The sequence below is a fragment of the Zea mays genome, chromosome 6 (assembly GCF_902167145.1).
Source record: "Zea mays cultivar B73 chromosome 6, Zm-B73-REFERENCE-NAM-5.0, whole genome shotgun sequence".
Classification (NCBI taxonomy): Eukaryota; Viridiplantae; Streptophyta; class Magnoliopsida; order Poales; family Poaceae; genus Zea; species Zea mays.
The window spans coordinates 119035135-119107223 of record NC_050101.1 but is presented as its reverse complement, the minus strand read 5'-3'; the positions used below and the strand labels follow the sequence as shown (position 1 = coordinate 119107223).

Here is a 72089-nt window from a genome sequence, read left to right as displayed (position 1 = left end):
GAAGGAAGAGTGGTAGCATACTCATCTCGACAGCTGAAGATCCATGAGAAAAATTATCCCACACATGACCTGGAGTTGGCAGCAGTGGTTCATGCTTTAAAGACCTGGAGACATTACCTGTATGGGCAGAAGTGTGACATCTACACAGATCATAAAAGTCTGAAGTACATATTCACCCAGTCAGAGTTAAACATGAGGCAGCGAAGATGGTTGGAATTGATTAAAGACTATGAGCTGGAGAAACATTACCATCCAGGCAAAGCCAATGTTGTTGCAGATGCTCTAAGCAGGAAGAGTCAAGTCAATATGTTGGCCTCGTACCCGATGCCGTATGAGTTAGCCAAAGAGTTCGATAGACTGAGCCTCGGTTTCCTGAACAGTACGCAAGGAGTAACAGTGGAATTAGAGCCCACCCTAGAGCGGGAGATCAAAGAAGGGCAGAAGGATGATGAAAGCATCAACAAGATCCGGCAGCTGATCTTAGAAGGAAGAGGCAAAGACTTTTGAGAGGATGAAGAGGGAGTAATATGGTTCAAGGACCGATTGTGTGTCCCCGACCTCAAACCTATTCGGGAACTGATCCTCAAGGAAGCTCATGAGACAGCCTACTCCATACACCCTGGAAGTGAAAAGATGTATCAGGATTTAAAAAGGAGATTTTGGTGGTATGGCATGAAAAGAGAAATCGCAGAATATGTCGCCATCTGTGATAGCTGTCAAAGAACCAAAGCAGAGCATCAAAGGCCCGCCGGATTGTTGCAGCCATTGCGGATTCCTCAGTGGAAGTGGGATGAGATCGGGATGGATTTTATAGTTGGCCTACCTCGTACCCGGGCCGGTTATGATTCCATCTGGGTAGTTGTGGACCGCTTAACAAAGGTGGCCCATTTCATACCCGTGAAGACAACATACACCGGAGCAACGTTGGCTGAGTTATACATGTCACGGATAGTCTGCCTTCATGGTGTGCCGAAGAAGATAGTGTCAGATCGAGGAACGCAGTTCACCTCTCATTTTTGGCAGCAGCTACAAGAAGCTTTGGGCACACATTTGAACTTCAGCTCAGCTTATCACCCGCAGACAGACGGTCAGACTGAAAGAACTAATCAGATCCTAGAAGATATGTTGAGAGCCTGTGCGTTGCAAGACAAGTCAGGATGGGACAAAAGGTTACCTTATGCAGAATTCTCCTACAACAATAGTTACCAGGCCAGCTTGAAGATGTCACCGTTTCAGGCACTCTATGGACGGAGTTGTAGGACTCCGCTGCATTGGGACCAGCCTGGAGAGAGACAGGTGTTTGGCCCTGACATTTTGCTTGAAGCCGAAGAAAATATCAAGATGGTTCGGGAGAATCTGAAGATAGCACAATCAAGGCAGCGAAGCTACGCGGACAGAAGGAGAAGAGAACTGAGTTTTGAAGTGGGAGATTACGTCTATCTGAAGGTGTCACCTATCAGGGGAGTCAGAAGGTTCAGAGTTAAAGGCAAGTTAGCACCCCGGTACGTTGGACCATATCAGATCCAAGCCAAGCGTGGAGAAGTGGCCTACCAGCTCAACCTACCAGAAAGTTTGTCAGCAGTGCACAATGTGTTCCACGTGTCGCAATTGAAGAAGTGTCTGCGAGTACCAGAAGAGCAGTTGCCAGTGGAGGGTTTGGAGGTCCAGGAGGATCTGACCTACATAGAGAAGCCGACGCAGATTCTGGAGTTTGCAGACAGAGTCACCCGGAGGAACATCATCAGAATGTGCAAAGTCAGATGGGGTCACCACTCGGAGGAAGAAGCAACCTGGGAACGAGAAGATGATCTGAAGGCCAAATACCCTGAACTCTTTGCTGACCAACCTTGAATCTCGGGGCGAGATTCTTTTAAGGGGGATAGGTTTGTAACACCCTGAATTTGGGGGTATAAAATTTCTTTGCTCATATTCACAAATTCAGGTGTTACTTCCCTTTTCTCATCCTTCCTCATTCTTTTCTTTTTCATTTCTATAGGAGAAAAGTGCTTATTTTATTTGTAATTATAGTTTAATAGGTTAAACCCTAAGGGAGTATGAATTGTTGCATCATGTTGAACCCTAGATTTCACTTTTTGCTTGGTGCATAATTCTTGGAAAGTCTAATTTGAATTTGTGGTTTATTTGGATTTGAATCAAATAGAGAAAATAAAAAGAAAAGAGAAAACAATTCCAGAATAAAAGAAAAGAGGAAAGAAGCCCAACCCCGCCGCCCCCTCGGCCTTTCGGCCCACTAGGCCCATCCCGCGCGCGCGCGCTCTCCCCCCCCCCCCCCCCCCCCCCCCCGCTCTCTCTGCCCTGGCGGGCCCGCCCGTCAGCGCGGCCGTCTTCCGCACGGCCGCCCCCGTTTTCCCCTCTCTCTCTGCTCGCGGGCCCGGCTTGTCAGCCCCGTCGTCCTCGCGTAACTGCCGCCCGAGCTGCGCGCGACCGCCTTCTCCGCGCCCACGTCGCGCGTGGAGCTCGCAACCGCCCCGCCCCTGGCCACTTGAGCCTAGAGCCCCACTCGCCCTCTCCCCCTCCCTCTTTTGCGCACCAGCAGACCCCTCTTCCACCTCTCCCTCGCTGCGCGCACGCCAGAGCGCCGCCGCCACAAATCCCCGCCGTCCCGAGCTCGGTTCCCCGTCGCCGTTGGAGCTCCGCCGCGCCCTTTGCCCCGGTGAGCTCCGCCCCGACGTCCGCAACCCGGGACGCGCCCCAATTCCCTCTCCCCCTCCCTATTTCTCTCTGCCCACGCTCACCCGCCGTCCTCCGTGCAGCCGCGAAGGTTCGCCACCGTCGCCCCGGGCCACCGTCGCGTCATCGCCGCCACCGAGGAGTCCCCGGAGCCCGCCTTGAGGTAAAGAACCTCTCCCGCCCCCTATCGACCCTTGTTTTGCTCTCTGCTGCGTTTAATTCCTCGCCGGTGTAGATTTATGCCGCCGCCGAGCCGCTCCGCCGTGAACCGCCCCCCTCCGGTGCCCCTGCCCCGACCCAGACCCCACCAGAGGATTCCCCGTGCCCTCCCCAACCTTCCCGGCCACTCAGTTCGCCCCAGAGACCCGCCAAGCGCCCGCGCCCCTCGTCTCCGGCGAGTCCTCCGCCGCGGGGACGAGCGCCGCCGCCCCAGCTAGCCGTAGGAGAAGCCCAGGCCGGCCACCCGATCCCCACCGTCCATCCCAGATCGGGCGGCCCCGTTTTAATTAGGCCAAGCCTAATCCTGGCCGTCCGCCGGAGATCCAGCGGCCCGGGCCCGCTTCCCCCACACCCCGCCTCCCTGCCAGTTGGGCCCCGCCTGTCAGCCCGCCCGTGCCCGTGCTGCCGTTTGGGCCCCGCCTGTCAGCCCGCCCGCGCGCTCGCGCTGCCCGCCGGTCCCGCCTGTCAGCCGCACAGGCCGTCGCGCGCTCGCGCGCCCGCCCGCAGGATCTGATCCTGGCCGTTCGCCTTAGATCTGACGGCCGTAGTAGCCCGATACCCCTTCGCCCGCGCGTTTTCTTAAAGAGACCCCCGGTTTTCTGGAATTCGAACCCGCCGTCCCTGGTTTCTCTCAGTTAGGTCCCTGGGCCTTTTATTTAATTCAAAATAGGTATTTAGGGTATATTTTTAACCCCTAAACTTGTAAAATTCATAACTTTGTCATATGGACTCCAAATTAGGTGCTTCAAATTGCAAAATGCTCATGATGTTTTTGTCTATCTATTTAAACAATGTTTCCCTGCTATTTCCATGTACCAATAAATGGTTAATCATTAGGATAGGATTAAGGTTATTGGAACCCTATTTGAGATGATTAGAAGTTGGTAGACTTTAATAAAAGTTGGAGCACTCAAGTTTATGGACTTAAACACCTAAGTTTAGGAACCTAAAACCATGTGATGATTTAATCCCACCACTGACTTAAACCTGATTAGTGGATAATGAATCACTTTGTATAGTCCTCTACCCCAGACCTAGGGAACACCAGAGTGCCTATCCCTTTTCTACTATGAACTTGTGATTTCTCTGCTGCATATGTTTGGTATGTTGCTTTTGTTTGTTATTTTCCCAAGTGCATAGTGTGAATGATTACTTTACGTAGACATCGAGCAGTCTGTGTTTCCCGAGGAAGTTGCAGAGGAAGTCCCTGATCAGCAGTTTGGTGAAGGCAAGTGTCCTCTGACCCATTATGTCCTATTCACTTATAACTTACTATCCCGCATTACTTACTTGAAACCTAAGGTTTGACTAGCTTTACATTTTACTTTATCCTTGATGACCTTATGGGCTGTTATGGTTAGCACTCTGCTACTGCCTTAACCTAATCAATGAACATGATGTGACTATTTATGATACTGTTATCTTGATGATGTTGATGATCTTGTGGTACTCTAGGGGGCTCAGGCTGTTTCCTGAGTACCTCTCCGTAAGGACTTGTTCGTTGAGAGACCACCCGGGATAACAGTGCAACCATGAGGGTGAAATGGGATGCCCTTAGCGGATTAATTGGATGAACTAGAGGTGTAGTTGCTTAGTCGTTGTGCCGTCAATGGGGTCCAGGCACAGTGCTTGCTCTGCCGAGGCTGAGTGTCAGGGTTCTTTCGTTTTGCTCTTTGTTAGTCGCTCTCCTGCGGGGAGGGGTACTGTGTTTATCAAACTGGAGAAACCTAACGGGCAGCTACGATCTCTAGGGAATCTTTGTAAAAGCTACGTAGTGATGCCCTGCCGGACCACCTAGGTAGTGGTCAATGGGGATTAGCTCTCCCCGGGTAGAAAGGGAATCACGGCTCATGGGTAAAGTGTGCGACCTCTGCAGAGGGTAGTGAAACTGGTATATCAGCCGTGCTCACGGTTAAGAGCAGCATTGGGATCCTCTTTGATTAGAGATACAGATGGTTCGAGATACAAGGATTATGTTATGGTTGTGGTTCGACTATGATGATGTTCCTCGATGAGGAAATGGTTTACGGGTTGGTTAATGCTAAAATCTGGCTTCTACTAATGATAAATACCTGACCAACTAAAAGCAACTGCTTGAGCCTAACCCCACATAAACCTAGTCCACCTCAGCCAAACGGGACATTTGCTGATTACGTTGATGTGTACTCATCCTTGCTTTACCACAAAACACCAGGTTGTCCGCATTGCAACCACTGCTCAGGAGGAGACGAAGTCGTGGAAGGAGACTTCCAGGAGTTCCAAGACTACGACGAATTCTAGGAGTGGGTTGGCGGCAACCCCCAGTCAGCTGCCTGTGAAGGCCTTATCTTTACTATGTTTCGCTAGTACTTTGATTTACCTGTTAAAACAATGACTATGTGGATGTCTATGACTCTGTGATGTAATAAGTTAATACTCTTTATGTTATTATTCGAGCATTGTGCGATGATTTTCATTTATGTAATCGCTGTGTACGTGAGTTCTGATCCTGGCACGTACATAGTTCGCATTCGGTTTGCCTTCCAAAACCGGGTGTGACACCTCTTGGAGTTGCTTCACTTGAAATCCTAGAAAATACTTCAACTCCCCCATCATAGACATCTCGAATTTTTGAATCATGGTCCTACTAAACTCTTCACAAATAGATTTGTTAGTAGACCCAAATATGATATCATCAACATAAATTTGGCATACAAACAAATCATTTTCAATTGTCTTCGTAAAGAGAGTAGGATCGGCCTTGCCGACTTTGAAGCCATTAGTGATAAGAAAATCTCTTAGGCATTCATACCATGCTCTTGGGGCATGCTTGAGCCCATAAAGCGCCTTAGAGAGTTTGTAGACATGATTAGGGTACTCACTATCTTCAAAGCCTGGAGGTTGCTCAACATAGACCTCTTCCTTGATTGGTCCATTGAGGAAGGCACTCTTCACATCCATTTGATAAAGCTTAAAGCCATGGTAAGTAGCATAGGCAAGTAATATACGAATTGACTCAAGCCTAGCTATGGGTGCATAGGTTTCACCAAAATCCAAACCTTCGACTTGTGAATACCCCTTGGCCACAAGTCGTGCCTTGTTCCTTGTCACCACACCATGCTCATCTTGCTTGTTGCGGAAAACCCACTTGGTTCTTACAACATTTTGGTTAGGATGTGGAACTAAGTGCCATACATCATTCCTCGTGAAGTTGTTGAGCTTCTCTTGCATCGCCAGCACCCAATCCGAATCTTTAAGTGCATCCTCTACCCTGTGTGGCTCAATAGAGGAAACAAAAGAGTAATGTTCATAAAAATAAGCAACACAAGACCGAGTGGTTACCCCCTTATGAATATCGCCGAGAATGGTGTTCACGGGGTGATCTCGTTGGATTGCTTAGTGGACTCTTGGGTGTGGCAACCTTTGATCTTGTTCATCTTCCTTGTCTTGATCATTGGCATCTTCCCCTTAATCATTGTCCTCCTCTTGAGGTGGCTCATCTTCTTGATCTTCATTTTCATCATCTTGAGCTTGATCCTCATCTTGGGTTGGTGGAGATGCTTGCATGGAGGAAGATGGTTGATCTTGTGCTTGTGGAGGCTCTTTGGATTCCTTAGGACACACATCCCCAATGGACATGTTCCTTAGCGCTACGCACGGAGCCTCTTCATCATCTAGCTCATCAAGATCAACTTGCACTACTTGAGAGCCGTTAGTCTCATCAAACACAATGTCACAAGAGACTTCAACTAGTCCAGTAGACTTGTTAAAGACTCTATATGCCCTTGTGTTTGAGTCATAACCAAGTAAAAAGCCTTCTACAGCCTTAGGAGCAAATTTAGATTTTCTACCTCTTTTAACAAGAATAAAGCATTTGCTACCAAAGACTCTAAAATATGAAACAGTGGGCTTTTTACCGGTGAGGAGTTCATATGATGTCTTCTTGAGGATTCGGTGAAGATATAACCGGTTGATGGCGTAGCAAGCAGTGTTGACCGCCTCGGCCCAAAACCGATCCGAAGTCTTGTACCCATCAAGCATGGTTCTTGCCATGTCCAATAGAGTTCTATTCTTCCTCTCCACTACACCATTTTGTCGTGGTGTGTAGGGAGAAGAGAACTCATGCTTGATCCCCTCCTCCTCAAGGAAGCCTTCAATTTGAGAGTTCTTGAACTCTGTCCCGTTGTCGCTTCTTATTTTCTTGATCCTCAAGTCGAACTCATTTTGAGCCTGTCTCAAGAATCCTTTCAAAGTCTCTTGGGTTTGAGACTTTTCCAGTAAAAAGAATACCCAAGTGAAGCGAGAATAATCATCCACAGTAACTAGACAGTACTTACTCCCGTCGATGCTTATGTAAGCTATCGGGCTGAATAGGTCCATGTGGAGTAGCTCAAGCGGCCTGTCAGTCGTCATAATGTTCTTGTGTGGATGATGAACACCAACTTGCTTCCCTGCTTGACATGCGCCACAAACCCTGTCTTTCTCAAAATGAACATTTGTTAGTCCCAAAATGTGCTCTCCCTTTAGAAGCTTATGAAGATTCTTCATTCTAACGTGGGCTAGTCGGCGATGCCAGATCCAACCCATGTTAGTCTTAGCAATTAAGCAAGTATCGAGTTCAGCTCTATTAAAATCAACTAAGTATAGTTGACCCTTTAACACTCCCTTAAATGCTACTGAATCATCACTTCTTCTAAAGACAGTAACACCTATATCCATAAAAAGACAGTTGTAACCCATTTTACATAATTGAGAAACTGAAAGGAAGTTATAATCTAAAGAATCTACAAGAAAAACATTGGAAATAGAATGGTCAGATGATATAGAAATTTTACCCAATCCTTTGACCAAACCTTGATTTCCATCCCCGAATGTGATAGCTCTTTGGGGATCTTGGTTTTTCTCATAGGAGGAGAACATCCTTTTCTCCCCAGTCATGTGGTTTGTGCATCCGCTGTCGATAATCCAACTTGAGCCCCCAGATGCATAAACCTACAAAACAAGTTTAGGCCTTGTTCTTAGGTACCCAAACGGTCTTGGGTCCTTTTACATTAGAAACAAGCACCTTGGGTATCCAAACACAAGTCTTTGACCCCTTGTGTTTGCCCCCAACATATTTGGCAACTACATTGCCTGATTTGTTAGTGAGCACATAGGAAGCATCAAAAGTCTTAAATGAAATGTTATGATTATTTGATGCAATAGGAGATTTCTTCTTAGGCATTTTGACATGGGTAGAATACCTAGAGCTAGAAGCCTCATTCTTATAAATAAAAGCATGGTGAGAAACAGAATGAGTCTTCTTTGCATGAATTCTTCTGATCTTATCCTCAGGATAACCAGCAGGGTATAAAATGTAACCCTCATTATCCTGAGGCATGGAAGCCTGGCCCTTAACAAAATTATACAATCTTTTAGGAGGAGCATTAAGCTTGACATTGTCTCCCTGTTGGAAGCCAATGCCATCCTTAATGTCAGGGCATCTCCCATTATAAAGCATGCTTCTAGCAAATTTAAATTTTTCATTTTCTAAGTCATGCTCATTAATTTTTGCACTAAGTTGAGCTATGTGATCATTTTATTATTTAATTAAGGCTAGGTGATCATGGATAGCTTCAACATTAATATCTCTACATCTAGTGCAAATAGTAACATGCTCAACGGTAGATGTAGAAGGTTTGCAAGTATTTAATTCAACAATCTTAGCATGTAAAATATCATTCTCATCTCTAAGATTGGAAATAGCAACATCGCAAACTTCTAATTCCTTAGCCTTAGCAATTAATTTATCATTCTCAAACTTAAGGCTAGTAAGAGATTCATTCAACATGTCAATCTTAGCAATTAAGCTAGCATTATCATTTCTAAGATTAACAATTGAATCATCACAAACATTTGATTTCTCAACCTTAGCAATTAATTTTGCATTTTCATTTCTAAGGCTAGAAATAGTGTCATGGCAAGTGCTAAGCTCCCTAGTTAATTTTTCATTTTTCTCTACCTCCTAAGCATAAGCATTTTTAGTCTAAACATGCTTTTTGTTTTCCTTAATAAGGAAGTCCTCTTGGCTATCCAAGAGTTCATCCTTCTCATGAATAGCACTAATTAATTCATTCAATTTCTCTTTTTGTTGCATGTTAAGATTGGCAAAAAGAGTAAGCAAGTTATCCTCATCATCACTAGAATTATCCTCATCACTAGAGGTTGCATACTTAGTGGAGGATCTTGATTTTACCTTCTTCTTCTTACCGTCTGAGAGCACCTAGAGGAGGGGTGAATAGGTGATCCTGTAAAATTCAACAACTAATAGCCAATAAAACTTGGTTAAGTGTTAGTATGGCTAAGTGGCAAGCTCTTGCAAACACACAAGTAATCACAGAAAAGCAATCAAAAGAGACACGCGAGTTATCCTGTGGTTCGGCCAAGTATAACACTTGCCTACATCCACGTTGTGGCGTTCCAATGGACGAGGGTTGCACTCAACCCCTTTCAAGTGATCCAATGATCAACTTGAATACCATGGTGTTCTTCTTTCTTATCTCTTTTCCCGTTCGCGAGGAATCTCCACAAGTTGGAGTCTCTCGCCCTTACAATAAAGATCATGGTGAAAGCACAAGAGTAAGGATGGGAAGCAACACACACAAATCCGCAGCAATACACATGCACACAAGCCAAGACTTGAGCTCAAAATGAAGCACAATGAGTTCACTACAAGAACGAAGCTCAAATCACTAATACGGTCGATCAAGTGCACGGAGATGGAGTGTGGAAGACTTAGAATGCTCAAAGGTGCTTCGATGACTCCTCCATGCGCCTAAGGGTCCCTTTTATAGCCCCAAGGCAGCTAGGAGCCGTTGGAAGCATTCTTGGAAGGCAAATCTTGCCTTCTGTCGGGTGGCGCATCGGACAGTCCGGTGCACCACCGGACAACAACTGTTCATGTCCGGTGCGCGATTTCCTTCCATTCCTAGCGCAGCCGACCGTTGCAACTTCGGGCTGGTTGGCGCACCAAACACTATCCGGTGCACACCGGACAGTCCGGTGCCCCCAGCCGACCGTTGGCTTGGGCCACGTGTCGCCCGCGGATTGCGCGGCCAACCGTTACTCTGGCGGTCGTTGGCTCACCGGACAGTTCGGTGCACCACCGGACAGTCCGGTGAATTATAGTCGTACACCGCTGAAGTTTTCCCAAGAACAGCCGGTTCGTCGGAAGCCAGTCTGGCACACCGGACACTGTTCGGTGCACCACCGGACAGTCCGGTGCACCCAGACCGAGCAGTAGTTGGTTGTACACAGCCAACTCTTTTCCAATCCTTTGTCTTCTGTTTCTATCACTTAGATACAATACATTAGTACCCAAATCAATGTACTAAGTCTTAGAAACATACCTTCTTGTTGATTTGCACTTCATTCATCATTTGGCATATAATCACCCACTTAATATGTGTTGGATACTTAATCACCAAAATATACTAGAAATGGCCTAAGGGCACATTTCCCTTTCAATCTCCCTCTTTTTGGTGATTTATGCCAACACATCAAAAAGCAACAAATAGAAGTGCAACATCAATGCAATTGAGAACAAAAATAGCCTTTGACAAGATTTGACATATTTGGATCGTTCTTTGCCACCACTTGGTTTGTTTTTGCAAATCAAATTCATTTTCCTATCTCTAAGTCAAACACACTTGTTTGGGCACAAAGAGAGATAATCCAAGAGTAAAAGTGATTAAGAGCCAAAAACTCCCCCTTTTCCCATAATCAAACATTCTCCCCACAGGAGACCAAATTTTGATAGTAAGAGTATTTTGACAAATCAAAAGTTCTAACTCTACTATTTTCAAAATTCTCAAGTGGTAGCCGATCCATTTGCTTTGGCCTTAATTTCTCCCCCTTTGGCATTAAGCACCAAAACGGGATCATTATTGGCCCTTTAACCCCATTGCCTCACCAAAAATGTCAATTAAGAGCAAAAAGGCAATAAGAGTATAAGAATGAAGTTGGAGGTGAGTACACTAATACCGGAGTGCAGTGGAAGTCTTTGCATGGTCCAAGTTCACCTTTCCCTTTCAATCCACCTTTGAGACTACATCAAGTAAACTCAAGAACAAACGTTAGTCTTAAAGGGTCAAGTTGTAGCACTTCTCCCCCTAGTTATGTGCATCATTCACACATGGACTTGTGAGGTCCGGGGATCCCTTGCACAACTTGAGCACCATACATAAACAACAAATCTCATAAATGCATAAAGTAACGTGATCAAAGGCATAGAACACATGTATGCTATTGATCAATCCAAGTTACACGAATCTAAGACATTTAGCTCACTACGCAGCCTGCAAAAGGTTTTCTCATCTAAAGGCTTGGTAAAGATATCGGCTAGCTGGTTTTCGGTGCTAACATAGAACACTTCGATATCTCCCTTTTGCTGGTGGTCTCTCAAAAAGTGATGCCGGATGTCTATGTGCTTAGTGTGGCTATGTTCAACAGGATTATCCGCCATGCGGATTGCACTCTCATTATCACATAGGAGTGGGACTTTGCTCAGATTGTAGCCAAAGTCCCGGAGGGTTTGCCTCATCCAAAGTAGTTGCGTGCAACACTGTCCTGTGGCAACATACTCGGCCTCAGTGGTGGATAGGGCAACAGAGGTTTGTTTCTTAGAACTCCAAGACACCAGGGACCTTCATAGGAATTGGCACGTCCATGATGTACTCTTCCTATCAACCTTGCATCCAACATAATCGGAGTCTGAGTATCTAATCAAGTCAAAGGTAGACCCCTTTGGATACCAGATCCCAAGGCAAGGCGTAGCAACTAAATATTTAAGAACCCGCTTAATGGCCACAAGGTGACACTCCCTTGGATCGGATTGAAATCTAGCACACATGCATACGCTTAGCATAATATACGGTCTACTAGCATATAAATAAAGCAAGGATCCTATCATAGACCGATATGCCTTTTGATCAACGAACTTACTGAGAGCACCTAGAGGGGGGTGAATAGGTGAATCCTGTAAAAACTTGAAACTTAAAGCCACAAACTTGATTAAGTGTTAGCACAATGAAATCAAGTGACTAAGGAGAGCTCTTGTGAACCACAATTGACACAGTGAGAACAAGCACAAGAGACATAAGGATTTATCCCATGGTTCGGCCAAGTACAATACTTGCCTAGTCCACGTTGTGGCGTCCCAATGGACGAGAGTTGCACTCAACTCCTTTCAAGTGATCAAATGATCAACTTGAATACCACGGTGTTCTTCTTTCTTTATTCTTTCCCGTTTGCGAGGAGTCTCCACAACTTGGAGCCTCTCGCCCTTACAATGAGATGATCACAAAGAAGCACAGATGTAAGACTGGGAAGAGCAACACACACAAGCCTCAAAGCACGAGCACAAACACGCACATAAGTCACAACTTGAGCTCTAAGATCACACACGGAGTTCTCAACTCAAGAGGAGCTCAAATTGCTATCACAACGAATCAAATGCGCTAGAGAGATGTCTTGGTGCTAAGAGATGATCAAAGAATGCTTGGTATTCTCCTTCATGCGCCTAGGGGTCCCTTTTATAGTCCCAAGGCAGCTAGGAGCCGTTGAGAGCAAGCCAGGAAGGAAATTCTTGCCTTCTGTCGACTGGTGCACCGGACAGTCCGGTGCACCACCAGACACTGTCCGGTGCACCACCGGACACTGTCCGGTGCACCACCGAACACTGTCCGGTGCAGATTTCTTTCATATTCTGGCGCAGCCGACCGTTGAAGATTTGGAGCCGTTGGCGCACCGGACAGTCCGGTGCCCCCTTCTGACCGTTGGCTCGGTCACGCGTCACGCGCAGATTGCGCAGCCGACCGTTGGCTCACCGGACAGTACGGTGCACCACCGGACAGTCCAGTGAATTTTAGCCGTACGTTGTTGACTTGATTCCCGAGAGCGGCGACTTCGCTGCAGCCGACTCACTAGACAGTCCGGTGCACCACCGGACAGTCCGGTGATTTATAGTCGTACGCCGCCATCGACACCCGAGAGCAGGTAGTTCACCAGACGCCAGCCTGGCGCACCGGACACTGTCCGGTGCACCACCGGACAGTCCGGTGCACCCAGACTGAGCAGAGTCTTGGCTGCTCGAGCCAAGTCTTTTCCATTTGTCTTTTCTCTGATTCTAGCACTTAGACAAATATGTTAGTACACAAAAACCAATGTACTAAGTCTAGAATCATACCTTTGTATTGATTTGCACTTTGTCCACCATTTGGCATAGTTTAACACATAACCATTTGTGTTGGACACTTAATCACCAAAATACTTAGAAATGGCCCAAGGGCACATTTCCCTTTCAATCTCCCCCTTTTTGGTGATTTATGCCAACACAATGAAAAGCAACATATAGAAGTGCAACATCAATGCAAATGAGAACAAGAATTTGTTTTGATTCAAATTTGGCATATTTGGATCATTCTTTGCCACCACTTGGTTTGTTTTTGCATATCAAACTCAATTTCCTATCTCTAAGTCAAGTTCACTTGTTGAGGCATAGAGAAAGGTATTCCAAGAGAAATTGATCAAAGATTCAAAAAACTCCCCCTTTTTCCCATAATCAAACATTCTCCCCACAAGAGACCAACTTTTAACAAGAAGAGACATTAAGAGGATTTTGACAAAACAAAAACTCTAACTCTACTATTTTCAAAATTCTCAAGTGGTAGCTGACCGATTTCTTGCTTTGGCCTTATTTTCTCCCCCTTTGGCATCAAGCACCAAAACAGGATCAATCTTGGCCCTTAAACCCCATTACCTCACCAAAATCTTCAACTTAGAGTAAAGAGGCAATAAGAGCATGGAAATGAACTTGGAGTTAGTTACCCTCTCATCGGAGTGCAGTGGAAGTCTTTCATGGTCCAAGTCCACCTTTCCCTTTCAATACTCCTTTGAGACTAATTGAAGAAAACTCAAGCACATGGTTAGTCTCAAAGGATCAAGTTGTAGCACATCTCCCCCTAAATATGTGCATCACTCACACATGGACTTTTGAGGTCCGGGGTTGCTTTGTACAACTTGATCACCATAATTAAGCAACAAAATGCATAAAGAAACATGATCAAAGGCATAAAACACATGTATGCTATAAATCAATCCAAGTTCCGCGAATCTAAGACATTTAGCTCACTACGCAGCCTTCAAAAGGTTGACTCATCTAGAGGCTTGGTAAAGATATCGGCTAGCTGGTTCTCGGTGCTAACATAAAACACTTCGATATCTCCCTTTTGTTGGTGGTCTCTCAAAAAGTGATGCTGGATGTCTATGTGCTTAGTGCGGCTGTGTTCAACAGGATTATCCGCCATGCGGATAGCACTCTCATTATCACATAGGAGTGGGACTTTGCTCAGATTGTAGCCAAAGTCCCAGAGGGTTTGCCTCATCCAAAGTAGTTGCGTGCAACACTGTCCTGCGGCAACATACTCGGCCTCAGCGGTGGATAGGGCAACAAAAGTTTGTTTCTTAGAACTCCAAGACATCAGGGACCTTCCTAAGAATTGGCACGTCCCTGATGTACTCTTCCTATCAACCTTACATCCAGCATAATCGGAGTCTGAATATCCAATTAAGTCAAAGGTAGACCCCTTTGGATACCAGATCCCGAAGCAAGGCGTAGCGACTAAATATCTAAGAATTCGCTTCACGGCCACTAAGTGACACTCCCTTGGATCGGATTGAAATCTAGCACACATGCATACACTAAGCATAATATCCAATCTACTAGCACATAAGTAAAGCAAGGAACCTATCATAGACCGGTATGCTTTTTGATCAACGGACTTACCTCCTTTGTTGAGGTCGACGTGTCCGTCAGTTCCCATTGGAGTCTTTGCGGGCTTTGTGTCCTTCATCCCAAACCGCTTGATCAAGTCTTGCGTGTACTTCGTTTGGGAGATGAAAGTGCCATCCTTGAGTTGCTTCACTTGGAACCCAAGGAGTTCACTGGGTGATCTTTTTGTACTGCTTGGTGGACTCTTGGGTGTGACGGTCTTGGACCCTCATCATCTTCCTTGTCTTGATCATTGGCATCTCCCCCTTGATCATTGTCCTCCTCTTGAGGTGGCTCATCCTGATCTTCATTTTCATCATCTTGAGCTTGATCCTCATCTTGGGTTGGTGGAGATGCTTGCATGGAGGAAGATGGTTGATCTTGTGCATGTGGAGGCTCTTCGGATTCCTTAGGACACACATCCCCAATGGACATGTTCCTTAGCGCGACGCATGGAGCCTCTTCATCATCTAGCTCGTTAAGATCAACTTGCTCTACTTGAGAGCCATTAGTCTCATCAAACACAATGTCACAAGAAACTTCAACTAGTCAAGTGGACTTGTTAAAGACTCTATATGTCCTTGTGTTTGAATCATATCCTAGTAAAAAGCCTTCTACAACCTTAGGAGCAAATTTAGTTTCTACCTCTTTTAACAAGAATAAAGCATTTGCTACCAAAGACTCTAAAATATGAAACATTGGGCTTTTTACCGGTTAGGAGTTCATAGGATGTCTTCTTGAGGATTCGGTGAAGGTAGAGTTGGTTGATGGCGTAGCAAGCAGTGTTGATTGCTTACGCCCAAAACCGGTCCGAAGTCTTGTACTCATCAAGCATGGTCCTTGCTATGCCAAGTAGAGTTCTATTCTTCCTCTCCACTACACCATTTTGTTGTGGTGTGTAGGGAGAAGAGAACTCATGCTTGATGCCCTCATCCTCAAGGAAGTCTTCTATTTATGAATTCTTGAATTTCGTACTATTGTAGCTTCTAATCTTTTTGATCCCTAAGCCGAACTCATTTTGAGCCCGTCCCAAGAATCCCTTTAAGGTCTCTTGGGTTTGAGATTTATCCTGCAAAAAGAACACCCAAGTGAAGCGAGAATAATCATCCACAATAACTAGACAATACTTACTCTTGTCGATGCTTATGTAAGCTATCGGGCCGAATAGGTCTATGTGGAGTAGCTCAAGCGGCCTGTCGGTCGTCATAATGTTCTTGTGTGGATGATGAACACCAACTTGCTTCCCCGCTTGACATGCGCTACAAATCCTATCTTTCTCAAAATGAACATTTGTTAGTCCCAAAATGTGCTCTCCCTTTAGAAGCTTATGAAGATTCTTCATCCCAACGTGGGCTAGTCTGCGATGCCAGAGCCAACCCATGTTAGTCTTAACAATTAAGCAAGTGTCGAGTTCAGCTTTATTAAAATCAACTAAGTATAGCTGACCCTCTAACACTCCCTTAAATGCTACTGAATCATCACTTCTTCTAAAGACAGTAACACCTATATCCGTAAAAAGACAATTGTAGCCCATTTTACATAATTAAGAAACTGAAAGCAAGTTATAGTCTAAAGAATCTACAAGAAAAACATTAGAAATATGATGGTCATGTGATATAGAAATTTTACCAAATCCTTTGACCAAACCTTGATTTCCATCCTCGAATTTGATAGCTCTTTGGAGATCATGGTTTTTCTCATAGGAGGAGAACATCCTTTTCTCCCGAGTCATGTGGTTTGTGCACCCGCTATCAATGATCCAACTTGAGCCCCCGGATGCATAAACCTACAAAACAAATTTAGGCCTTGTTCTTAGGTACCCAAACGGTCTTGGGTCCTTTCACATTAGAAACAAGCACCTTGGATACCCAAACACATGTCTTTGACCTCTTGTGTTTGGCCCCAACATATTTGGCAACTACTTTGCCTGATTTGTTAGTTAAAATGTATGAAGCATCAAAAGTCTTAAATGAAATGTTATGATCATTTGATGCAATAGGAGATTTCTTTTTAGGCATCTTAACATGGGTAGAATGCCTAGAGCTAGAAGCCTCATTCTTATAAATAAAAGCATGGTGAGAAACAGACTAAGTCTTCTTAGCATGAATTCTCCTAATCTTATCCTCAGGATAACCAGCAGGATATAAAATATAGCCCTCGTTATCCTTAGGCATGGGAGTCTTGCCCTTAACAAAATTAGACAATCTTTTAGGGGCATTGAGTTTGACATTGCCTCCTTGTTGGAAGCCAATGCCATCCTTAATGCCTGGGCGTCTCCCACTATAAAGCATACTACGAGCAAATTTAAATTTTTCATTCTCTAATTCATGCTCGGCAATTTTAGCATCTAATTTTGCTATATGATCATTTTGTTGTTTAATCATAGTAATGTGATCATGGATAGCATCAACATTAACATCTCTACATCTAGTGCAAATAGAGACATGGCTAACAGTAGATGTAAAGGGTTTGCAAACATTTAATTCATCAATCTTAGCATGTAAAATGACATTTTCATTTCTAAGATTGGAAACAATATCATTGCAAACATTTAAATTCTTAGCCTTAGCAATTAATTTTTCATTCTCAATTTTAAGGCTAGCAATTGATTCATTCAACTTTTCAATCTTAGCAATTAAACTAGCATTATCATTTCTAAGATTGATAATTGAATCATCACAAACATTTAGCTTTTCAACCTTAGCAATTAAATTAGCATTATCATTTCTAAGGTTGGATATGATATCATGGCAAGTGCTAAGCTCATTAGTCAATTTTTCACATTTTTCTATCTCCTGAGCATAAGCATTCTTAACCTTAACATGCTTCTTATTTTCCTTAATTAGAAAGTCCTCTTGGCTATCCAAGAGTTCATCCTTCTCATGAATAGCACCTATCAATTCATTTAATTTTTCCTTTTGTTGCATGTTTAGGTTGGCAAAAAGGGCAAGTAAATTATCCTCGTCATCACTAGAGTTCTCCTCATCACTAGATGTTGCATATTTAGTGGAGGCTCTAGATTTTACCTTCTTCTTTTTGTTGTCCTTTGCCATGAGGCACTTGTGGCTGACGTTGGGGAAGATGAGTCCCTTGTTGACGGCGATGTTTGCGACGTCCTCGTCGGAGGAGGAGTCGGTGGAGCTCTCATTGGAGTCCCACTCCCTGCAAACATGGGCATCGCCGCCCTTCTTCTTGTAGTATTTCTTCTTTTCCCTTCTATTTCCCTTCTTGTCGTCGCCCCTGTCACTATCACTAGACAATGGACATTTTGCAATAAAATGACCGGGCTTACCACACTTGTAGCAAACTTTCTTGGAGCGGGGCTTGTAGTCCTTCCCCCTCCTTTGCTTGAGGATTTGGCGAAAGCTTTTGATGATTAAAGCCATCTCCTCATTGTCGAGCTTGGAGGCGTCGATGGGGAGCCTACTTGATGTAGACTCTTCTTTCTTCTCCTCCGTTGCTTTGAAGGCAACGGGTTGCACCTCGGGTGTGGAGGTGGCGCCACACTCGATGATTTGTTTGGAGCCTTTGATCATGAGTTCAAAGCTCACAAACTTTCCTATCACTTCCTCGGGAGACATTAGTTTATATCTAGGATCACCACGAATAAATTGAACTTGAGTAGGGTTAAGAAAAACGAGTGATCTAAGAATAACCTTGACCATTTCATGGTCATCCCATTTGGTGCTCCCGAGGTTGCGCACTTGGTTTACCAAGGTCTTGAGCCGGTTGTACATAGCTTGTGGATCCTCTCCTTGGTGAAGCATGAATCGACCGAGCTCCCCCTCGATCGTTTCCCTCTTGGTGATCTTGGTCACCTCGTCTCCTTCGTGCGCGGTCTTGAGCACGTCCCAAATCTCTTTGGCACTCTTCAACCCTTGCAACTTATTATACTCCTCTCGACTTAGAGAGGCGAGGAGTATAGTAGTGGCTTGGGAGTTGAAGTGCCGGATTTGGGCTACCTCGTCCGAGTCATAGCCTTCATCCCCCACGGATGGTTCCTGCGCTCCAAATTCTACAATGTCCCAAATGCTAGCGTGGAGTGAGGTTAGATGGTGCCTCATTTTATCACTCCACATACGATAATCTTCACCATAAAAAACCGGTGGTTTGCCTAGTGGGACGGAAAGTAAAGGAGTGCGTTTGGAAATGCGAGGATAACGTAAGGGGATCTTACTAAACTTCTTGCGCTCATGGCGCTTAGAAGTGACGGACGACGTGTCGGATCCGGAGGTGGAAGGCGACGAAGAATCGGTCTCGTAGTAGACCACTTTCTTCATTTTCTTCTTCTTGTCGCCACTCCGGTGTGACTTCACGTGGGGAGGTGATTCCTCCCTATTCTTGTTGCCGAACTCTCCCGATGGAGCTTTCCCGTGGCTTGTAGCGGGCTTATCGCCGGTCACCATCTCTTTCTTGGTGTGAGCTCCCGACATCACTTCGAGCGGTTAGGCTCTTAATGAAGTACCGGGCTCTGATACCAATTGAAAGTCGCCTAGAGGGGGGGTGAATAGGCAAATCTAAAATTTATAAACTTTAAGCACAACTACAAGTCGGGGTTAGCGTTATAAATATAATTGAGTCCGGAAGAGAGGGCGAAAACAAATAACAAGCAAATAAGGCAGATGACATGGTGATTTGTTTTACCGAGGTTCGGTTCTTGCAAACCTACTCTCCGTTGAGGTGGTCACAAAGACCGGGTCTCTTTCAACCCTTTCCCTCTCTCAAACGGTCACTTAGACCGAGTAAGCTTCTCTTCTCAATCAATCGGGACACTAAGTCCCCACAAGGACCACCACACAATTGGTGTCTCTTGCTTTGATTACAAAGAACTTGGGAACAAGAATAGAGGAAGAAGAAAAGAGATCCACGCGCAAGAGCTCAAAAGAACACGTCAAAACTCTCTCTTCTAGTCACTATTGCTTTGAGTGGAATTGGGACTTAGAGATATTTTGATTCACTCTATTTGTGTCTTGTCTTGAATGCACTAGCTCTTGTATTGAATGTGTTGGCTGAAAACTTGGATGCCTTGAAGTGTTGGTGGTTGGGGGTATTTATAGCCTCAACCACCAAAGTGGCCGTTGGGGAAGGCTACTGTCGAAGGGCGCACCGGACAGTCCGGTGCGCCAGCCACGTCACCCAACCGTTAGGGTTCGACCGTTGGAGCTCTGACATGTGGGGGCATCGGACAGTCCGGTGGTGCACCGGACAGTCACTGTTCACTGTCTGGTGTGCCATCTGGCGCCTGCTCTGACTCTGCGCGCGCAGTCGCGTACTGTTCACTGTTGCTTTTGCAGACGACCGTTGGCGAAGTTAGCCGTTGCTCCGCTGGCACACCGGACAGTTCGGTGCTACACCGGACAGTTCGGTGCTACACCGGACAGTCCGGTGAATTATAGCAGAGTGGCTTCCCAAATTCCCGAAGGTGGCAAGTTCGGAGTTGATCTCCCTGGTGCATCGGACACTGTCCGGTGGTGCACCGGACACTATCTAGTGGTGCACCGGACACTATCTGGTGGTGCACCGGACAGTCCGGTGCGCCATACCAGGGCAGCCTTCGGTTGTCTTTTGCTCTTTTTATTTGAACCATTTCTTGGACTTTTTATTGGTTTGTGTTGAACCTTTGGCACCTGTAAAACTTATAATCTAGAGCAAACTAGTTAGTCCAATTATTTGTGTTGGGCAATTCAACCACCAAAATTATTTAGGAAAAGGTGTGAGCCTATTTCCCTTTCAATATTCAAAAGCAAAGTGTGGGTTTGGGCTAAATTGAGGTACAAATTGTCTAGCCCACGTGTTCGAATCGTCCACAAGTCTAATCAATATGGTGGTTAGAAACTTGAGTTTCTCTGTGGAATTATGTTTTTATACTACGGGTCGTCCGAGTCTTTGGGTGGACTGTCCGCAGTAGTGACCAGTTCTCTCTCAAAATTGAATAAGTCCCTAGTAGATTTTATGTGTCTATTGTATACCGTTCGGCACAGGGTCACGGACCGTTCATGGTACATTCTTTGGACTTTGTGTAAGGACTATGTTTTTGGGTTGTTGCTTTCGGACAGTCTGTGCCCAAGTCACGGACCGTATGTGTACAAATGCTGGACCATCCATATGTATAATGAAATTTGGTGGACAGATTGTAATAAGTTCTAGTGAGCTCCCTAAATGTGAACTATGGACCGTCCAGCTAAGGGTCGTGGACCGTCCGTAGGACCGTAGTATTAACCATTGAATCAAAGCTATGTCTGCAGAATTGTTGTGGCTCAAATTCGTGCATTGCGGACTCTCTGACCCAGGGACGCGTACCGTCTGCGAGTCACTTTTCTGATAGCTCTGACAATGCATTTAAATGCAAAAGTAGTTGTTGCATTCAAGTGCGGATCATTGGGCTTCGGCCTGCGGACCGTCCGCGAGTGCGTAAATTTTTGTTAGAATGTCCCATAATGGCTAGTTTAGTTGAAGGAGGGTATATATGTGGTGTTTGGTGCTTAAGCACCTTTCTTGGCCATTTGGATCATATATCGAGCACATTCAAACATGCCTTTCTCTCTTGCTCACATACATTGTTTGGGACTATGTTCTAGTGTGTTGGAGAGACATCTAGTGCATTGCATCAAGTAGTTGATCTTTGAGGCACTAGGAGTTAATCAAATAACCGTCATCAACTTGTTACTCTTAGAGGTTGTCACCTCTTTGACGACTTGGTGAAGGATCCCTGACGAGCTCTCCAGGAAGGTTGTGAAGAAGACGTGGCGGCGATTGTGAAAGGCCTTATGCTTGACTCAACGGAGTAGTGAAAAGCAACATTAGTGAAATCAAGGTACGCATGGGCAATTCATTGACCTTCTAGCTCAAAGATCAAGTAGAGTCTTGATAGAGAAGTGGTTGAGTGCCTTTAATCCACCTCAACATGGATTAGGGTGACTGGCAAGTCACCGAAATCATAGTAAAAAATCGGTCTTTTGTGTGTTGATTAAATGTCTCAAAGTAGATACTTGTATTTACTTTGTGTAATCTTTTGTTCTTGGCATAAATTGATTGCTTGTTTATCCTAGGTTGCAAACTGAGTTTATCTCAACATATGTTAGAAGATTTAATCATCTCGTGGTTCTAGTTAAATTTGCATAATGTTTTTTATTTTAGTTAAATTTGTCTATTCGCCCCCTTTAGTTGGTGTCCTTGATTCTACAAGTGGTATCGGAGCCAATGAGTCCCTTTTAAGTGGATTTAACCATCCCGAAATAGGACAAATGGCTAGCGAAAGCAATGTGCATATGGGGAAGCCCACACTTCGATGGAAACAACTTGATTATTGGAAAATAAAAATGATGGCTCATCTTGGAGCAATGGGAGGAAAGATTTGGAGAATAGTGAGGGATGTTTCTGTTGTGCTCAAACAAGATGAACCCACTCCAAGTGACGAGGAAAGTATTCTTGTGCATGGTCAAGATATGGATGTTTTGTATGATGCGTTAGACATCAATGAGTTCAATCACATAAAAAAATCTTAAGACTGCTCATGAGATTTGGAACAAGCTCATGGAATTTCTTGAGGGCACCACCATTGTCAAGAGTGCTAAGTTTTATGTGTGCAAAGGGAAGTTTGATCTGTTTGTGACCAAGAAAGATGAAAGTGTGCCCGATATGTTCAATCGGTTGAATGAAATAGTCAATGAGCCCGAAGGACTTGGATTTAATGTGCTTGTCAGAGAGGAAATCTCTGGCTGGGTGGCGGAGTGCACTCGCCCTAAATCCTAAGATGAGTAGGGGCCTAAGTGTTTTGCTTGTTAGTTGGAAAATGGGAAGAGCACAAGAACACACAAGGATTTAGAGTGGTTCGGGCCGCCGGAGCGTAATACCCTACTCCACTATGTGATATATTGCTTGAGAGTTTGAGTTGTATTGAATCACTTGGGTCTAAGTCTGCCTCCCGTCGTATGCCTCCCCTTTTATAGCTAAAGGGGGGCACGCACAAAGGTACTGAGCCCCGACATATGGGCCTAGGGACATAACGGATACAACACTTGTAGTTACAAATGTTCGCCGCTGGAGCAATCTTCTCGGGCCCTGACATCTGAGATCTGCGTATCCTCAGCGTGCAGGGGAAGCTTCTCGTATAAGGGATGGTGAGCACAGTGCCCCGCTCGGCACAGGCGCACTGTTTGATAACAGACTGGACAGGCGCGCCGTCTGCAGGGTGACCCTGACGTCGTCTGCCAGCGGAGTGGACAGGACACATTAAATGTTGAGAGGGCACATCGTCTGTCAGTATGGTGGCAGGCGGCGCGTCCTCTCTGCAATAAATGCAGAGACCGCGCGGCTTTAGAGGCCTTACGTCAGGCTCCGCTCGTCGGCTTATGTCACGGGCCACAAGCCACACGGCAGCAGCGGGTCTCCGCCTGAGCTGGGAGCGCAGGGCAAGGCCTGGACACGTGCTGGCACCGGACCCCTACTCATGCTGGGGTTCCTCTTGTCCCGGGACCTTGCTGAGGTCCGGACCTTTCTTGGAGGGACCTGGGGCCCATCCGAGGGACCCGGCATGCCTTCTTGGGAGTCTGGGTCTGTAATCGAGGATCCGGGTTGTGCGTACAGAGGTCTGGTGTTCCTCCGTGGAGGTCCGGAGCCAATGATGCACCCTGGGGTGTATCATCTTTCCTTGCCACGTGGTGCCCCTAGACCTGCTCATGTAGTGGGGTCGGGTGCCGTTCATTGACCACTCTTAATAGTATGGCTATCTAGCCTTTTGATCCGGTCAATTTCTTCTATAAACTCCTAACGACCGGCAAAAACAAAATCTATGTTATATCTTTGCCTTCACTTGATCCACAAACAATGGTTATACGTCTCAAAGACTTTCTTGTTTCCTGTGGTCCAATCCTGCATTATTACTTCTCCAAGAACTGTTAGTCCACAAGCAGTTGCCATTAATTACCAAAACACCACTAAGGGCTCTAGATGATTCACAATCTCCTCCTTTTTGGTAATTGATGACAACATTGTATATTTCATAGAAATGTAGATTTTGTTTTTCAAACATTCCTTACATATTGGGTATAAGAAAGATTCGAGATGAGTTTTGAGTGAGTTATCATGATTTTAAAAGTTCATCTAAAGTGTTGATAAGTCAGCACAGGAAACTCAAAGTGTAGGAATAGCTCTAGCTCCCCCTATATGTGTGCATGAAGAATATCTAGTTGAAGAATTCACACGTATAATAAATTAGAGTTTTGGCAGAGATCTTCCTATAATCATGGTTATCGAGGTATATACGTAGGGATGAAAACTGTTTCGGAATTTTTCGGAATTCCGGAAACCGATTTCGAAATTTTTCGATCGGATTCACCGGTAACGGTATTTTTCGAAAACGGAATCAGTTTTCGGAATTTTCTATTGGAATCGGTATCGGAATCGGCGTTGTGTTTTACCGACCGTTTCCTTCGGTTATCGGTATTTGTCGGAAATTATCGGATTTGTGTCTCGGAAATTTCCGGAACTGTGTCTCGGAATTTTTTTCGGAATTTTCCAGCATGTGATTTTTTTGCATCGCCTGTACGTCTCTGGATAAGAATTACTTATTTTTGTATTTTTTGGACGTTTTAAGATTTATTTTGGGGTGTTGGAAGGCAGTTGAGATTAATCATTTGGTCTCTCAAATGAATCCACCATTTTCTATGCACATGTTATGTATTAGTAATATATAATGATAGAGAGCCGATAGTCTATCTTTTCCACATACTAGATTTTAGCGCTTTCCTGTGAGGCTGTGAAAAACTCTTTATGTGAGGAAAAAATATTTTATGAGTAAGCATGCCATGTCAGCTAAATCTAGTGGATATTGTGAATTGTGAACTTTGAGTCTGTGAACTTGTGATCTTTATGAACTTGTTATACTGTGAACTTGTTATATTGTGAACTTGTGATCTTTGTAAACTTTTTATATTATAAATTTGTGATCCTTGTGAACTTGTTATATCATGATTTGTGAACTTGTGGTTTTTGTGATCTTTTGTCAACTTTGTTGTATTATGAAGTTTGATATGTTTACCGATCGTATTTTAAATTTCGACCGTTACCGGTGTATTTTCCGCACCGAACTTTCGTTTCCGATGTTTCCGAAATACCGATATCGTTTCCGTTTCCGGAGTTACCGTTTTCGATTTCGTTTCCGATAAAAAATATGAAAACGGTAATGGTTTTAGTGTTTACCGACCGTTTCCGACCGTTTTCATCCCTATATATACGTATAATAATATGAAAAATAAACACAACAAGAGAAATAACACCTTGATTAACCATTACAAGTTCACAAGTGTAAGGAAAATGAACCCCAGACCATTTGGCTAAATAGATTTTGGTGTTTGATGATCAACATAACCTGTGGACTAATGTGTTTGCTAGTGTTTATGATTGTAGTTCACAGGATGCTAAAGTTACTTGGACCAAGACATTGAGGAAAGCAACACCTCAAAAGAAGACATTATGAAGATCAAGTAAAGTCTAAGAAACAAAGAAAGTGTAGCCTGCAGACTGTCTGGTCTGGAGCACCGGACTATCTGGTGCCACACGCCAGACTGTCCGGTGCACCCAGGAACTGTAGCTCAACTAGAGATGGCAATGGGTACCCGCGACCCGATACCCGATGGGTATTTACTCCATTAGGGTATATATGTGGGCTAAATATTCTACCTGTGGGGTCTGTTATTGGGCAAAAATCTTCACCCAATGGGTAAACAAGTATTAGAAAGTTCCGCCTTCACCCATACCCGTTAACCCGTGGGTATAAGATACCCAATATAAACTTAGCCCAAGCATGAACTTGGACTTTAGTTATCCATCATTTTTACTATTTAACAACCTTTTAGACCATAATGTCATAAAAGGCTTAACGACAATTTAATGACCATTTGTAATGATGCTAGAAAATTTTGTAATGGTATTTATATGGATATACTTGATATTTGTATAGTATAATATTTTGATAGATGTTTAATTTTTGTGGGTACGGGTGACCCGATGGGTGACCCATACCCACATGGGTATGGGTATGGGTATGGGGGTAAATTCATACCCACCAGTGTATATGGGTGACCCGGTGAGGTTATTTTTGTGTCATGGGTACGGGTTGGGGTAGTAATACCCGGTGGGTATTTACCCATTGCCATCTCTAAGCTCAACGGCTAGTTACAGGTGGCACTGTGGAGAGACGACCGTCGGTCTGTCCAGTGTGAAGCCCGGAGTGTCCGGTGTAAAGAGACTTGAATCGGTAGGTCATGTAACCAATTGTATGGTGGGTAAATTGTGTGCTACTTTATAATGAGGTATGAAAACAGTGTTTTTTGAAGCACTCTTTGAGGAGCTTAATTTTTTTTATGAAACTGTCATATAGTTTTAGTTTTTAAGTTAAAAGCTCATGGAGCTAGACCTGTTTGGATAGAAGAAACTAAAATAGACTTGAAATTCTTGAAGTTGAGCTCTCCCAAACATGCCTTAGAGCATCTCCAACAATGCTTCAAATCGGTGCATCAAATTGAAATATGAGGCTATACGTAGGAAAAACTACTGTAACAGTGCATCGTTTCATAAAATTTGGTCAAAAAATTATAGGACGCTCTCTCAAATGCCTCAAATATACTATATCATAATGCTCTACCCTATAATCTAAATTTGAGGCTTTACTGTTGGAGCGAGATGTTTTGTTGATATTCTAAATTTTATAAAATATCCTCATTTTTAAATTATAAAATATTTTTAAAGGTCAACTTGTTGGAGATGATTGGGAAAGCAGGTAGACTTTCAACAAAACGGCAGTGCATGCACGGTATCCAAAGAAGTGTTGCCGTTTCCTTTCTCGAACAGAAGCATGACGCATGTCGCCTTTTCTAGTATCACGGGCATGATGCGTCCATCCGCGTCAGGCGCAATTGGATGGCGATCACGGTCCAATGAAAACGCTGCAAGTTTAACGCTTTCACTTTTACGAGCCGCGCAAGCCCACAAAAGTCACATGAATAATTGAGCGTTCCCATTCATCACGATGTGCACGTGTGCGCTCATCCAGTCCGTCGGCACCCCGTCGGCTTAAATTTCCGGTCAAATCCGGCGCGTTTCCAGGGGAATGGACGGCCGGAGTTGCCTCTGCCCGAGGTCTCGACGATGGCGCGACCGCGCGAGGCGCCCTCCTCCGACGGGCTCTGCACGTGTGTATGCATGGGCGGCACAAGCCTATCCACGCGCTATCCACGGGCGGCCTCCTGCCCTCGCTACTCTACTGCTGTCTGGCAACACTAAGGTATGGAAACCCATGCCCCGTTGTTGATATCCTCTGTAGGCTGTACCTGTACCCACGCACAGGTCATAGACCACATCCTCAGGGATTTTCGGGGTTCATGCATGCATGCATGTATTTTTTTTCGGCCATTGACTTTTCTCGGAGCTTGCAAAATTAATAGACATCTTTGGGTATTTTCAATGTAGAATAGTAAAATAGACATTCTCTGTGATGGTGTATAAATTATTCGATAAAATATTAGAGTAAGTCTTGCCTTATAATAAAACGACGTGCTCTACGACAACGCTAAGATCGTCGACATCAAGAGAAAACATATCTACCCAATTTGCACGTAAAGGACGACGACGATGGAAACTGATGGTGGCGATATATCTATATCCTATGAACGTCTTGTTAAATAATTTACTTTCTCATCAAACACATCATCTTAGTAGCAAATCTTTTGTACATGAAGCCGACACAATAGTTGTAGGGGAAAATATCCCTAAGCCCCTAAGGCCCACCGGTCAGAGAGTGCATTAGGGAAAGGTCTCCAGACTACCAGGACCCACCGGTCATCAGGAAGGTATAGAAACTGTCTACCCTGGAGAGCACCCGCGCGCCCTCGAATAACCCCGAGGCACGCGAGCCCGGGGTCGGGTGAGGCGAAGCTAGAAAGAGAGGACCGGATGAACCAAAAGGAAGTCACTCGAGTGGATTCCTCGCTTGACCTAACTAACCCCGCATAAGTGGTTGGCCTCATTAACTATGACCGACAGTGAGCCGCGGTAGGAGTGTCGGTCTGCCTCACACTCATGACCTGCGAACCCCTCAACCCGCGACACACTCATGACATATGTGTCCCTCGGCCTACAGCGCACTCATGACATAGTGAGACTAGGTCTAGGTACGCAGACTGTCTACAGGACCTGCAATACAACGAGCCGTGCCGAGACCCAGGCTACGGAGGCCAGGAGACGACGTGTCATAGAGGTAGTAATGATGGCACCAGGGTCCCATGCCTCCCACGTCGTCCATCATAATGAGTACAAGCCGAGACGACCGAGTGACCAAGACGCACACGGACAACACATCTTCACCGAGGTAAAACGTTTGGTTTTACCACAACATAGTAGGTCCTTTTCGAGAAAGCTACCGGTAGTCGACCCCACCTTAGCCTATAAAAGGAGGAGGATGGCCACGAGACACAGGATGACTCTCGACGGAAGAGGAGAACAACAGACGAACCAGAGGACCACGGAGGCCGGAGCGAACTATCGCGACGTCCAAGGCTTAGCAAGAGAGCTATAGTCCTATAGTTCTTAGGTCCACCCACGCATAAGAGACTTGGAAGCTCTTTTCTCCCTCTCTCGCCCGCTTGTAACCCCTATTACGAGCATCGATCAATAAATGTGTCGGTAACGCAAGCCGCCGAAAACTGAATGTAGGGACGTTCTGCTCGAACTAGTATAAAACTTGCGCCCACCGATCACACCATCCGGAACCCAGGACACGCGCACACAAATTTACTTGTCGGAGCGGAGGTTCGAAACACTAACAATAGCAAATCCGTCCAAAGGATCAATGATCGATCTTCGTCTCATGTATGCTAGAACCAAATCCGACGGATCCAATTTATCATAAGACTCCTTTCTATCTCACTCCTTATTTTCAAACTTTACTCTATAAACGCATACTACCTACCTCTATCCCACATCCCATACATGGGTCTACTCCACACCACATCCACAACACAAAGGCTGGTCGCTGGCGCGGTATAAACAATGCCGGAACATGAATCATGCTGGTGAAAAGGAAAGAAAGAAAGAAAGAATCGGAGCTCGAAAAGTTGAACCGCTCTCTCCGGCATTTGTTTGCGTTTCACGCGCTAGTTTAACAATGCATTTCCCGCGGCAACAATGATTTGCGCGCGGAACTAGTCCGGCCGGCTGGAAACTGGTGGATAGGACGAGGCTGGGAGGAGTAGTGTCACCGTCAGGACAGATTAATATATACCGACGCTGATCATTATTAATTGGTAAGCAACTCCATCCCACTGCAGACAAATTTTTTTCCTGGATCAAGATAACCAGCTTGTTCGCTGCGGCTTGCTGCGGCTGCAATCCGGCTGCGGCTGCGGCTTCTACAGTATTTTTCTCTCTATGGATTGCAGCTGCAGCAGTCCAAACAGCTGCAACAGTGTCGGCTTGCAGCCAGCCGAACACGCCCAACGTCTCCGTATGTTGGCGCCCCGGTCAAGGTGCCGTGGTACCAGGCACCATATTTCTTTTGTGCACATGCTCAGGTCTTGACCTCGCGCTCGCGCTAAACGATCACACACACACAGGAAAAAGAGAACCGAAAAGGTGCGGATGTGCTCGCTGGAACGCTCGAGCTCAGCATCGGATGCTGGCGCTGCTGCTGACAGACATGAGAATCTGAACCACGCAGAACAAGGAGTACGTACGGGTAGCGCCGTAGCAGACGAGGGCATCTTCCCGTCCGACGGTCCGAGCACCCAGGTGGGGTGGTAGTGGTACTGCTACTGCCGTGGGTTTTGGCGCGGACAACGCCAGGAGGACGTGGCAGCGACGCCGGGAAAGAAACGGCAGGAAGGCTTCAAAACTTGCCGAGAAGCGGTGGCGTGGCAAGCGCATGGTCGGCAGCCCTTTCCGCCCAATCATTGGAGCCGGACGTCCAGTCCAGCCGCTCCACGTCGCTCCCGCGGCCTCTCGTAGTCAACTCGCCAGCCAAGCCCAAGCGCGCACTACCCACCAGTCCATCCAGCACCTGTCGCCTCCCGAGCTAACGACACCGACCCTCTCGTCATGTTCGCGCGCGGCAGAATTCGCCTCGGACGGAATCGTCCAAGCAAGGACTGGTTCGTTGTGGTGGGCAAACAAGCGCTACCCGGCGGCCATATTCAATTCCGTCAGTTTGCGTGTTGTGTTGTGCCACATACGCTCGCTCCCCCCCCCCCCCCCCCCCCCCCCCCCCCCCCCCCCCCCCCCCCCCCCCCCCCCCCCCCCCCCCGCGTTGCCTCACGGCCAGGAGAAAGTAACCTGGCGGCCTGGACGGGTGGTAGCCCTAGCCCGGATCGGCTGCGGTGGCGGGTTCCGCCGGACGTGTCGCTACTCAGCACCATCACTACTCACCATCAGGAGCTAAATAACGCATAATATCGCTTTTTTTTTTGTTCTTTATACACACTCGTGGAGAGTGGAGACCATGGAATTGCGCTGCAACTAATTTCAGCCATTTGTTTATCCAACCATCGCACTCCAAGAACTCTTTGTGTATCTTCTTAATTCAGATAATATAGAACAGTTAGCTATTTACCTGACCACCTCAACACTGTCTCTACTACTTGACATTGTTTTTTTCCTCACACGGTTAAGCATTCATCATGAGGATTAAGCTCTAATATCACTCGACATTGTTTTGGGTTCTAAAGTTGGACTTTGTCCAAATTTTTGGTGAGGACTAAATACTCGAATCCCCAAAAGAAATAAACTAACCAATTACGAATTTAAGTGCTTATTACATACTTATTCAATTTCACCACGAGTGTAAAGTCGATGTCCTAAGTCAATTTACATATTTTGCTAGTACCACCACCCTCATATAACGAAGATCATGCCACGACAAAAGTTGTCTTACATCCCATTGTCGAGACAACCACAAAGGTCTCTAGAGTCGCTTTGAACTCTCCTCTTTCCTAAATGACCATAAAGATCCAACCCTAGATTTCCACTAGAATGAATGGGTAATACAAATTTCCCGAACGCGGCAAGGGTGTCACCAAGAAACATCTAGGCAATCAGGGTTCCAAGAACTCAAAGAGGAATAGAATGAAAAACAAATCAACTAATAGTCTGAGTAAAATTCCAAGAACCCATGAGTGGTTTTGAGAGTGTCAATAGCTGGCAACTATAATACTCTGAGTAAATTTTGGCACCTGTACGTAATGGACTCTTTGATCCTCTATATTCTATATTCAAGAGAAGATTAAACAAATCTTTAAATAGAACTAAAAACCATGGTGGGACATCTTTCACGAAACTAAGATTGAGTTTTTTTTATATTTCATCTACACATTCTGTAACTATATGCAACCCTAAATCTCATAAAATATTTATTAACTCCCTTGTGGATCATCATCTATTAAAAAACTATAAATAAGATTGATGCACTTACACTAGCACACTACACTACGGTGTTCGATTGTATATCTATATACAGGGCTGTGCTACCGTGCCGCGCTGTAACTAGTTCGCCCTCCCCCTCCTCCTCCCCCTCCCCGCCTGGACACCGTCACACCGGTCAGCCTCCACGCCTCACGGATTTCGCACCCGAAAAAAAAATAGAAAGCGAAATCAACCAATCTCCTATCATTCACGGCCTCGCCAGCGCCTCCTCCTCCCCCTCCTCCCCAGAAATTTCCCCACTTGCGCCGCTCGCGATCGGCGCCCGAGCTCCCGGAATCCCGGCCCGGTTTCGCGACCGTTCGCCGCGAGCCTTGGGCCGGTCCGGGCTCTGATTCGCGGGCGCCGCGGCCGTGGTTCGCGCGGGGAATGCTCTACCTCAAGCAGCCGGGCGGCGCGGACTTAGGGTTCCGGCGGGCGGCGGTGGCGGCTGCTGCTGCTGCTGCTGCGGGGCTGTGATCTGCCGCTGTGGTGGATGCGAGGTTGAGCCAGCACGCGCCGGGGATTCTGCTGGCAATGGCGGAGGCGGACAGCTGCCTCGAGAGCTTCGAGCTCTACGAGTCCGAGTCGGTGAGCTCCTCGCCCCCGGGCCACAATGCGCCGCTTCGTCGAGCGGGTGTTGCTGTTTGTCTCTTGTTGTTGGGTAAAATTGTGCTGTCCAATGATGCCGCTCCTACTGCCGCTCTGTGATCCGGTCAAGGCTGTATAGCTACGGAGACGGTCGAGCTATAGACGTCGTTTAGCTCGGGAGTCGGGACAGAGTATGCGGTCTACGTGCTTGGATGGATCATTCCATGCAACGTCGAGGATTTAGGAATTATGATCGTTGTTCATTCATGGCATCTGCATGCATGCGATTTGAATATGCCTGTGTAGAAAGTGATTATCACACTTGAATTTCAGGAGCTCTTGGCTGCTAGTACTAGTATTTTTGGGTTCTATGCGTGAGATATTGAATCATGCCTTATTTTGTAAGCTACGATGCTTTTCTCCATTTATTTTTTGTTAGGAAATAGCCAAATAGGTGTGCTTTTCAAGCACTGCTCTCATTCATTTGTTGGGATTTTGATCACGAAAAGTAAATCTTTGTGTGTTCTCATGTTATCACTTAAAACCAGGGTGTGATATCAAGTTCAAAGTTCAAACTATCCTGTGCTTCATCCCACTATCTTTTTTGGATGTTTGGTTACAGTGTTTGGTTTATTTATATCTTGGCGACCATTTCTTGTTTTGTTGGTAGTTGGTGAAGCTCTCTCTATCCGGGTGCATTCTGTACATAGAAGCCTTATATAAAATGCTTTTGCAAACTCATGTGCAAAGGCGAAGCCGTACTGTTTTTCTTGTCTTGCCTGTGTTTGTGGACTACAATTTAGAAGTTGGATTGTTATGCGCTTGTAGGATATGAGAATTTTTGGAAGTCTTAAAAAGTGAAAATGGAGAATGACGTTCTTTGACCATTGCATCTATGAGACTTAGGGAATTCAAGAACCTTTTATTTATACAACAGTCTGTTGATTGGGATATTGCAAATAAAAAAAGTTGGTCTCAATTTGTGTTGTCACATCGAAGAGGATCTGACAGGATATTCCAATATGAATACTTGAATAGATTAGAGCTTTTCTTAAACTGATTTTTGGGACAAGGATGGGCTGCAAGTGAAATTATAGTTTTGTAAAGATGAGAAATGGAAAGTTAGAACACAGGAAGGCAGTGAGCTTGACTTTGATGTTTATTTTTTGCCAGGATTGGTGAGAAATAGTGGGTCTGGTTTGTGTAACCTGCTCATGACGGTTTTAATGCTCAACTGTGACCCAATACATATTGCGCCAAAAACTATGAACAAATCTCAAACTTTTGAATTATTTGTGGCTATTGGTGCCACCCGAATCTTGGTCTTTGACTGTAGAAGTCTTCATTTGCTGAAGGGTGAAAATGAGTACCTAGTTCCTTAACTGATTTGTTTTTCATCATAATTTAATGATGGATGTTTTTGGCAGAAATTCTATATTCTTGGAACTAACTGTAACAAGACAATATGGAGATTACTCAAGATTGATAGAATGGAGCCATCAGAGGTCAATGTACATGAGGATTCTACTGTGCTCTCACAGAGTGATTACCTTGATATGCTAAAAAATCTAGACGAACAACACAGGTCAACTGGTGGAGTCAAATTTGTCACCAACTGTTTTGGAATCATCGGTAAGCTATGGCATCTTACTCTGATTGTAATTGATGCAATGTCGGTAACATATTCCCTGCAAATATGCATCAACGATATGTTTTTTACAGGTTTCATTAAGTTCCTTGGGCCCTATTACATGTTAATTATTACTGAGCAGAGAAAGATTGGGGATATATTTGGTCATATGGTGTACCAAGTTTCTAAGACTGCGATGATTGAGTTATCAAATTCCACTACGAGACCAAAATTAATTAATTCCAAGGACGAGAACAGGTGTGCTGCATGACTGCATCACAATTTTATATTCTTAACATCCTATCCGTCATATTATCATACACTGATAGTTAGATTGGATATTTTCTAACTGTTTAATGAAATATTTTATCTTCTTCTTAGAAAGATTCAGGAGCATAGCTAGTGCAGTTGCATGCTAAACAGTTGCACCACTGTATGTTCATCATAAGCCAAGCTTCACTAATCATGCAGGTACAAGAAGCTCTTGCAGACAATTGATCTTAGAAAAGATTTCTTTTTTAGCCACTCATATCATATAATGAGAAGTCTTCAAAAGAACTTTAATGATCCACAAGAAGGGTGGGAACTATATGACACAATGTTCGTCTGGAATGAGTTCCTAACTCGAGGGATTCGTGACATTCTGAAAACTACACTCTGGACTGTTGCATTAGTCTATGGTTTTTTTAAGCAGGTACATATGAAACTTGTATCCTTTTATCCTGTTATATCATTTAATAGGATTTGTGAAATGTGATAGATATCATCCAAAAAGATCTATCCTACATTCCTACTCCTTTCTTTTTACACCATGTTCCTTATTTTTGCCTTCTTTGCTCTTTACAAATCTGAACTTATGTTATATATTTGCTTGTGCTAGACAAGTAAGAATCCATTTTTCCTTTTCTTTTTGTCAGATGGATAGTTGTGTTTTTCAGTCTATAGTATAATTTGTAAAATTATGATGGAAAATTATGAAAATGGTAAGACTGTTGAATATTAATGTACTAACGAGTTATGAATGCTTCTCATTTTATTTTGCACTATGTAAAGGTGACTACATATGCTGCTTCTTTCTTTGAGAAAATGACAATCTGAAAAAATCTAACATAACCTTTTCTGTAGTATACTTAGAAATTCGAGCTTACTTGATATCTGAATCTTCCGTTGCTCTTGAATATTCACTACTTCTGTTTACTCATAATCATTTAGGCCCCGTTTGTTCCCCTTCATTTTGAGGAATTGGAATCTAACTAATGGAGTAGGCTATTTTTTTTAAATGTGACATTCCACAACTTTCCAAAGTTTATATATAAGCCTATCTCAAATTTATGGGGTGAGAGATGGAAATTGATTCTATAGATTTATATGCTACTTTTCTAATGTACAACTTATATCACACTCTTCTACTTGCTTCTCTATAACATAAGTGTAACATATAACTATCTCTCTCATATGATTTAGAATAATATACAAATATATTACATATACAAATATATTAACTTAATTAGTTTGTGTCTAAATTATGTTTGTTAGAATGAAATTCAATTCCAACGAAACAAACAGGGCCTTAGAGTAATATTCTTATTTCATTTATATCAAGGACAAACTTGCGATATGTGGGAAGGATATTATGCTGACTCTCATTGCTAGACGCTCGAGGCATTATGCTGGCACCAGGTTAACACTTCGCGAACTCTTAGTAATTTATACTCCCCCCTATCAAATTTTGGTGTGTTTAGGATCGATATGCTGCATTTCTCTTTTCTGATATTTTTCATACAGGTATCTAAAGAGGGGTGTGAATGAGGAGGGCAGAGTAGCAAATGATGTTGAGACTGAGCAAATTGTTTATGAAGACATGCTTGGACCATGGCAAATAAGCTCTGTTGTGCAGAACAGGGGTTCGATTCCACTATTCTGGTCCCAGGAGACATCAAAGCTGAATCTTAAGCCTGATATCATATGTAAGCATTGAAATCCTTGTTCAATGTGTTAAATATTATTCAAACATTTTTTTTTCGTGCAGTGCATGGAAAGGACAAAAATTATGAGGCTACCAGGCTTCATTTTGAAAATCTTAGGAAAAGATATGGAAATCCTATCATCATCTTAAACTTGATTAAGGTGAGCACACTGTTATGATTCTGCCACTGCTTCTGATGGATCTTTTTCATACAAGTCAAGTCATACTTACGAATCACATGTTTGCAATTTACTTTGTATTATTCTTGAAAGACACGTGAGAAGAGACCACGTGAAATCATACTCCGTCGGGAATTTGACAGAGCAATAAAGATTATTAATAGTGGTCTACCAGGCGAAGATCATTTGAGATATTTACATTGGGATCTTCATAAGAACTCTCAAAGGTATTAATTCTTATGTTATGTGCCGTGCCCTAAACTGATGTTCTGTTTGATGCTTTTGGTGTACATAACTGAAGAAAATTTGTATTTCAGCAAAAGTACAAATGCGCTTCAAGTGCTTTTGAAGGTGGCATTTGAAGCTTTGAACTTGACAGAATTCTTTTATCGTCAAGTTTCCCCAGCTCAAAGGGCAGAGAATTCCCCTAATTTAAGCCCTACACTGTAAGTTTTTGCTATTTTTACTATACTGTTTTCTCTGCTATTCACTTTGAATTCCTACTTTCAGGTACCTCTTGGATGGCTTGACACTTTCTTATTTTTGGTTTTATGTTTTATAGGAAAAATGGTTTTGGTCCTCATGTGTGTGATGATGACAACAATTGTGGCAATGCAGACTATGTTGATGATCTTGATGACATTTCCCAAGAAGATACCTGTGGCAATTATGATCCTGGCAATGGAATTGCAGAAGATAGATCTGAGGTCAATGGATCTACTCAAATAAAGCCTCCAAAATTTCAAAAGGGTGTATTACGTACAAACTGTATAGATTGTTTGGATCGCACAAATGTTGCTCAATATGCCTATGGCCTAGCTGCTCTAGGATACCAGTTACATGCACTTGGTTCTGTAGAATCTCCAGAAGTTCATTTAGACTCCCCTTTGTCTCGGCATTTGATGCATTTTTATGAACGGATGGGTGACACACTTGCTTTACAGTATGGTGGTTCTGCTGCTCACAATAAGGTACTCATTGAATGTTGCTATATTCTTCTATCTGACAGAAAAACTGTAGGTTCTTTATCCCTTCCACAATATGCTTGTGTGTTGAAATATGGAGTGGTTGAATTACATAATGCATATGCCCTTACATTATTTCAGAACTCGTCCAAGTTTGCTCATTAACTCTGCATCCATGTTTGCTCCATTAGCTTTGCATCTGGTCTGTTTTAAGTGGTTGCATTTCAAATCGAACTGGTTGTGCCAGGCCAGGATGAGTGGCATAAAGACTAGTATTTATTCCAAAAAGTGAAATAAAACCATAAAGCTAGTTGGAGTTATTTATGAAAATTAAATTTGAGAACTATTTTGTACTTGAAATCCACAGTTTATGATATGAGAATTTGAAAATTGGCTATTATTAATCAGCATGATTGGCTGCCCTACCACTGCTGTGGCCGTTGGCTGCTGCTGCATTCATGCACTGTTACTTCTAGCACATTCTACTATTCCTACTATTACTCTTGTATTGTACGTGTGCAGCAGCAGCCTGCAGACAGCAGTCACAGCTGTGCTAGTGCAACCGATCAGGCTGAATCAAGTATGCTGATTGATGACTAAAAAAAGTTCAACAAGTATATAGGCTCAGTTAATAATTTGATACTGAGGCTGCCTATTTTAGTAGCTAGTGCAACCGATACAGTGGCCGCAATAGTATCGCAAATTTGCAATTAATCATACAATGTATCAACTGCGAGCGAATTGTGTCCATTGCTCTGATATTCACTTTTCTCAATATTTTATCATAAATGTTAGTGCAATGCAACTACTTTTGTACAGAATTAATCTTATGATTTCGTCTGTATAATTCTACTCAATTAAGTTGACACATTTTTGAAATTGCATTTTTATCATACTTCCTTGGCATTATTTCAATATGTTTGTGTATTCTATCATCATATCTGTCTGTCATGGATCAATTTTTCTTTAACTAGGGCCATACACGTTTCTAAAATGCTCTTTTTTCTAATTCATAAGTCATATAAAAAGTTGGAATCGATTTGTAATGATGTTTCCTTTCCGACCTACAAAATGAGAGGTTTATTTTCATTGATTTTCTTGTCTGTAGAGTATACATGTGATATCTGTGGTTTGTAAATTAAAGGGAAAAGTGTGCTATTGCTCTGTCTAAATAGGGCGACAGCGTGGCATCTGCACCTAAATTATCCACTGTACAACTACAGTATAAAAGGAACTGTTGCATGTAATGATATTCAGTGGACTGAACTATAATATGGTGCCAAAAGGCCAAAAAAATTACAAAACGGATTCTTGAACCTCTTTCACGCTTTTCTTGTCAGTTGGTACTTCAATTATGAAGTGACAACAGAATTAGTTTGTGCTCATTCTGTGGATTCATGTGTAGATATTCTCTGCAAAAAGAGGGCACTTGAAGTTCGCCATTCAATCTCAAGAGTTCTTTAGGACTCTGCAACGGTACTACAGTAATGCCTATATGGATGCTTACAAACAAGCAGCGATAAACTTGTATGTGTGATTAAGATAGGAATGATCTTCTTATCTTTTGAAGTTTCACCTGGAAAATACCATGAATATGGATTAAGTTTCTGTCACTTGTTTTCCCCATGCATTTTAAATTTCAGATTTCTAGGATACTTCCAACCGCAGGTGGGAAAACCTGCACTTTGGGAGCCAGAATCTGGTGACGAGCATGTACTTGATGACGAGACAAGGTAAGCTAGCAATATATACCTATGCTTGAACTTACAGGGTTAAGTATGCTCCTAATAAAAGAACAATATACGCTTCTCTATGAATTGAGGCAATAACAGAATTGTCACTAAAGGTGGTGTGACTACGATCCTATATTTATTGCCTCTCCTATTAATATCACATTAAACTGACACAATATAAGTGATAGTGGAACCAAAAATTGACTAGTAGTCTTTGCACGAGAGCACAAAGAATTGTGAAACAATATCTGGTCCACATGTTCTGGTTTAACCAGTTCTAACTTGCCATGACACGAGTTAGTTATGCCACGGTTTCTTCGACAGCTATTTGGTTCACTGACACAAACACAACTATGGTGTGCCACAGTTCCTTAGCATCCTGTCCCACACTTGATAGATTCATTTTTGTGCCAAACTTTGCCATAAGTGTGGCGTTGATTTTGCTCGCCACACTTTTCGTGGCAGCCACTGTTTGCCGAAGGTTAGGCGTGGCAAACTACGGCACCAACCAAACAGGAAAGTATTAACTTCTTTACTTTCATATGGGTAGCAAGGAATCATTTATATTATATCTTTTCACATTTTTGTTGGGGTGTTTCCTGACTACTTGTTTTAAGAATTAAATAATCCAGATTTTATTCACACATGCATTGTGCAAATCAAAACAATATATCTTGTTAGTTATCTGAGATTATAGATATTTGTCAGTAAATTGATGAAGAGGGCAAGATCAGATGGCAGCATTCTTAATAAAAGCAAACTATCAATGTCCAGTAATGGCCCAAATGGAGTTTTAAACTCAGCACTTACTGGTTCAAAAAATGAAGGGCAACATCCAAACTGGAGTTCTGATTCAGTGCATGGGATGTCTTCAGCCTCTGACAATTCCATGTCAAAGTCAAGGTTAGTTTATGCTATCTGGATTCTGAAACTCCTTTTTTGTTCTTCTTTTAGTAGCAGAGTCATTATCCTAAAGTATACTTTTGAGAAATTAGCATCTGGCACTGACACATAAGTTGTTCATTCTCCATTCTCTTGAAAAATACACAGGTATACTCCGACAGTGTCTCACATTAAGCATATAAGCTGTGAACTAGACTATTACAATGGTTCTGGTGATTCAAATTTCCTGGATCTTGACTGGCTTTCAGCTTCAGACAATGAAAGGTTGTTCATGCTGTTCTTTTCCTTTTGTGGTCTATCAGGCGTCCTGTTTTTTGTGCATGGTATGGTATACACAGAAATGACAGTGAGAAGTAAATAGTTTGTCATTTGTTATTAACTCCCTGGACATCTTTTCTCAGAAAAGAAGAAAAACTCTGCATAAATTGTCTAAGTGGATTATCAGGAGACCTGAGCATCATTGCATTAACTAGGAAATAGTTCAAGAAGAACGTTAACTCCAAAACACACTAACATAAACACCCATGAAGATTGGAACCTCTCAACTGTTTACTGAAACCTGACATCTCTGTAAAACTTGCACAACTATCCAATAAAAAGAGAAAGTTATTGCCAATGCCATGTATTTTTCTAATACTCCATTCTTGTGTACATGGAAGTGCTGATGGAATCACACTTATAATGTAGATGAATGTTTCTAACCTCATTATTATGTTTCGTGCTGTGTATTATCTATTATGCTTAAACAGGTCAAAAGCCATAAGCACTCCTGATGTGAATATTTCAACTGATGATGGTGTTCATGATGTAATCTATGGGATAACGGTTAGTGCAATCAACAATCCTACTTTTTGTTACTACTTATACTTCATGTACAGTCCTACTTTTTGTTACTACTTATACTTCATGTACAGTTTACGTACTTGAACCTTAGTTTACAAAACCTTTTGTTTTATCTAATCATCATGGACCCAATAAATGAAAATGGCCATCATATTTATGTTCTTTTCTGACCTGCCATTTTGTCTGTTATATTTCATGACTTCCATGCCCATTCCTTTTTACTGCAAGTATGGTTTACAAGAGGGCGAAGCTCCTTAGTGATTAGGGAGTGCTGCACCCCCTCAAATAGTGAAAAACAGTGATTAGGACTAAAAATTCACCATATATGCATCCCTTCTAAATTATAATACAAGTCTATGCACTCATAAGACATCTGCACCCATCTCCAATTCGCTCTAAGCTTTGCTACTAGCTTACAAGCCTCTTGGGCCTAATTTCCTGAATAAACCTGAAGTATCAACTACTTGGTTCTGGCATACCATTTTTTATATGTTCTGTTGGCTAAATGCAAGTATAACAACAGGTTGCTAAAATCAGCATGACTGTCTTCATTCTTGGTCCTGCTAGCATGTAATCGAAAAGCATCTACTTTTTTTCTTCAAATAGACCCCCTCCCCCCCTTTTTTTTGTGATGTTTGGAACTTTGGATTGAATGATTATCGCTGTGGTGACCATTTGTAGTAGAGTTTCACCCAACGAATAAGCAAAATCATTTCATTTGGATCTTTCAGGATGATCAAGCTGCTGAGATCCAGGCTCAGGGATTATCTAAGGATTTTGTGCAGTGGGTTAATCAAGGAGAGACATTTTGGTACTGATATTCCAAGATGGGCGTACCATGTAAATTCAAGCCACATAATGGTTGCACTTGCAAAAAGGGGGGAAAATAAGGGAGAAGTCTACATGATGGCAGTCCAGACCTCATTTCAAAGCATATTAACTCTTAAAGACCATTGCAAGGAGGGACCATCAATGTGCATGAGATTGTTTGTCAACCATCAGCAATTCAGCATTCTCTTTTCGGTATACGAATATGATGATGGGCTTAGAGTCACACGCACTGTTAGAAGACTTGTCTAGGGAAGTGTACCATTCTGTTCATTTATTGAAGCTTGCTCACCAGGCTGGTAGATAGTGCATTGTTATTATTTTTTCTTAAAAGGAATGAAAGAATGTAGGTAGTTTATTCTTTTTAAGATGTACCATTGTCCAGGCATGATCCCCATCTCTCCATCGTGTAAATATATATGTCCCAAGTGTTCCACTTTTCCCTTTTCCTTCCATGAGAGTTGAGGTGGGCATGAAAGCACCATTTTTCCCTCAGTCTCTTTGTATGGGTTTTCTGAAATCATGTACATTTATATTTTGTGGCAAGCGGAGAGATTGTTGTGTAATTTCCATTGTACCAAACGTCCAAACCCCTCTTACCAATAGAAGTCTCTTGGACTGTTTGTCACATTGCAGATTGCTTTAATACTTGCTTTAAACTATCTGATTATGTGTAAAATTTTCGTGTGATTCCTTAGGGTCCCTTTGGCAGGGCTTCCCGGAACTGGTTTCTGTTCTGGCTTTTTCATAGTTTATGAAATGACCTTTTGCTAAAAAACACTTTTCCGCTTTGTATTGAAATGGCGAAGCCAAAAAAAATAGCTTACCAAGCTTTGGCTTATGTTAATCAAGATCTCAAAACGAATTGTTACCTTCTCTTCATCAGCTGTTTGTGCGCACGACTGATCTCATACCACCACTGATTGCTGCACGCAGCAATACATCCGGCGCTGAAGGAGCCGACCGGCCTGAGCGCGCGGAAGCGAGTCTCACTGGCGGCGGTCGAGGAAGCCTCGCGGCACTGGGGCACGTAACGGGCGTCGGTCGTGCAAGCTTTATCGCACCGAGACCGGACGTCCATAATAGCCGAGTAGCTAGAGCGAATAGTTTCACATTGGGGCTGATTGGTTGCTGTGACCCACGCGCCCAGGCTCGCGTCATGTATTGATCGCGCGCAAGTCTATGTTCGATTGCCTGCGCCTTCGTCCAGCGCTCTGCATGCGCGTGTGCAGTTTAGCATATTTTTCAATGTCTCACCTGCACGTGTGGAGATGTGGAGAGTGGACATCGCTCGCGGTTCAGACCCACTCGAAGCAGGCGCGCAACAGCCGGGGAACCAATCAGCCCCATTGTGAGTTATAAGTGGGCAAACACGATTTTATATGTTTAAGGGTGCAATCCCTAATGAACTAGTTTTTTTTGAGTGTTTGTTGGATCCGAATCGTCGACACATGATGTGTCCGTGGGATTGCCTGCACATACAATACGTCCACCCACGTCGTCAGGCCACGACACACACGTTCTAACACGTAGTAGTGGGCCAACACTCTCCCAAAAGTTAGTCCATTAGGTGGTTACAACTTCAACCATATAAAACAGTCCACCCACAACTCAAAATGTGAGACTATTTCCAACAATCTCTCACTCACATATTATGAGCCGAGACCTGTTCGAGATATATTGGGCCAACCTGGTTCCGACACCAATTGTTGGACCGGGATTGTCGACACGTGGCGTGTCCGTTAGGCCGCCCATAAATATGGTGCGCCCACCCAGACCGTCGGGACACGAGACACGCGTCCGAACGCGTAGCAACGGGTTTTAGGTCTGTTGAGCCAACACCCTCCTCAAAAAGCTATCTCATTAGGGGTTACACCCTCAACCATATAAAACCATGATTACTCACCCACAACTCACAATGTGGGACTATTCCCAACAATTATGCTAACACTCTCCCTAAAAAGCTAGCTTATTAGGGGTTGCATCCTCAAACATATAAGATGGTGTTTGGTTTGCCGAATTGTAACACAAATGGATTACGTGGGGTAATTGATATCGATACTTTTATTTAATTAAGCTCTTTCTGGTAGTACTAGGTACCAGTATCCATTGCAATTATAACTAGTAACCATTACCGGCAGCAAGAAATCCCATTGCCATTCTCTTAACAAGATCTGAATCAAATAACACCTAAACCATATTTGCCCACTCACAAAATACGATGTGGGAACATATCTAAAGCCCACTGTTATATGTTCGGGCACGTGTGTCGTGGCCGACGGTCTGGGTACACACGCCGGGTGTGCAGGTGATCCGACGGATACACTATCTACGTGATTGGTAGCCTGGCCAGCTCAGCGCGTGCATTGACTGTGGCCGCACACATGATTAGTTCCCTCCGTAGGACGAGGCGAGCCTGCCCATGTGCACGCAACACATTCAATTTTTTCAGCTCTTGCACGTGTGGAGACGCGGGAAGGAGACTTCTCTGGTGGTCCAGGCCGGCACGACCCTAGCGCTCGTGGGCACAGGAACCAATCACACGGTATATATCGGCGGCGGTCCGGTTCTGTAACACCCAAATTCTGAATTTGAGATTGGTAGAAGAAATCTGAGCAAAGTACCCTTGATAAATAATTAAACTTTATAATTCACCCCTTTTAAAGGTAAATGATCATAATAAAATAACGATGGTTAAAATAAATCGTAATAGAGATTAGACATTGAAAAAATGTTCCTATCAAAACAAAGGGGGGACTTTTGAATATACCTTTAATCCAACTACACACTCAAATAATAATGTGGTGTGTGTACTTCATGTTGAAAACCTAGCCTAAATAAAATAAATAAATAAATAAATAAAGTAACTGAATAAATAAATATTATGTAGAAATTATGCATCATGTGGAAATTTTTTTGTGCATAAATTTGAAATTTAGAATTTAAACATGGTTTGAATTGGATTTGAAATAAGAAAAGAAAAAGGGAAAAGGTTAAAACGCTGCTTGGGCCGACTCAACCTCAGTTCGGCCCATCTCCCCATTTCATTTCGCGCGCGCAGCAGCCGAACTTCAATTCTTGGCGCCGACTACCCGGCCCCATAGGGCAGCCGCTGAGCCTTTCCCCCTCGCACCGCTTCCGTCCATGAGTTGAGTCACTATGGGGTGGGACACATTCGTCAGCCTTCCATCTCTGGTGCGCGCTCTGGTAATGCGTTTGGTCACTGACCGGTGGAGCCACGACGTCGGTCACCGCGCCCTGTGGATCTTCTTCCCCGATTCCTCGCGGCGGTAACGACCCGCCCGGACTACCTGCCGATCTTCGCGCCAGCTGGGTTCCGTAACCCTCCTCCTCCTCTCCCTGCGCCGCTTCTTTCGCTCGGACCTTGTCCATGGTGGGCTATATAACCCAAATCGCATCACCATTGCCCCTCCCCGCAAGCTGTGCAGCACCGGAAACCATGGCGGCTCCGTGTCTGCTCCGCGCCCAAATCCTCGGACCTTGCCCAGCCGCTGCCGAGGATCGCTACCCCTGTTGGCACATCGTCTTCGGAGTTGGGTCTGGGGCCTCGCCACTTCGTGTGGGGTGCGACTGCTGTGTTATTGGGATCGGAGGGCCGTCTGTGCGTGGGTAATCGCTCACCGACGGCGAGGACCCGCAGACTTCCGCCATGCGTCGTGGGCGTGACTCCTGGTGACCTAATCCTCGGTAAGGCCCCACCATGATGCTCGCCACCTTTCCCTCTTCGTTTTGAATCGGGTCGCGTTAGACTTAGGCCCTTCCGGGCATGCTCAAGGGTTCGCCGCCAATGGCACCGCCGTCGCGCGGGCTGGCGCACTGCCATCTCCGACTGGGGAAGTAGAGAAGGATGGGGGGATCCGTGCGGGCCGTTGGATGATGTGTGGGCGGTCGCGATTAGATTAGGGCGGGACCGATTCAATCGGTTGATCGTGTCCGTCGGTGGCAGATCAACGACCATGGGAGTTTATGACTTTGTTTTCATCGTAGACGTAGGATCTTGATCCGATGGCCAGTAATGCGTACCGGTTCGCAAGTGTGGTGATCTAATCCGAGCCCCTGATTTCCAATAGGACGGTCACAGTTAGTGGTCACCCTTTCGGCAGGTTCTTTTTCGTTTAAACCCTCGGGGTTCTGAGAAAATAACCCGCCGTCCGCATGGGGATTCGCCTGAGTCACGGGAATACTTGCGCAGAGGCCCCTGCTTTCTATATAAATTGAGGCGCAGTCCAGGAATTAAATAAAACCAGAAAAATAGATTTAGAAATTGATTTTGAGTATAAAAATAATTGTAAAACTTGGGTAATTCATAGAAAATTCATATTAAGCCCAAATTAATCCGTTCCAATTCCTATAATTTTGTAATATTATTGTCTATCATCTAGTACTACTGTTTTGACATGAAAGTCACATCAAAATTTATATCCCATTTAATCTTGTACAAAACACATAGAATCTTCATAAAATCATAAATCCTCCGTTTTAACTCCGATTTGATTCGTTCAAGTTCCGTTAGTCTCGTAGCAACGCATAGATTATTATTATTTAGTTTGTATTTATGTTTGGTGTGATGTTAATTTTATCTATACCATGTTTGTTTGTATTGCTACGACTAGCGCGAGGACACGTGTCATCTGAAAAGCAAGTTGGTACCTGGAATCTCAAGTGCCAGGCAAGTTGTGCCCTTGATCACTTCTGTTACCCAATAATATTCGTTATTATCACTATTCAATGCATAGGTTTAATTTTGATGGGACCCAATAAGTCTCCCTAGATTGTTTATCTCATTACCTTGTTTACCCCTGAATCACTTGGGTAGTTTGCTATTGCTTTACATGGATTTGGGATAATTATTTATTATATCTATGTTCCAGTTATTTTGTTATTCTATTTATGTTCATGTCAAGATCATTAATGTTAATTGGAACATAGAGCTTAACTTGAGAAACACATGCCACCACAAGGGTTTATGGACGCCCTTGGCTGATTAATTAGGAAAGCTAGTGGAGGACTACCTTACCCGAAAGGGGCAAGGACAGTAGGGGAGTGGTCAGTGTAGGGAGGTCCTTGGTTGATTTTGCTGCGATGGCGGTCAAGCAAGAACCCTGCATTGGAGCTTCCTATAAACTGTAGCGGGTTTTCTGAAGCTAGTGGAACTTTGTAAAGGCCTCGTAGTGTTACCCTGCCTCGCCTCCTCGGTAGAGGTGTATGGGAAGTCGCGATCTCTTGGCAGACGGGTAACATGACTTGTGGGTAAAGGGTACAACCTCTGCAGAGTGTAAAACTGGTATACTAGCCGAGCTCACGGTCATGAGCAGCTCAGAACTCTCTGATGATTAATTTATGGAACTAAATTCAATTTGTCATATGCATTGCATCGCAGGTGATGATGTTACTTTTGTTCCACTACTTAATTGGGTTGGTATTTACTTATACTTAGTAACTGCTAATAAAATTTTGACCAACTTTAAAAGCAATGCTCAGCTCTAACCATTTTCTTTGGTAAGCCTTACACTTCACGTGAGCTCCCACCTTTGGCGAGTTCATGCACATTATTCCCCACAACTTGTTGAGCGATGAACGTATGTGAGCTCACTCTTGCTGTCTCACACCCCCCACAGGTCAAGAACAAGTACCACAGGATGAGGCGCTTGAAGGATGCTGTGATGTGTTCGTGAGAGATCTAGGCCGTCGTCTCCCAGTCAACTTTGGGTTGCTGAACCGTTGTCTCCTTATAATGTAAATATTTATTTATTTTGTATAGAACTTCTGTTATATAGTAAAATGTGATATTCGATCCTGTGCCATGATTCATCATATATGTGAGACTTGGTCTCAGCACACCTGGTGATTATGTTCGTGCCCGAGTCTTAGTGCCCCGAAACCCGGGTGTGACAGGTTCCAATATAACCCCTTTCCGGCGTGGTACACCGGAGGCCCTTCTCCGGCGGGTGTAGATGACAGAGCACTGGCGACCATCGTTGAAGCCTCCGTTCGATGGATCGTCATTATTATATTGAATAAATCAAAATAGAACTATACAAATTTTCTTATGTATGGAACATACGTTCGCTTAAGTTGCATATTGCTGTTTGAAAAAAAAAATCGTTCATGCAGTCTGCAAAATAACTATTAAAAATGCTAACCAGAGATATTAAAAAAATGCTTGCTGAAAAATAACTATCCAACTTACTTTTAGACATTTCTGAATATATAAAAAACTATACATGTTTATTTTGCAAAACAGCACGCAAGCCATATTGACAAATGGCTCCTCTAGAAAGCTGCTCGTACGAAAGAACCAGAGCTAATGCTATTTAAAAAAAAACTAAAGTCCTGCCAAAGGACATTTGATGTGCTATGTGAATCAGCTCTGCAGCCGTAGGAACATTTGCATGGTTTGTTCGAAATGGCTGGTCTGTTGGCCGGTCACTATAGATGGCCAAAAAGCACGAGGTCCGTGAGCCCGGCACGAAGCCTGTTTTTTGGACCCGGTCCGAACCCGACACGGTAGAATAAGCGGGCTGGCTTGAACAGGAAACTAGGCACGGTGGGCTAGCCCGGCACGGCCCGTTTACCTCTAAGCCCGTTAAGCCCGGTTTTTTTACACTAAAACGTGCTTACCGGCCCATTTAGCCCGCTTTTCGGTCCGTTTTTTCATGCTAAACGGGCCGGGCTTGGACAGAAAATTAAGCCCGCTGGCACAGCAGGCCCGGCCCAGTTTTTGGCCGGGCTTCACCGGGCCCGGGCCGGGCCGGGCCGGGCGGCCCGTTTGGCCATCTCTACCGGTCACTATCTGAAGGGACACATCTATGAATTATGATGATGACAAGATAAGCAAATTTGGATACGTTGTCAAGAATTTGGAACTAGTAAGTGGTCAGCCAATGCAACCATGTGTCTGTAGTAACTAGTAAGTGGTTAGCTACATAGTGGCTGTTCTAGCCCTCTTTTGGTCCAGTGATTAAAACATAGAGTGAAAGGCTACAAATAGAAAAGATAAGACTGACTCTAGCAATAGCCTCTAAAGTGTTCTTTCCTCTAAATATAGGGTAAATTCTCTCCCTTATCCACCCCAACAGCGTCTTCTAGAGAGGCTGGACCGAATTAACGGCGTAGCAGAATTGCTCTAATTGGCAGGAGAAGACATGTTGTCGATGGCGTACTAAGGGTGGCGGCGTCTGTCAATCTTGATCCTCGCCAGTCTGGCCGACGAACGATGGCAGTTGCCAGCGGCAGAGCAACGATGATGACGATGGAAAGCGAGAAAGCTAGAGTGAGAGAAATTGCAACAATAGATTGCGAGCGAAAGCGTGAAGAAACCCTACCTCGAGACAATGTCGCTTTTATAGCCAATGTAACCCAAAAGGCAGTGCTATAATAATGATTATTTTTTCATGCCCCCGATGCATCTCAATTGATAATTGAGGGCAGTGTTTATATCCTTCTCTGTAGACTTTGGGATCGGCCCATCAAGTTGAGCCTCCCCCTCGGGGGCTACTGTTGGGACGAAGGTCAAACCAGACCTCGATCATCACGTTCGCATGCTAACCTTATCTGTGTATGCAGATCACTAGCTCGATAAGTCTGAAGGACCCAGTTGAATACACAAAGTCCTCCTCGCATGGAGTAAGGAGTCCACAGAATCTAGTTAGGGCAAGAGGACAATGAGGGCCAAATCCATAGCGGGGGCTTCGAACCCAAGAGGCCGAAGAACCCGAGGGCTTCGCTCCTGACGACCCCTTCTTCCGGCGTGTTTTGCAGAGACCCAGGCGAGGACCCCGACACAATATTTTTTTATAGTTGTGCTCTTTCTGATGATCATATGAATAGTAAATAGAAATAAATAATCTATGTATACCGTGCTGATATTTTTTTGAGATGCATCATAATAGAAACCTGAATATTCAAACCCTACTTTGAATTCAAAATTCAAAAGGAAGAAATGGTAAAATTAAAATCTAGAAAGAAAATTCTAAGTAAGTTAAATATCCATTCCATAACTAAATGATAGGAAGAAAAATAAATAATGCAAACAGTAGAAGATTTATTCACTTTAGGATTGTTTTTGATATTTCGAAATCTAAAGTTCAAAATAGGAATTTAAATTTAGTTTGAATCCTTGAATTTGGAAAGAGAAAAAGAAAAATGTAAAAGAAAAGAAAAAAGGAAGAAGAAAAGAGTAACACGGTTCATGGGCCAAAACCCCCTTGGCCTGACTTAGTCCACTGGCCCAACCGTCGTGGCGCACCGACAGGAGCGGCCCAGTGGCCAACCTCGCCCCGCTTGCGCCCGTGTTGAGACAACCCCGACTAGTGGGCCAGGCACGTCAACAGCTCCTCGCGCGCGCTACCCTAGCTCACCGCCTAACCCGTGCGTGCACGTTACACCACCAAGTGGGTCCGTACCATCAGCTCATTCTCCTCCCCATTACCGCATAGCGCGGGACCTTAACAGACCACACGATTTTCTGGTGAGCAGTTACGATTGACCTTTAAACCGACCTGCTGGGACTATATGTTGGCGTGTCAGGGCTTCGCTTCCCCTTCCCATCTTTGTGACTCAACGAGAGGCAAACCCGAGAGAGATAAAGGGGTAGCAAGGGCCGCCGCCGCGGATACTCATCGACAACGGGATTCGGGCTCTAGTGAGGCTACTCGGAGGTTGGTCTGGCTGCATAGAAGCTGTGTGAGGAATTAATCGGAGAGAAATTAACTGAAGCCATAGGAATTCTGAGAGCATCTAGAGGGGGGTGAATAGGTGATCCTGTAAAATTCAAACACTAATAGCCACAAAACTTAGTTATGAGTGTTAGTACGACTAAAATGACTTGAAGCGAGTTCTTGTGAACACAAATAATCACAGAGAGATCAACACAAGACACACGATTTTTATCCCATGGTTCGGCCAAGTAACACTTGCCTACTTCCACGTTGTGGCGTCCCAATGGACGAGGGTTGCACTCAACCCCTTTCAAATGATCCGATGATCAACTTGAATACCACAGTTTTTCCTTTAGATGATTATTCCCGTTAGCGAGGAATCTCCACAAGATTGGAGTCTCTCGCCCTTATAACAAAGATCACAATGAAAACACGGAGTAAGGTTGGGATGAGCAACACACACAAGACACAAATCGCAGCACACCCACGCACACAAGAGAAGACTTGAGCTCAAATGACAACACAGGGAGTCCTTGACTCTAATAGAGCTTAAATCTCTAACACAACGAAACGAATGCGCGGGAACAGAGTCTGGATGCCTTAGGATGCTTAGTGAATGCTTGTGTAGCTCCTCCATGCGCCTAGGGGTCCCTTTTATAGCCACAAGGCAGCTAGGAGCCGTTGAAGACAATCTTGGAAGGCTAATCTAGCCTTCTGTCGTGTGGTGCACCGGACAGTCCGGTGCACCACCGGACAGTCCGGTGCACCACCGGACTGTCCCTATAGCTGTCCGGTGCGCGATTGCCTTCCAAATAAGGCGCAGTCGACCGTTGCAGTTTCGGGCCCGATGGCGCACCAGACACTGTCCGGTGCACACCGGACAGTCCGGTGCCCCCTGCCGACCATTGGTGCGGGCCACGCGTCGCTCATGGATTGCGTGGCCGACCGTTGCGCTGGCAACCCTTGGCTCACCGGACAGTCCGGTGCACCACCAGACAGTCCGGTGAATTATAGCCGTACGCCGCTGATCTTTTCCCGAGAGCGGCCTTTTCACCGGAGACAGCCTGGCGCACCGGACACTGTCCGGTGCACCACCGGACAGTCCGATGTGCCAGACTAAGCTAAGTTTTGGCTGCACCGAGCCAAGTCTTTTCGATTTCTTTTCTTCTTCTTTTATCACTGTTTCTAGCACTTAGATAACTTCATTAGTATTCAAAAACAAATGTACTAAGTCTAGAAACATACCTCATGTCTTGATTTGCACTTTTTCAATCTTTGATACTTTAGGACAAAGAATATGTGTTGGGCACTTAATCACCAAAACATTATATAAATGGCCCAAAGGCACATTTCCGTTTCAATCTCCCCCTTTTTGGTGATTTATGCCAACACAACCAAAAGATGTGCAACATCAATGCAATTGAGAACCAAATTGTTTTTGACTATCATTTGGCATATTTGGATCGCTCTTTGCCACCACTTGGTTTGTTTTTGTAAATCAAATTCATTTTCCTATCTCTAAGTCAAACACGCTTGTTTGGGCACAAGGAGAGATATTCCAAGAGAAAAATCGATCAAGTGCCAAAAACTCCCCCTTTTCCCATAATCAAAAGTCTCCCCCACAAGAGACCAAATTTTGCAGTAAGAGTATTTTGGACAAATCAAAAGTTCTAACTCTATTGTTTTCAAAATTCATAAGTGGTAGCTGATCCATTTGCTTTGGCCTTAATTTCTCCCCCTTTGGCATTAAGCACCAAAACGAGATCATTCTTGGCCCTTTAACCCCATTGCCTCACCAAAAATGTCAATTAAGAGCAAAAAGGCAATAAGAGCATAAGAATGAACTTGGAAGTAAGTACACTAATACCGGAGTGCAGTGGAAGTCTTGTCATTGTCCAAGTTCACCTTTCCCTTTCAATGCACCTTTGAGACTACATGAAGTATACTCAAACAAATAGATTAGTCTCAAAGGGTCAAGTTGTAGCACATCTCTCCCTAAATATGTGCATTATTCACACATGGACTTGTGAGGTCCGGGGATCCCTTGCACAACTTGAGCACCATAAATAAGCAACAAATTACATAAAGTAACATGATCAAAGGCATAGAACACATGAATGCTATAGATCAATCCAAGTTACGCGAATCTAAGACATTTAGCTCACTACGCAACCTGCAAAAGGTTTTCTCATCTAACGGCTTGGTAAAGATATCGGCTAGCTGGTTCTCGGTGCTAAAGTGGTACACCTTGATATCTCACTTTTGCTGGTGGTCTCTCAGAAAGTGATGCCGGATGTCTATGTGCTTAGTGCGGCTGTGTTCAACAGGATTATCCGCCATGCGGATTGCACTCTCATTGTCACATAGGAGTGGGACTTTGCTCAGATTGTAGCCAAAGTCCCAGAGGGTTTGCCTCATCCAAAGTAGTTGCGCGCAACACTGTCCTGTGGCAACATAGTCAGCCTCAGCGGTGGATAGGACAACGAAGGTTTGTTTCTTTGAACTCCAAGACACGAGAGACCTTCCTAGGAATTGGCACATCCCTGATGTACTCTTCCTATCAACCTTGCATCCAGCATAATCGGAGTCTGAATATCCAATCAAGTCAAAAGTAGACCCCTTTGGATACCAGATCCCGAAGCAAGGCGTAGCAACTAAATATCTAAGAATTCGCTTAACGACCACAAGGTGACATTCCTTAGGGTCGGATTGATATCTAGCACACATGCATACGCTAAGCATAATATTCGGTCTACTAGCACATAAATAAAGCGAGGAACCTATCATAGACCGGTATGCCTTTTGATCAACGGACTTACCTCCTTTGTTGAGGTCGACATGCCCGTCAGTTCCCATTGGTGTCTTCGCGGGCTTGGCGTCCTTCATCCCAAACCGCTTGAGAAGATATTGAGTGTACTTCGTTTGGGAGATGAAGGTGCCGTCCTTGAGTTGCTTCACTTGGAACCCAAGGAAGTAGTTCAACTCGCCCATCATCGACATCTCAAATTTTTGAGTCATCACCCTCCTAAACTCCTCACAAGACTTTTGGTTAGTAGAACCAAATATTATGTCATCGACATAAATTTGGCACACAAAAAGGTCACCATCACAAGTCTTAGTGAAAAGAGTGGGATCGACTTTCCCAACCCTGAAAGCATTAGCAATTAAGAAATCTCTAAGGCATTCATACCATGCTCTTGGGGCTTGCTTAAGTCCATAGAGCGCCTTAGAGAGTTTGAACACATGGTCGGGATACCTGTCATCCTCAAAGCCAGGGGATTGTTCCACGTATACCTCCTCCTTGATTGGTCCGTTGAGGAAAGCGCTCTTCACATCCATTTGAAATAACCTGAAAGAGTGGTGAGCGGCATAGGCTAATAATATTTGAATAGACTCTAGCCTAGCCACAGGAGCAAAAGTCTCCTCGAAATCCAAACCTGCAACTTGGCATAACCTTTGCCACAATTCGAGCCTTGTTTCTTGTCACCACTCCGTGCTCGTCTTGCTTGTTGCGGAAACCCACTTGGTTCCCACAACATTTTGCTTTGGACGTGGCACCAAGCTCCAAACATCATTCCTCTTGAAGTTGTTGAGCTTCCTGCATGGCCAACACCCAATCCGGATCCTGCAAGGCCTCTTCTACCCAGAAAGGCTCAATAGAAGAGACAAACGAGTAATGCTCACAAAAATTAGCTAAACGTGAGCGAGTTGTTACTCCCTTGCTTATGTCACCCAGAATCTGATCGACGGGGTGATTTCTTTGGATCATCGCTCGGACTTGAGTTGGAGGGGTCAGTGGTGCCTCTTCCTCCATAACTTGTTCTTCTTGTGCTCCCCCTTGATCACACGCCTCTTCTTGATGAACCTGTCCATCATCTTGAGTTGGGGGATACACCATTGTAGAGGAAGATGGCTGATCTTGCTCTTGTTGTTCCTGAGGTCGCACATCACCTATCGCCATCGTGCGCATGACAACCGTCGGAACATCATCTTCATCTATGTCATCAAGATCAACTTGCTCTCTTGGAGAGCCATTAGTCTCATCAAATACAACGTCGCTAGAGACTTCAACCACACCCGATGATTTGTTGAAGACTCTATACACCTTTGTATTTGAGTCATACCCTAGTAAAAACCCTTCTACAGCTTTGGGAGCAAATTTAGAATATCTACCTTTCTTCACCAAAATGTAGCATTTGCTCCAAAATACATGAAAGTAAGAAACATTGGGTTTGTTACCGGTAAGGAGTTCGTAGGAGGTCTTCTTGAGGAGGCGATGCAGATATAGCCGGTTTATGGCGTGGCAGGCTGTGTTCACAGCTTCCGACCAAAACCGCTCGGGCGTCTTGAACTCTCCAAGTATCGTCCTCGCCATGTCAATAAGCGTCCTGTTCTTCTTCTCTACCACACTGTTTTGTTGTGGTGTGTAGGGAGCGGAGAACTCATGCTTGACACCTTCTTCCTCAAGATACTCCTCCACTTGTAGGTTCTTGAACTCGGACCCGTTGTCGCTCCTTATCTTTTTCACCTTTAGCTCAAATTCATTTCGAGCCCTCCTTAGAAAGTGCTTTAGGGTCCCTTGGGTTTCTGATTTATCTTGCAAAAAGAACACCCAGGTGAAGCAGGAAAAGTCATCAACAATTACAAGACCATACTTACTTCCCCCGATGCTAAGGTAGGCGACGGGTCCGAAGAGGTCCATGTGAAGAAGCTCTAGTGGTCTTGATGTTGTCATCACATTCTTGCTGTGATGAGTGCTTCCCACCTGTTTCCCTGCCTGACAAGCTGCACATGGTCTATCTTTCTCGAAGCAAACATTGGTTAGTCCTAACACATGTTCTCCCTTTAGAAGTTTATGAAGGTTCTTCATCCCAACATGTGATAGACGGCGATGCCACAACCAGCCCATACTAGTCTTAGCTATTAAGCATGCATCTAGATCGGCCTGCTCTTTCGAAAAATCAACTAAGTAGAGTTTGTCGTCTAATACACCCTTAAACGCTAATGAACCATCACTCCTTCTAAAGACAGATACATCTATATTGGTAAATAGACAATTATAACCCATGTTACATAATTGACTCACAGACAATAAGTTGTACCCGAGCGATTCAACTAAGAACACATTGGAGATAGAATGCTCGGATGTAATGGCTATCTTCCCCAATCCTTTAACCTTGCCTTGGTTCCCATCTCCAAATAATCGAATCCTGGGAATCCATGTTCTTGACGTAGGAGGTGAACATCTTCTTCTCCCCCGTCATATGGTTTGTGCATCCGCTGTCGATAATCCAGCTTGAGCCCCCGGATGCATAAACCTGCAAGGCAATTTACACTTGGGTTTTAGGTACCTAACTCTTGTTGGGTCCTACAAGGTTAGTCACAATAGCCTTTGGAACCCAAATACAAGTCTTGTCTCCCTTGCATTTGAATCCCAATTTTCTAGCAACTACTTTTTCATTCTTACATAAAAGCGCAAATAAAGTATTGCAAGCATGGTAAATGGTAGAAGGTTCATTGCACAATTTTCTAGGAGCATGAGACACAACATTATTTCTCCTAGGCCTACCATTAAAAGTAGAACTCGATGCAAACGTAGCATGTGAATTAAAAGTATCATGATTATAACTCCTATTATAATGAGCACGATTATCAATTTTCCTATCATAAATAAAGGCATGGTTCCTGTGAGGATTATTAACTATAAGAGCCTTCCCTTTCTCCTTGTTGGGAATGGGAGCCCTTTGGCTTGTTAAGTTCTTGGCTTCCTTTCGAAAACCAATCCCATCCTTAATTGAGGGGTGTCTACCAACGGTGTAGGCATCCCTAGCAAATTTTAATTAATCAAAATTAATTTTGCAAGTCTTAAGTTGAGCATTAAGACTTGCCACCTCATCATTTAATTTGGTAATAGAAATAAGGTGTTCATCACAAGCATCAACATCAAAATCCTTACATCTGTCACAAATAACAACATGCTTTTCACAAGAACTAGATTTATTAACTCCTTCTAGCTTAGTAGTTAATTCATCACTTAAACTCTTTAAACTAGATATAGTTTCATGGCAAGCAGATAACTCAGAAGATAGCATTTCATTCCTTTTAATCTATAAAGCAAGAGATTTTTGCACACTAACAAATTTATCATGCTCCTCATATAAAATATCCTCTTGTTTTTCTAACAATCTATCCTTTTCATTTAGAGCATCAATTAATTCATTAATTTTTTCTACCTTAGCTCTATCTAAACCTTTGAATAAGCTAGAGTAATCTACTTCATAATCGGAAGAATCATCATCACTAGAAGTAGTGTACTTAGGGGTATCTCGAACATGTACCTTCTTTTCCTTTGCCATAAGACATGTATGGTGTTCATTGGGGAAGAGAACAGACTTGTTGAAGACCGAGGCAGCGAGTCCTTCGTCGTCGGAGTCGGAAGAGGAGCAGTCCGAGTCCCATTCCTTTCCAAGGTGCGCATCGCCCTTTGCCTTCCTGTAGCTCTTCTTTTTCTCCTTCTTCCCGCTCTTTTCTTGTCCCTGGTCACTATCATTATCGGGACAATTTGCAATAAAGTGACCAATCTTACCGCATTTGAAGCAAGAGCACTTTCCCCTTGTTTTGTTCTTGTTGGGGTACTCCTTGCGTCCTTTAAGTGCGGTCTTGAAGCGCTTGATGATAATCGCCATCTCATCTTCGTTGAGGCCGGCAGTGAAAGGGAAATGTGCCCTTGGGACATTTCTAAGTATTTTGGTGATTAAGTGTCCAACACAAATGGTTATGTATTAAACTATGCCAAATGGTGGACAAAGTGCAAATCAATACAAAGTTATGATTCTAGACTTAATACATTGGTTTTTGTGTACTAACATATTTGTCTAAGTGCTAGAATCAGAGAAAAGACAACTAGAAAAACTTGGCTCGAGCAGCCAAGGCTCTGCTCAGTCTGGGTGCATCGGACTGTCCGGTGGTGCACCGGACAGTGTCCGGTGCGCCAGGCTGGCGCTGGTCAATTGGCCGCTCTCGGGAACTCATCAGCGGCGTACGGCTAAAAATCACCGGACTGTCCGGTGGTGCACCGGACTGTCCGGTGAGCCAACGGTCGGCCGAGCCAACGGTCGGCCGCGCAATCTAGGCGTGACGCGTGGCCGGGCCAACGGTCTGAAGGGGGCACCGGACAGTGTCCGGTGCGCCAACAGCTCCAAATCGCCAACGGTCGGCTGCGCCAAAATAGGAAAGAAATCTGCACCGGACAGTGTCCGGTGGTGCACCGGACTGTCCGGTGCACCAGTCGACAGAAGGCAAGATTTGCCTTCCTGGATTGCTCTCAACGGCTCCTAGCTGCCTTGAGGCTATAAAACGGACCCCTAGGCGCATGAAGGAGAAAACCAAGCATACTTTGAGCATTCTTGATCATTCACACTTCGTCTTTGCGCACTCGTTTGATATTCTTAGTGATTTGAGCTCCGTTCTAGTGAGAACTTTGTGATATTCATTTGAGCTCAAGTCTTGGCCGTGTGTGTGTGCGTATTGCTGTGGACTTGTGTGTGTTGCTCATCCCATCCTTACTTCCGTGTTCATTTGTGATCATCTTTTGTAAGGGCGAGAGACTCCAAGTTGTGGAGATTCCTCACAAACGGGATATAGTGAAAGGAAGAGAAACACTGTGGTATTCAAGTGGGTCTTTGGACCACTTGAAAGGGGTTGAGTGCAACCCTCGTCCGTTGGGACGCCACAACGTGGAGTAGGCAAGTGTTGGACTTGGCCGAACCACGGGATAAACCATTGTGCCTCTTTGTGTTGATCTTTTTGTGGTTATTGTGTTTCACAAGAACTCCTCTCTAGCCACTTGGCTTTATTGCTCTAACACTTAATCAAGTTTGTGGCTTTAAGATTTAAGTTTTTACAGGATCACATATTCACCCCCCCTCTAGGTGGTCTCAATTGGTATCAGAGTTGTTCTCTTCAAGAAAGGGACTAATCCCCCGAAGAGATGGATCCTAAGGGAAAGGGGATGGTGGTCAACGACAACGAGAAGGAGTCCATCTTCAACGAGCCAAGGGACGACAAAGTCAATGACTCCGGCTCAAGTCAAAAGAAGAAAGACAGAAAGAAGAAGAGGCGCATCAGGAAGGTTGTCTACTACGACAGCGACGAATCTTCCTCTTCTCAAAAGGATGACAAATACGAGGAGAAAAAGAAAACGGTTAACTCGAACTTTTGTGTTGATTATTCTCGTATTCCGCATAATTCAAATGCTCATTTGCTTTCCATCCCACTTGGTAAACCCCCACACTTTGATGGAGAGGACTACGGATTTTGGAGTCACAAAATGCGTAGCCACTTGTTTTCTCTTCATCCAAGTATATGGGAGATAGTAGAAAATGGGATGCAATTTGATAGTTCTGATAACTCCATGTTTATCAATGAACAAATCCATAAAAATGCACAAGCTACTACTGTTCTTTTAGCATCCTTGTGCAGGGAAGAGTACAATAAGGTGAGCGGCTTGGACAACACCAAGCAGATCTGGGACACCCTCAAGATCTCGCATGAGGGGAACGACGTCACAATGCTCACCAAGATGGAGTTGGTGGAAGGCGAACTAGGAAGGTTCGCAATGATCAGGGGAGAGGAGCCAACTCAAACATACAATAGGCTCAAGACCCTGGTCAACAAGATAAGAAGCTATGGAAGCACGAGATGGACGGACCACGACGTCGTCCGACTCATGCTAAGGTCCTTCACTGTCCTTGATCCTCATCTTGTAAACTCTATTCGTGAGAATCCTAGGTACATCAAGATGACGCCCGAGGAAATACTCGGAAAGTTTGTAAGCGGGCGAATGATGATCAAGGAGGCGAGGTACGTTGATGAGGCGTTGAATGGCCCAATCTACAAGCCCCAAACCGTTGCTCTCAAAGCAACAAGTAGCAGGGAGACGCTACCTAGCAAGGTGGCACAAGTTGAGGCGGCCGGGCTAAATGAAGATGAAATGACCCTCATCATCAAGCGCTTCAAGACGGCGCTCAAAGGTCGCAAGGAACACCCCAACAAGAGCAAGACAAAGGGGAAGCGCTCCTGCTTCAAGTGTGGTAAGATTGGTCACTTTATTGCTAACTGTCCCGATAATGATAGTGACCAGGAACAAGGGAAGAGCGGAAAGTGGGAAAAGAAGAACACCTACAAAAAGGCGAAGGGCGAGGCACACCTAGGAAAGGAGTGGGATTCGGATTGCTCCTCGTCCGATTCCGACAATGAAGGACTCGTCGCCTCAGCCTTCAATAAGTCGGCTCTCTTCCCCAACGAGCATCACAGATGCCTCATGGCAAAGGAGAAGAAGGTAAATACTAGAAGTACTATTACATATGCTTCTTCAAGTGATGATGAGTCTAGTGATGATGAAGTAGACTATGCTAGTTTATTCAAAGGTTTAGATAGAACTAAAATTGATAAGATCAATGAATTAATTGATGCCTTGAATGAGAAAAATAAATTGTTAGAAAAACAAGAGGATCTTTTATATGAAGAGCATGATAAATTTGTTAGTGCACAAAATTCTCTTGTTCTAGAAGTTAAAAGAAATGAAATGCTTTCATGTGAACTATCTACATACCATGAATCTATTTCTAACTTAAAGAGTATTAATGATGACTTGAATGCTAAGTTAGAAGTAGCTAATAAATCTATCTCATGCATTGATCATGTAGTAAATTGTAATAGGTGTAAGGATTTTAATGTTGATGCTTGTAGTGAACACTTAAATTCCATTTCCAAATTAAATGATGAGGTGGCTAGTCTTAATGCCCAACTTAAGACTAGCAAAAATGAATTTGATAAACTAAAATTTGCAAGGGATGCCTACACTGTTGGTAGACACCCCTCAATTAAGGATGGGCTTGGCTTTAAGAGGGAAGCCAAGAACTCAACAAGTCATAAGGCTCCCATCTCCGCCAAGGAGAAAGGGAAGGCCCCTATGGCTAATAATGTTCAAAAGAATCATGCTTTCATTTATAGTGATAGAAAATTCTCCAAAAATGCTTATAGGAATTGTTCTTATGATTCAAATGCCATGTTTGCTTCAAGTTCTTCCTTTGTGCATGGTAGAGATATGTCTAGGAGAAATGTTGTTCATGTACCTAGAAAACCAAGTAATGAACCTTCTACAATCTATCATGCTTGCAATGCTTCTTTTGCAATTTGTAGGAAGAATAAGAAAGTGATTGCTAGGAAATTAGGGGCAAAATGCAAGGGAGATAAAACTTGCATTTGGGTCCCTAAGACCATTGTTACTAACCTTGTAGGACCCAACACAAGTTGGGTACCTAAGACCCAAGCCTAAATTTGCCTTGCAGGTTTATGCATCCGGGGGCTCAAGCTGGATTATCGACAGCGGATGCACAAACCACATGACGGGGGAGAAGAAGATGTTCACCTCCTACATCAAGAACAAGGATTCCCAAGATTCAATCATATTCGGTGATGGGAACCAAGGCAAGGTTAAAGGACTAGGAAAGATTGCTATTTCATCCGAGCACTCTATTTCTAATGTGTTTTTAGTTGAGTCGCTCGGGTATAACCTGTTGTCCGTTAGTCAACTTTGTAATATGGGTTATAATTGCTTATTCACAAATGTAGATGTGTCTGTCTTTAGAAGAAGTGATGGTTCATTAGCTTTTAAGGGTATACTAGACGACAAACTTTATTTAGTTGATTTTGCAAAAGAGGAGGCCGGTCTAGATGCATGCTTAATTGCTAAGACTAGCATGGGCTGGCTGTGGCATCGCCGTTTAGCACATGTGGGGATGAAGAACCTTCACAAACTTATTAAGGGAGAACATGTGTTAGGTCTAACAAATGTGACTTTCGAAAAAGATAGACCTTGTGCAGCTTGTCAAGCAGGTAAACAAGTGGGAAATGCTCATCACAACAAGAACGTGATGACTACATCAAGACCCCTGGAGCTGCTGCATATGGACCTCTTTGGACCCGTCGCCTACCTTAGCATCGGGGGAAGTAAGTACGGTTTAGTAATTGTTGATGATTTTTCCTGCTTCACTTGGGTATTCTTTTTGCAGGATAAAACAGAAACCCAAGGGACCCTCAAGCGCTTCCTAAGGAGAGATCAAAATGAGTTTGAGCTCAAAGTGAAGAAGATAAGGAGCGACAACGGGTCCGAGTTCAAGAACCTTCAAGTGGAGGAGTACCTTGAGGAGGAAGGAATCAAGCACGAGTTCTCAGCTCCCTACACACCACAGCAAAACGGTGTGGTAGAGAGGAAGAACAGGACACTCATAGACATGGCAAGGACGATGCTTGGAGAATTCAAGACGCCCGAGCGGTTTTGGTCGGAAGCCGTGAACACGGCTTGCCACGTCATAAACCGGGTCTACCTTCATCGCCTCCTCAAGAAGACTTCGTATGAGCTTCTAACCGGTAACAAACCCAATGTGTCATACTTTCGTGTTTTTGGGAGCAAATGTTATATTCTAGTGAAGAAAGGTAGAAATTCTAAGTTTGCTCCCAAGGCTGTAGAAGGGTTTTTGTTAGGTTATGACTCAAATACAAAGGCGTATAGAGTCTTCAACAAATCATCGGGTTTGGTTGAAGTCTCTAGCGACGTTGTATTTGATGAGACTAATGGCTCTCCAAGAGAGCAAGTTGATCCTAATGATGTAGATGAATATGATGTTCCAACAGACGCAATTCGCATCATGGCGATTGGAGATGTGCGACCACAGGAACACCAAGAGCAAGATCAACCTTCTTCCTCAACAATGGTGCACCCCCCAACTCAAGACGGTGAACAGGTTCATCAAGAAGAGGCGTGTGATCAAGGGGGAGCACAAGATGATCATGTTATGGAGGAAGAAGCACCTCAAGCACCTCCAACCCAAGTCCGAGCGACGATTCAACGGAATCATCCCGTCGACCAAATTCTGGGTGATATTAGCAAGGAAGTAACCACTCGCTCTAGATTAGTTAATTTTTGTGAGCATTACTCCTTTGTCTCTTCTATTGAGCCTTTTAGGGTAGAAGTGAAAGGGAAATGTGCCCTTGGGCCATTTCTAAGTATTTTGGTGATTGAGTGCCAACACAAGTGGACTCATGTTAATCTATGCAAAGTCATGGATAAAGTGCAAATCAAGTAAAAAGGTATGTTTCTAAGACTTAGTACATTGTTTTGGAGACTAATGTATTGTGTCTAAGTGCTGGAAGCAGGAGAAATCAAGTTGGAAAAGAGATGACTTTGTTCAGCCAAAGACAGCTCGGTCTGGGTGCATCGGACAGTGTCCGGTGCGCCAGGCCGGCGTCTGTCAACTGGCTGCTCTCGGGAAGCAATTAACGGCGTACGACTATAATTCACCGGACTGTCTGGTGGTGCACCGGACTGTCCGGTGAGCCAACAGTCGGTCGGGCCAACGGTCGGCCACATAATCCGCGCGCGACACGTGGCAAGAGCCAACGGTCAGAAGGGGCACCGGACTGTCCGGTGCGCCAATGGCTCCAAAGCGCCAACGGTCGGCTTCGCCAAAGAAGGAAAGAAATCCACAGCGGACAGTGTCCGGTGGTGCACCGGACTGTCCGGTGCGCCAGGCGACAGAAGGCAAGAATTGCCTTCCTGGAATGCTCTCAATGGCTCCTAGCTGCCTTGGGGCTATAAAAGGGACCCCTAGGCGCATGGAGGAGAACACCAAGCATTCCTTGAGCATTGTTGATCACTCACACTTCATTCTTGCGCACTTGTTCGCCATTCTTAGTGATTTGAGCTCCGTTCTAGTGAGAACCTCGAGATATTGTCTTGAGCTCAAGTCTTGGTCTTATGTTTGCGTATTTGCTGTGGATTTGAGTGTGTTGCTTCCCTCCCTTACTCTAGTGCTTTATTGTGAATCTTATTGTAAGGGCGAGAGACTCCAAGTTGTGGAGATTCCTCGCAAACGGGAAAGAGTAAAGTAAAGAAGAACACCGTGGTATTCAAGTTGATCATTGGATCACTTGAGAGGAGTTGAGTGCAACTCTCATCCGTTGGGACGCCACAAAGTGGAGTGGGCAAGTTTTGTACTTGGCCAAACCACGGGATAAATCCTCGTGTCTCTTGTGCTTATTGTGTCTATTATGCTTCACAAGAGCTCTCCTCTCTACTCACTTGATTTCATTGTTCTAACTCTTAATCAAGTTTGTGGTGTTAAGTTTTAAGTTTTACAGGATCACCTATTCACCCCCCTCTAGGTGCTCTCAATTGGTATCGGAGCCGTTCTCTTCAAGAAAGGGACTAATCGCCCGAAGAGATGGATCCTAAGGGCAAGGGGATGGTGGTCAATGATAAGGAGAAGGAGTCTTTCATCAATGATCCAAAGGATGACAAGCCTACTGACTCAGGCTCGGGCTACAAAAGAAAAGACGGGAGGAAGAAGAAAACAAGGCGCATCAAGGAGATAGTCTACTACGACAGCGACGAATCTTCCTCTTCCCAAAAGGATGACGACAACGACTACGAGAAAAAGAAAACGGTCAATTCAAACTTCTCTTTTGATTATTCTCGTATTCCACAAAGTACAAATGCTCATTTACTCTCCATTCCACTTGGTAAACCTCCTCACTTTGATGGAGAGGACTACGGATTTTGGAGTCACAAAATGCGTAGTCACTTGTTCTCTCTCCATCCAAGCATATGGGAGATAGTAGAGAGTGGAATGCAATTTGATAGTACTGATAGTCCCATGTTTATCAATGAGCAAATTCACAAAAATGCACAAGCTACTACTGTTCTTCTAGCTTCATTGTGCAGGGATGAATACCATAAGGTGAGCGGCTTGGATAACGCCAAGAAGATTTGGGATACCCTCAAAATCTCACATGAGGGGAACGACATCACCATGCTCACCAAAATGGAGTTGGTGGAGGGCGAACTAGGGAGATTCGCAATGATCAGGGGCGAGGAGCCAACCCAAACGTACAACCGGCTCAAGACCCTCGTCAACAAAATAAGGAGCTATGGAAGCACGCGATGGACGGACCACGACGTCGTCTGCCTAATGCTAAGGTCTTTTACTGTCCTTGATCCACATCTTGTGAACAATATTCGTGAGAATCCTAGGTACACCAAGATGACGCCCGAGGAGATACTTGGAAAGTTCGTAAGCGGGCGGATGATGATCAAGGAGGCAAGATACGTTGATGATGCGTTGAACGACCCAATTCATGAGCCTCAAACCGTTGCTCTCAAAGCAACGAGGAGCAAGGAAGTGCTACCTAGCAAGGTGGCACAAGTTGAGGCGGCGGGACTCAATGAGGAAGAGATGGCCCTCATCATTAAGCGTTTCAAGACGACGCTAAGGGGTCGCAAGGAGCATCCAAACAAGACCAAGACGAAGGGGAAGCGCTCATGCTTTAAATGTGGTAAGATTGGTCATTTGATCGCTAACTGTCCCGATAATGATAGTGACCAGGAACAAGGGAACAAGAGGGAAAAGAAGAAGACTTACAAGAAGTCTAAGGGCGAGGCACACCTTGGAAAGGAGTGGGACTCGGATTGTTCGTCGTCCGACTCCGACAACGAAGGACTCGCCGCCACCGCCTTCAACAAGTCGGCCCTCTTCCCCAACGAGCATCACACCTGCCTCATGGCAAGGGAAAAGAAGGTAAGCACTCGTGATACTAGTACTTACGCTTCCTCAAGTGATGAAGAATCTAGCGATGATGAAATAGACTATTCATGTTTATTCAAGGGCCTAGATAGAACTAAGGTTGATAAAATTAATGAATTAATTGATGCCTTGAATGATAAAAATAGGTTATTAGAAAAGCAAGAGGATCTTTTGTATGAAAAACATGATAAGTTTGTAGAGGCACAAAAATCCCTTGCTTTAGAAATAAAAAGGAATGAAATGCTTTCTTGTGAATTGTCTACATGTCATGACTCTATTTCTAGCTTAAAGAGCATAAATGATTATTTGAGTGCTAAGTTAGAAATAGCTATTAAATCAACATCTTGTGTAGAACATGTTGTAGTTTGCAATAGGTGTAAAGATTTCAATGTTGATGCTTGTTGTGAACACCTAGTTTCAATTTCTAAATTGAATGATGAAGTGGCTAGTCTTAATGCCCAACTTAAGACTAGCAAGAGTGAATTTGACAAACTGAAATTTGCAAGGGATGCCTACACGATTGGTAGACACCCCTCAATTAAGGATGGTCTTGGCTTCAAGAGGGAAGTCAAGAACTTAACAAGCCATAAGGCTTCCATCTCTGCCAAGGAGAAAGGGAAGGCCCCTATGGCTAGTAGTGCTCAAAAGAACCATGCTTTCATGTATCATGATAGGAGACATTCTAGGAATGTTGATAGAAGTTATGATGCTTTTGATTCTCATGCCATGATTGCTTCTAGTTCTTCTATTATGCATGATAGAAATTTGGCTAGGAAAAATGCTATGCCTAGAAGAAATATTGTTCATGTTCCTAGGAAAGTAATGAATGAACCTTCTACAATTTATTATGCTTGCAATGCTTCCTTTGCTATTTGTAGAAAGGATAAGAAGGTAATTGCTAGGAAATTAGGGGCCAAATGTAAGGGAGACAAGACTTGCATTTGGGTCCCTAAGACTATTGTAACTAACCTTGTAGGACCCAACATGAGTTGGGTACCTAAGACCCAAGCCTAAATTGCCTTGCAGGTTTATGCATCCGGGGGCTAAAGCTGGATTATCGACAGCGGATGCACAAACCACATGACGGGGGAGAAGAGGATGTTCTCTTCCTACGTCAAGAACAAGGATCCCCAAGATTCAATCATATTCGGTGATGGGAACCAAGGCAAGGTGAAAGGGTTAGGAAAAATTGCTATTTCATCCAAGCACTCTATTTCTAATGTGTTCTTGGTTGAGTCGCTTGGATATAACTTGTTGTCTGTGAGTCAACTTTGTAATATGGGATATAACTGTTTATTCACAAATGTAGATGTGTCTGTCTTTAGAAGAAGTGATGGTTCATTAGCTTTTAAGGGTGTACTAGACGACAAACTTTATTTAGTTGATTTTGCAAAAGAGGAGGCCGGTCTAGATGCATGCTTAATTGCTAAGACTGGCATGGGCTGGCTGTGGCATCGCCGTTTAGCACATGTGGGGATGAAGAACCTTCACAAGCTTCTAAAGGGAGAACACGTGATAGGTCTAACTAATGTAACTTTCGAAAAAGATAGACCTTGTGCAGCTTGTCAAGCAGGTAAACAGGTGGGAAGCTCTCATCATGCCAAAAATGTGATGACAACATCAAGACCCCTGGAGTTACTTCATATGGACCTCTTCAGACCCGTCGCCTATCTAAGCATAGGAGGAAGTAAGTATGGTCTTGTTATAGTTGATGATTTTCCCGCTTCACTTGGGTATTCTTTTTGCAGGATAAATCTGAAACCCAAGGGACCCTCAAGCGCTTCCTAAGGAGAGCCCAAAACGAGTTTGAGCTCAAAGTGAAGAAGATAAGGAGCGACAATGGGTCCGAGTTCAAGAACCTTCAAGTGGAGGAGTATCTTGAGGAGGAAGGAATCAAGCACGAGTTCTCCGCTCCCTACACACCACAGCAAAATGGTGTGGTAGAGAGGAAGAACAGGACGCTACTAGACATGACGAGGACGATGCTTGGTGAATTCAAGACGCCCGAACGGTTTTGGACGGAAGCCGTGAGCACGGCTTGCCACGCCATAAACCGGGTCTACCTTCATCGCCTCCTCAAGAAGACTTCATATGAGCTTCTAACCGGTAACAAACCCAATGTGTCTTACTTTCGTGTATTTGGGAGCAAATGTTACATTCTAGTGAAGAAAGGCAGGAATTCTAAGTTTGCTCCCAAAGCTGTAGAAGGGGTTTTGTTAGGTTATGACTCAAATACAAAGGCATATAGGGTCTTCAACAAATCACCGGGTTTGGTTGAAGTCTCTAGCGACGTTGTATTTGATGAGACTAATGGCTCTCCAAGAGAGCAAGTTGTTGATCTTGATGATGTAGATGAAGAAGACGTTCCAACGGCCGCAATGCGCACCATGGCGATTGGAGATGTGAGGCCACTGGAACAAAAGGAGCAATATCAACCTTCTTCAATTCCTAAACAACAGTGCATCCCCCAACTCAAGAAGATGAACAGGTTCATCAAGAGGAGGCGTGTGATCAAGGGGGAGCACAAGATGATCATTTAATGGAGGAAGAAGCGCAAACGGCACCTCCAACCGAAGTTCGAGCGACGATTCAAAGGAATCATCCCGTCGACCAAATATTGGGTAACATAAGCAAGGGAGTAACTACTCGTTCTAGAGTAGTTAATTTTTGTGAGCATTACTCCTTTGTCTCTTCTATTGAGCCTTTCAGGGTAGAAGAGGCCTTGCTAGATCCGGATTGGGTGTTGGCCATGCAAGAGGAGCTCAACAATTTCAAGAGAAATGAAGTTTGGACATTGGTGCCTCGTCCCAAGCAAAACGTTGTGGGAACCAAGTGGGTGTTCTGCAACAAACAAGACGAGCACGGGGTGGTGACAAGGAACAAGGCACGACTTGTGGCAAAAGGTTATGCCCAAGTCGTAGGTTTGGACTTTGAGGAGACTTTTGCTCCTATGGCTAGGCTAGAGTCAATTCGCATATTGTTAGCCTATGCTACTCACCACTCTTTCAGGTTGTTCCAAATGGATGTAAAGAGTGCTTTCCTCAACGGGCCAATCAAGGAGGAGGTGTACGTGGAGCAACCCCCTGGCTTCGAGGATGAACGGTACCCCGACCACGTGTGTAAGCTCTCTAAGGCGCTCTATGGACTTAAGCAAGCCCCAAGAGCATGGTATGAATGCCTTAGAGACTTTTTAATTGCTAATGCTTTTAAGGTTGGGAAAGCCGATCCAACTCTTTTTACTAAGACTTGTGATGGTGATCTTTTTGTGTGCCAAATTTATGTCGATGACATAATATTTGGTTCTACTAACCAAAAGTCTTGTGAAGAGTTTAGCAGGGTGATGACTCAAAAGTTTTAGATGTCAATGATGGGCGAGTTAAGCTATTTCCTTGGGTTCCAAGTGAAGCAACTCAAGGATGGGACCTTCATCTCCCAAACGAAGTACACACAAGACTTGATCAAGCGGTTTGGGATGAGGGACGCCAAGCCTGCAAAGACTCCAATGGGAACCGATGGACACACCGACCTCAACAAAGGAGGTAAGTCCGTTGATCAAAAGGCATACCGGTCTATGATAGGGTCTTTACTTTATTTATGTGATAGTAGACCGGATATTATGCTTAGTGTATGCATGTGTGCTAGATTTCAATCCGATCCAAGGGAGTGTCACTTAGTGGCCGTGAAGCAAATTCTTAGATATTTAGTCGCTACGCCTTGCTTCGGGATCTGGTATTCAAAGGGGTATACCTTTGACTTAATTGGATATTCAGACTTCGACTATGCTGGATGTAAGGTCGATAGGAAGAGTACATCGGGGACGTGCCAATTCTTAGGAAGGTCCCTGGTGTCATGGAGTTCTAAGAAACAAACTTTCGTTGCTCTATCCACCGCTGAGTCCGAGTATGTTGCCGCAGGACAGTGTTGTGCGCAACTACTTTGGATGAGGCAAACCCTCAGGGACTTTGGCTACAATCTGAGCAAAGTCCCACTCCTATGTGATAATGAGAGTGCTATCCGCATGGCGGAAAATCCTGTTGAACACAGCCGCACAAAGCACATAGACATCCGGCATCACTTTTTGAGAGACCACCAGCAAAAGGGAGATATCGAAGTGTTTTATGTTAGCACCGAGAACCAGCTAGCCGATATCTTTACCAAGCCTCTAGATGAGTCGACCTTTTGCAAGCTGCGTAGTGAGCTAAATGTCTTAGATTCACGGAACCTGGATTGATTTATAGCATACATGTGGTTTATGCCTTGATCATGTTCCTTTATGCATTTTGTTGTTTATTTATGGTGCTCAAGTTGTACAAGCACTCCCCGGACCTCACAAGTCCATTTGCAAGTGATGCACATATTTAGGGGGAGATGTGCTACAACTTGACCCTTTGAGACTAACTGTGTGCTTGAGTTTGCTTAATTTAGTCTCAAAGGAGGTTTGAAAGGGAAAAGGTGGACTTGGACCATACAAGACTTCCACTGCACTCCGATGAAAGAGTAACTGACTCCAAGTTCATCTTTGTACTCTTATTGCCTTTGTTACTCTTAGTTGAAGACTTTGGTGAGGCAATGGGGTTAAAGGGCCAAAATTGATCCCGTTTTGGTGCTTGATGCCAAAGGGGGAGAAAATAAGACCAAAGCAAGAAATGGATCAGCTACCACTTGAGAATTTTGAAAAAGTAGAGTCAGAGTTTTTGTTTGTCAAATACTTTTGTTTGTCTCTTATTGTCAAAAGTTGGTCCCTTGTGGGGAGAATATTTGATTATGGGAAATAGGGGGAGTTTTTGAAATCTTTGAATCAATTTGTCTTTGGACAACTCTCTGTATGCCTCAACGAGTGTGTTTGACTTAGAGATAGGAAATTGAGTTTGATTTGTAAAAACAAACCAAGTGGTGGCAAAGAACGATCCAAATATGCCAAATTTGAATCAAAACAAATTTGTGTTTTCATTTGCATTGATATTGCACTTCTTTTAGTTGCTTTTTGTTGTGTTGGCATAAATCACCAAAAAGGGGGAGATTGAAAGGGAAATGTGCCCTTGGGCCATTTCTAAGTATTTTGGTGATTGAGTGCCAACACAAGTGGACTCATGTTAATCTATGCAAAGTCATGGATAAAGTGCAAATCAAGTAAAAAGGTATGTTTCTAAGACTTAGTACATTGTTTTGGAGACTAATGTATTGTGTCTAAGTGCTATAAGCAGGAGAAATCAAGTTGGAAAAGAGATGGCTTTGTTCAGCCAAAGACAGCTCGGTCTGGGTGCACCGGACTGTCCGGTGGTGCACCGGACAGTGTCCGGTGCGCCAGGCCAGCGTCTGTCAACTGGCTGCTCTCGGGAAGCAATTAACGGCGTACGGCTATAATTCACCGGACTGTCCGGTGGTGCACCGGAATGTCCGGTGAGCCAACAGTCGGCCGGGCCAACGGTCGGCCGCATAATCCGCGCGCGACGCGTGGCAAGAGCCAACGGTCAGAAGGGGCACCGGACTGTCCGGTGTGCACCGGACAGTGTCCGGTGCACCAACGGCTCCAAAGCGCCAACGGTCGGCTTTGCCAAAGAAGGAAAGAAATCCGCACCGGACAGTGTCCGGTGGTGCACCGGACTGTCCGGTGCGCCAGGCGACAGAAAGCAAGAATTGCCTTCCTGGAATGATCTCAACGGCTCCTAGCTGTCTTAGGGCTATAAAAGGGACCCCTAGGCGCATGGAGGAGAACACCAAGCATTCCTTGAGCATTGTTGATCACTCACACTTCATTCTTGCGCACTTGTTCGACATTCTTAGTGATTTGAGCTCCGTTCTAGTGAGAACCTCGAGATATTGTCTTGAGCTCAAGTCTTGGTCTTGTGTTTGCGTATTTGCTGTGGATTTGAGTGTGTTGCTTCCCTCCCTTACTCTAGTGCTTTATTGTGAATCTTATTGTAAGGGCGAGAGACTCCAAGTTGTGGAGATTCCTCGCAAACGGGAAAGAGTAAAGTAAATAAGAACACCGTGGTATTCAAGTTGATCATTGGATCACTTGAGAGGAGTTGAGTGCAACTCTCGTCCGTTGGGACGCCACAACATGGAGTAGGCAAGTTTTGTACTTGGCCGATCCACGGGATAAATCCTCGTGTCTCTTGTGCTTATTGTGACTATTGTGCTTCACAAGAGCTCTCCTCTCTACTCACTTGATTTCATTGTTCTAACTCTTAATCAAGTTTGTGGTGTTAAGTTTTAAGTTTTACAGGATCACCTATTCACCCCCCCTCTAGGTGCTCTCAAGAAGAGGTCTTGCTAGATCCGGACTGGGTGTTGGCCATGCAGGAGGAGCTCAATAATTTCAAGAGAAATGAAGTTTGGACACTGGTGCTGTTGGGTCTATGCTTCGTCGCCGAAGGTCTTCAAGGGAGAAGCGGCTTTCGGCTGAAGCTGTTTGCATGAGATGGCCGAAGGTTCCTTTCCATGAAGCTTCGACAGTATAAACCGACTTAAAGATAGAATGACTTTTTAGTCCATGAAGGTCTGAGTCAATGTTGTAAGCTTTTATAAGGGGCATACTTGTAATTCCTCACAGGCTGCGTCCTGTGCCTATAAATAGTGAACAGTATTCCGTTGCTGTTCACACATTCTGGTATTTTGCAATCGCATCTGTCGGAATTCAACCTTTTGCCAAGGCAAAGGTATTTCTGTATCCAATAATTCAATATATTAAGTAATTATAATGTGATTTGTACATGTTTTATTTGTCCTTCTCATACCTTTTATTTTATGTTATCTTATAATTTCCGCTGAAATTTTATTACGAAGGTTTAAGCTTCGTAACTATGCTCTTGTCAGCCTTCGTTCGAAAACATTATTCTCAAGAGAATAATGTTTCATGGACGAAGGATGTTAACATTTAACATTTCATGTTGCCTTGTTCTTAATTCATAGCATTTGAGAACAAGTCCCCAACATTGGCGCCCACCTCCGGTGAACTCACTTCCACTTTTTGAGCTGATGGCTTCGTTCAATGATCGAGCTGGGGCTACTTCGGACCCGAAGCTGGTGCTCCCGATTACAGGCGGTTCGTCCTCAGAGCCATCCAATAAGAAGCAGAAAAAAGACGCACAGAGAAGGGTACAGCATGTTGGGGTGCAAGGACCCTTCATCAAGTCAAGATGGTCTCACATTCCTATTACCTTCTCCCAAGAGGACCTTCAGCTCAAAGATTACCCACACAACGATGCCATGGTTATCTCTTGTGTTATCAAAGGATTTCTGGTTCACAATGTCTTGGTTGACACAGGCAGTGCAGCTGACATAATATTTGCTAAAGCCTTCAGGCAAATGCAAGAGCCAGAAGATAAGATTCATGATGCTACACATCCTCTTTGTGGCTTCGGAGGGAGACAGATTGTAGCACTGGGAAAGATCACCATGTCAGTGACCTTCGGATTCATCAATAACACTAGAACTGAGCAAATTGTGTTTGACATTGTTGACATGGAATACCCTTATAATGCAATTATTGGTCGTGGTACCCTCAATGCCTTCGAAGCAATCCTTCACCCCGCTTATCTTTGCATGAAGATACCTTCGGATCAGGGACCCATCGCTATTCATGGAAGCCAGGAAGCTGCCAGAAGGGCCGAAGGAAACTGGACTGATTCAAAAGCAATCCATAACATAGATGGAGCTGAAGCTTGCGAACAATACAAATTCAGAAGGGAGAAAGCAGCTTCAGCAGATCAGCCGAAGCCCATGCTCTTATGTGAGGATGTAGCAGAACAGAAGGTGCTGTTGGGCTCTCAGTTATCCGAAGCACAAGAGAAAACCTTGCTAAGGTTCTTGTTCAACAACAAAGATGTTTTTGCATGGTCAGCCAATGATCTCTGTGGAGTTAATAGAGATGTTATTGAGCACTCGCTCAATGTCGATCCATCCTTTAGACCCAGAAAGCAAAGGCTTCGGAAAATGTCAGATGATAAAGCTGAAGGTGCTCGCAACGAAGTCAAAA

At 44.2% G+C, this 72089-nt stretch overlaps 1 protein-coding gene across 2 annotated transcripts; it reads left to right on the top strand.

Moving 5' to 3' along the window:
* Window positions 1-31226: 31226 nt before the first annotated feature.
* LOC103629870 (phosphoinositide phosphatase SAC2-like) lies at window positions 31227-41412 on the top strand. 2 transcript variants are annotated; one of them, XM_008650960.3, is made up of 16 exons: window positions 31227-31735; window positions 33163-33367; window positions 33458-33623; window positions 33837-34059; window positions 34969-35045; window positions 35151-35332; window positions 35395-35492; window positions 35604-35737; window positions 35828-35956; window positions 36073-36481; window positions 37881-38002; window positions 38119-38208; window positions 38917-39111; window positions 39259-39375; window positions 39861-39936; window positions 40686-41412. In XM_008650960.3, exons 1-16 carry the CDS (start codon window positions 31682-31684, stop codon window positions 40770-40772), a joined length of 2364 nt encoding a protein of 787 aa, XP_008649182.1. In that variant the 5' UTR covers window positions 31227-31681; the 3' UTR covers window positions 40773-41412. The 2 variants fall into 2 exon arrangements, with proteins under 2 accessions (XP_008649182.1, NP_001316460.1); NM_001329531.1 differs by having other exon boundaries at window positions 31383-31735; window positions 38983-39111; window positions 40686-41405.
* The last annotated feature ends 30677 nt before the right edge of the window (window positions 41413-72089 follow it).

Bases quoted from the DNA above. Each gene is read 5' to 3' on its own strand.
- LOC103629870 (XM_008650960.3), top strand. From the start codon at position 31,682: ATGGCGGAGGCGGACAGCTGCCTCGAGAGCTTCGAGCTCTACGAGTCC. The intron at 35,046-35,150 runs GTTAACACTTCG...TTTTTCATACAG, and splicing joins AGGCATTATGCTGGCACCAG to GTATCTAAAGAGGGGTGTGA. The intron at 38,209-38,916 runs GTAAGCTAGCAA...GATATTTGTCAG, and splicing joins GTACTTGATGACGAGACAAG to TAAATTGATGAAGAGGGCAA.